Source organism: Dermochelys coriacea, chromosome 4 (assembly GCF_009764565.3).
Source record: "Dermochelys coriacea isolate rDerCor1 chromosome 4, rDerCor1.pri.v4, whole genome shotgun sequence".
NCBI classification, from domain to species: domain Eukaryota; kingdom Metazoa; phylum Chordata; order Testudines; family Dermochelyidae; genus Dermochelys; species Dermochelys coriacea.
In genome coordinates this window covers 131983736-132055824 of record NC_050071.1, presented here as the reverse complement: position 1 = coordinate 132055824, position 72089 = coordinate 131983736, and the positions used below count along the sequence as shown (strand labels likewise).

Genomic DNA, 72089 nt, shown 5'->3' with positions numbered 1-72089 from the left:
GGTGGTTGTATGGGTAGTTGTGTGTGTGTGGCGGGGGGTGTAAATATACTGGATAAAATTTTCAAAAATGCCTCCGTGACTTAAGACTCTAAGTCCCATTGAAAGCACTTAGACACTTTTGAACATTTAATCCCTTCACACAATGAAGTTCTGAATGCTTGAGCTGAGCCTGGCTAGAAAAATGCTTGATTTCAGCTTCACAAACAAATTGATGGTGGTTGAGCAGCATTGTATATCAACGATGAGGTAGAATGTAAAGAAATAAGAAGCGATGCAATGGATAAGACAGAGTCTGTCTGGGCAAAAATTACATTGGGGAAGATAACTAGTAAAGCCTCTCCTACGATAGTGCTTTGGGTGTGCTATAGACCTCCAGGATCTAATCTGGATATGGATAGAGCCCTTTTTAATGTTTTTAATAAAGTAAATACTAATGGAAACTGCGTGATCATGGGAGACTTTAACTTCCCAGATATAGACTGGAGGACCAGTGCTAGTAATAATAATAGGGCTCAGATTTTCCTAGATGCGATAGCTGATGGATTCCTTCATCAAGTAGTTGCTGAACCGACTAGAGGGGATGCCATTTTAGATTTAATTTTGGTGAGTAGCGAGGACCTCATAGAAGAAATGGTTGTAGGGGACAATCTTGGCTCAAGTGATCATGAGCTAATTCAGTTCAAACTAAATGGAAGGATTAACAAAAATAAATCTGCTACTAGAGTTTTTGATTTCAAAAGGGCTGACTTTCAAATATTAAGGAAATTAGTTAGGGAAGTGGATTGGACTGAAGAACTTATGGATCTAAAGATAGAGGAGGCCTGGGATTACTTTAAATCAAAGCTGCAGAAGCTATCGGAAGCCTGTATCCCAAGAAAGGGGAAAAAATTCATAGGAAGGAGTTGTAGACCAAGCTGGATGAGCAAGTATCTTAGAGAGGTGATTAAGAAGAAGCAGAAAGCATACAGGGAGTGGAAGATGGGAGAGATCAGCAAGGAAAGCTACCTAATTGAGGTCAGAACATGTAGGGATAAAGTGAGACAGGCTAAAAGTCGAGTAGAGTTGGACCTTGCAAAGGGAATTAAAACCAATAGTAAAAGGTTCTATAGCCATATAAATAAGAAGAAAACTTAGAAAGAAGAAGTGGGGCCGCTAAACACTGAGGATGGAGTGGAGGTTAAAGATAATCTAGGCACGGCCCAATATCTAAACAAATACTTTGCCTCAGTCTTTAATAAGGCTAAAGAGGATCTTGGGGATAATGGTAGCATGACAAATGGGAATGAGGATATGGAGGTAGATATTACCATATCTGAGGTAGAAGCGAAACTGAAACAGCTTAATGGGGCTAAATCAGGGGGCCCAGATAATCTTCATCCAAGAATATTAAAGGAATTGGCACCTGAAATTGCAAGCCCATTAGCAAGAATTTTTAATGAATCTGTAAACTCAGGAGTAGCACCGAATGATTGGAGAACTGCTAATATAGTTCCTATTTTTAAGAAAGGAAAAAAAAGTGATCCAGGTAACTACAGGCCAGTTAGTTTGACATCTGTAGTATGCAAGGTCCTGGAAAAAATTTTGAAGGAGAAATTAGTTAAGGACATTGAAGTCAATGGTAAATGGGACAAAATACAACATGGTTTTACAAAAGATAGATCGTGCCAAACCAACCTAATCTCCTTTTTTGAAAAAGTAACAGATTTTTTAGATAAAGGAAATGCAGTGGATCTAATTTACCTAGATTTCAGTAAGGCATTTGATACCATGCCACATGGGGAATTATTAGTTAAATTGGAGAAGATGGGGATCAATATGAACATCAAAAGGTGGATAAGGAATTGGTTAAAGGGGAGACTGCAACGGGTCCTACTGAAAGGCGAACTGTCAGGTTGGAGGGAGGTTACCAGTGGAGTTCCTCAGGGATCGGTTTTGGGACCAATCTTATTTAATCTTTTTATTACTGACCTTGGCACAAAAAGTGGGAGTGTGCTAATAAAGTTTGCAGATGATACAAAGCTGGGAGGTATTGCCAATTCAGAGAAGTATCGGGATATTATACAGGAGGATCTGGATGACCTTGTAAACTGGAGTAATAGTAATAGGATGAAATTTAATAGTGAGAAGTGTAAGGTTATGCATTTAAGGATTAATAACAAGAATTTTAGTTATAAGCTGGGAACGTATCAATTAGAAGTAACGGAAGAGGAGAAGGACCTTGGAGTATTGGTTGATCATAGGATGACTATGAGCTGCCAATGTGATATGGCTGTGAAAAAAGCTAATGCAGTTTTGGGATGCATCAGGAGAGGCATTTCCAGTAGGGATAAGGAGGTTTTAGTACCATTATACAAGGCACTGGTGAGACCTCACCTAGAATACTGTGTGCAGTTCTGGTCTCCCATGTTTAAAAAGGATGAATTCAAACTGGAGCAGGCACAGAGAAGGGCTACTAGGATGATCCGAGGAATGGAAAACTTGTCTTATGAAAGGAGACTTAAGGAGCTTGGCTTGTTTAGCCTAACTAAAAGAAGGTTGAGGGGAGATATGATTGCTCTTTATAAATATATCAGAGGGATAAATACAGGAGAGGGAGAGGAATTATTTAAGCTCAGCACCAATGTGGACACAAGAACAAATGGGTATAAACTGGCCACCAGGAAGTTTAGACTTGAAATTAGACGAAGGTTTCTAACCATCAGAGGAGTGAAGTTTTGGAATAGCCTTCCAAGGGAAGCAGTGGGGGCAAAAGATCTATCTGGTTTTAAGATTCTACTTGATAAGTTTATGGAGGAGATGGTATGATGGGATAATGGGATTTTGGTAAGTAATTGATCTTTAAATATTCAGGGTAAATTGGACTAATCCCCTGAGATGGGATATTAGATGGATGGGATCTGAGTTACTACAGAAAATTCTTTCCTGGATATCTGACTGGTGAATCTTGCCCATATGCTCAGGGTTTAGCTGATCACCATATTTGGGGTCGGGAAGGAATTTTCCTCCAAGGCAGATTGGAGAGGCCCTGGAGGTTTTTCGCCTTCCTCTGTAGCATGGGGCATGGGTGACTTGAGGGAGGCTTCTCTGCTCCTTGAAGTCTTTAAACCATGATTTAAGGACTTCAATAGCTCAGACATAGGTGAGGTTTTTTGTAGGAGTGGGTGGGTGAGATTCTGTGGCCTGTGCTGTGCAGGAGGTCGGACTAGATGATCATAATGGTCCCTTCTGACCTTAGTATCTATGAATCTATGAAATTAAAAAATTTGGAAGGCCACCAGTCCTTTACGAGTTCTGAGAAATGCACTTATAACCAGGTGGAATCCTTCATTATAGGAATGTTATTAATGTCACCCAAATTCTGCAGAAGTACCCAGGAGATACCATTCTTTTCAAATAAGCCTCACTGCAGAGTGTATTCCTAGGGGGAGTGTCCCAACAGAAGAAATACCATCCTACCATTAACAGAGAAGCGAAACAAACAAATAGAATTTTTAAAGGGCATGCTCCCCCGTACAGCTGAAATTCAGACAAAGAAACAACTTAACTCAAAAGATATTGAACTGTGTGAAAATAGCCAGAAAAAGTGGGTGAGGTAATATATTTTATTGGACCAACTTCTGTTGGTGAGAGAGACAAGCTTTTGAGTTTACACAGAGCTCTTCTTCAGGTCTGGCAAACGTACTCAGAGTGTCGCAGCTAAATACTATTCCATCTTAGTGTTGTAGCAACCAGGCAAGGTACTAACAAACTTCAACAGGACTTTATTTTTAAAGTGGAAACCTTTTTACCAAGCAGCTGCTGCACCCTTGGTAGCTCTCACTCCACCGCCTCAACTTCCCCCCCCCACACACACACACACTTCCTGTTTCCTGTCCTTTCAGACTCCCAAAAGCCAGTGCTCCCAGTTCTAATAATTACAAGCAGCATCTAAACCCCACATTCCCTCCTCTCTTAAGAAACTCTCCCAATTAAAATAAATATTGTTGTTCTAACCACAGGAATAAATATGAAACAAGACACTATACTGTTGGCAGAAATATTACACTGAAAACACTGTAGATACTACATAACATAGTCTCTAGTCCAGACAGGTGGTCGTCTGAGTCTGACAGGCTGTCTCTCAAGCCCCGGTTCCACTGCAATGTCTTGTTGTGTTGATACTATGGTGAAGTCATCCAATGCAGACTGGGTGTTGGCATAATCTCCTCTTGGTGCATAATCAGGTGCAAGATAAGAAGCATTCCATACCCGCCCATCAGAAAGTCAATAAGTGTAAGGTCCCTTCTTCTCTATGATTTTAAGAGGAGCTGTGAATTTATGGTTCCCTTTGTGTAAAATTCCAGGTTTTTGTATTCTAACAAAGGAACCACACTCAAACTTTGGTTCCTTAGCACTCCGACACTTGTCTGTGAAAGCCTTCTACTTTGCTTTGTTCTGTTCAACTGTTTTTCTCACATCATCCTCATCTGGGGCATCAGGTCATGCCTTTAACAATTCAGCAATGTTCAGTTTAGTATTCATCTGTCTCCCATGCAGTAACTCTGTGGGTGATCTTTGCGTTGTGGCATGTCGTGTAGCCCGGTATGCTTGCAAGAAATCAGTAGTGAAAGTTATCCACAATCGCCCTTCCAGTTTAGCCATTTGCAAACACGCTTTCAAATTTCTGTTAAACCATTCGATTTCCCCGTTGGCTTGAGGGTAATATAGAGATGACCTTCTGTGTAAAATGTTCCTCTCTGCTAGAAAAGTTTCAAACTCCAGGGAAGTAAAGTATCCAGGGAACCATTATCTGAAACCAGTTCTTTGGGGTTACCTTCCCTGCTAAAAACTGAAGAGAGGAACTTAAGTACTGTAGCAGAAGAGATTTGCAATGTAAACGCTACCTCAGGCCATTTACTGAAATAGTCTATTAAAGTGATGGCATAACAGCAGTCACTTGGAGCAGTATCAAAGGGTCCTACAATGTCAATCGCCACTTTTTCCCATGCAGATTCAGGAAGAGGAACAGGCTGTAATGGAGGGGTACATGTCACTGCTTTTTTATGATTATTAGGATTTATGATTTTTAGGATTTTATGAGTGCTTCAGTTTGAGAGTCCATCCCTGGCCACCAATACAGATCCCATAGCGTTGTTTGGTTCTGACAGTTCCTTGATGAGTATCGTGTGCCAGGTGTATGAGTTTTGACTGTAATTCTTCTGGCACAAGTAGCCGGTGTGTATCTCGTAGCACACAGCCATCAAGCAAAGAAAGTTCATCCCAAACTCTAAAATAAGGCAGCAAAACTGGGTCAAGTTACTGGTTTAGTGTTACTGGATCATCTCTTTGTCAGAAATTCCTGTAGTTTTTCTTGAATTGGACACACTGAACAAGCAGCTTGAAATTGTTCTTTTGTAACTGCAGTAAGAGTGCTTGTAATAAGCGCAACTAGTACATCCTCATCCTCCGGTGGAATATCTGGTGAAGGTGAAAGCAAAGGCAGGCGAGAAAGGCAATCAGCTACCACAATTTGGTTTCCAGGCTTATATTCCAGTTCATAATTGAAAGAGATCAGTCTTGCAGACCATCTAGCAATACAATATCCTACTCTTCCCAGTCCTTTCATGGTGAGCAACGTCATCAAAGGGCTGTGATCTGTGCGCAACTTGAATGTGCAGCCCCACAGGTAAGTTCTCCAGTTTTCAGAAGCCCAGACACAAGCAAGTGCTTCTTTTTCGACTGTTGAATATTTCCTCTCAACATTACTTAGTGTCCTTGAAGCAAATGCAACAGTCCTCTCTGTGTTTTCCTCATGCAGTTGTGTGGGGACAGCCCCAAGTCCATAATCAGAAGCATCAGTAGTTACAATTGTGGGCAATGCAGGACTGAATAGTGCAAGTACTGGACTATGTACAGTCAAGTCTTTCACCGTTTCAAAACTAGCTTGTACATCCATTGTTCACACTAAGGTTGAACTTCTCCATAGTAATTCTCGTAACAGTTCAATGACAGAAGCATAATTGGGAATGAATTTTGCATACCAGGAGGTAAGACCCAAGAAGGAACGTATGGTTTGCAAATCTGTTGGAGGAGGAGCATTTCAAATTGCCAGGATATGATGTGGATCAGGTTTTAGTCCAGCCTGTGAAATTGTATGCCCCAGAAAGGAGAGTTCAGTTTGTCTAAATTGGTATTTGGACCTATTGAGCTTGAGGCCTGCTTTGCTGACGCAGTTTAGTACAGACTGCAGGTTATTGTCATGCTCCTCAGAAGTATTTCCAAACACGATAATATCATCCAGATAGCACTGAATTCCATTTTGATTCTTCAGAATCAATGACACCATTTTTTGGAAGGCACTTGGGGCAGATGCAAGATGTTTAAAACGAAATAGTCCCTCATGTGTAATAAATGCTGTGAGGTCTCTGCTATCTTCATGCAACATAACCTGGTAGTATGCGCTCTGCAAATCAAGAGTAGAAAACAACTTTGCTCCACGGAGTTCTGCAAATACTTCTTCTATGTGAGGAAGAGGATGGCTGTCAATCACAATAGCTTTATTTGGCTCCCTTAAGTCCACACAAAGACGAATGCCTCCACCCTTCTTCTGCATCACTGCTTTGGTGAAACCCATTCTGAGGAGTCAATCTCTTCAATAATGTCCTTTTGAACACGTTTTCTAAGTTCCTCTGAAACAGCTTCCCTGACTGAAAATGGTAAGCGCCGTAACTTCTGTCGTACAGGCATCACATTATTCCACATTTTAACTTTATGCAGAAACCCATAAGCACAGCTGAGTTTCTCCTCAACCTGGTGTTGGGTCCCAGCTGAAACTGGTGTGTGTACCGCAAGAGTGCTTTGTTGAAGAAGATCAATTCATCCATTAACTACCCTGAGATTTAAAGCAGCCAATAAATTTCTGCCAAGGATAGGAGTGCCTTTGTGGACAATGTAGAACTCTGCAGTTACACAGCAATCACCAACAGTCACTAATTACTGGCAGGCAGCCATATACTGGAATATGGTTTTTCAAATAGCAGACCAAGTGGAGTTTGGGTTCAGTAAGAGGCACATCTTTAAAGTAATGCAAATAGATGGAATCAGATAGATACTGCTGAGCCAGTGTCCAATGTTAGCTGAATAGAGTGTGATTTGCCTGAGGGTATGGCGGAAACGTTTACAGTGCACTTTATCTGTTCTGGAATATATGCAGTAGTGATTTTGTCCACACTCAGCACAGTAACATCTGGTATTGTAATTGCATGCACTTGTTGATTGAACTGGCTGCTGCAACATAGTTTAGCAAAATGCCCAATCTTTTTGCAATGATTGCACTGAGCTACTTTTGCCGGACATCCTGTGTAGCTTGCAAGGTGTTGTGGGGATCCACAGCGAAAGCATGCTTTTACTGTATTTTGAATTTGCTGATTCAGTGGTTTTTCATTAGTTTTCCTCTTGTAATCGTTTGTCTGCAGCGATAGTGAACTTTTCTGCAAAGGAGTCACAGCCTGGACTGTGCCTCCTATATCCATGCTCATTATTTTGGCTTCAGCTGTAGCTGCCTCAATCTGCGTAATAATGGTTATTGCTTTTTCTAGTGTAAGTTGTGGTTCTAGAAGTAAACGTTCTCTTACACGAAGCATGGTTGTTTTGTCAATGAGCTGGTCTCTAATCATCTCATCTGCCATATTCCCAAAGTCACAAATTACAATCAGACTCCTCACGGAAGCAATATAGTCTCCCCTGTTTTCTGCTCAGGCTGCCAAAATCTGTAGCGATTAGCTACTACATTCACTTTTGGCACAAAGAAGTTCTTTAATGCAGTGAGTGCAGTCTCATATTTATCATCTGCAAGGGGAAAAGAGTTAAATATACGCTGCCCTTCTGCTCCAAGGTAGTGGATTAGCAGAGCAAGCTTTCTTACTTCAGAAATCTCTGTAGCAGTAACTGCAAGCAGATAAGTCTCAGACATATGGATCCAGGCAGTAAAAGCAATTGGAGGCTCACCTGGGCTTTGCAGAAAGGGTGCAGATGGGTTCAGAGGCAGAAGATCCATCCTCATCACCAAAATGTTGTAGCAACCAGGCAAGGTACTAACAAACTTCAACAGGACTTTATTTTTAAAGTGGAAACCTCTTTACCAAGCAGCTGCTGCACCCTCAGTAGCTCTCACTCTGCCTCCTCAACTTCCCCCCCCCCGCCTTCCTGTTTCCTGTCCTTTCAGACTCCCAACAGCCAGTGCTCCCAGTTCTAATAATTACAAGCAGAATCTAAACACCACACTTATATTTAACTGTGACACTCTCAATATGCTTCCCAGAGCAAAAGAAGAGCTCTGTGTAAGCTCCAAAGCTTGTCTCTTACCAACAGAAGTTGGTCCAGTAAAATATATTACCTCACCCACCTTGTCTCTCTACTATCCTGGGTCTGACACAGCTACAACAACACTGCATACAGCAATGAAAATAGCCATAAGATATAGGGCCAGGTCCTCAGCTGACACAATTTAGCATAGCTCTATGAAATCAATGGAACTACACTGATTTACAGCAACTGAGAATCTGGCATTTGGTATATTGGGAAGCAAGGCTGTTGATGTTACTCAATGCTTTTCCTACACGTTGGCTCAGATCTCCAAGTTGGTTCTGAAAGCATATTTAGTTCTGCAGCTAGTATTTTTGCCACAAATTTGAAAAGTAACTACTTCTAAGAAAACCAAACCAGTACAAGTAGGAAAGTACTAGCATAAAAAACAGCCTTAGACTAACTTTTTGTGATCACTGTAGGGGAACTCAAATGTTCTGTTAATAGCACAATATACTAAAAGGATTCGTTTGATAGAACTAGATCTCTCTAGCATTGCAACTGATTCAATAAAGAGTTCAGCAAAATGAGGTTGCAAGCCAAGGAAATTAATCTTTAAGAATCCTTAAATCCCCTGTATTGACTCTCCACGTACAGGCTGCAGAATTGCTAACTGTATAACATTCACTCATAGATTAAACAACGTCATTGAAAACAGGTCTTGTTAATGTTTAGAGTGCTGAAATATTTCATTCAATTTTTGTTTTCATCATAGCAAAAAACGGAGGAACTTTGTAATTGACCCTACATTTCTTGGGATAGCACATGTCAAGAAACCATGGGAAAGATTCCTTCTTCTTTTGTTTCCAGGTGGTTCAGGATTTCTCAAGGTGCAAAAGTAGTGTCACAGAAACCCAACTGTGACACTGGCAGACCAGGTACCAGCTCATGCTCAGATCCCCATGTCTCCACCGAACACTAACAAATACGCGGCTGGAACCAGTCTGGCTCAGCTGTGTGTTAGTATTGTTAAAATAGGTATTAGAATTATAATTTCTGCCTTAATTTCAGTCATAAACTCTGTATCCCACACTGTAAGGTAATGTTTGAGTATTTGCATTGCAAGCCTTTGTAACTGTGTAAAGCACCAGACAGGAGAGAGACATTAGTTAGAGTGAAATGCTAGTGTTCAACAGAAGGTGGTACGTCCTGCCCAAAAAGGAAGACCCATTGACACCAGACAGACTAGAGTGGAAGACTGAAATGGGACCAAGGACTTTGTTGTTTACTCTTCCCACCCATGAAGATGAGACTTGCAAGTGAAGACTTTGTTATTTACTAGAGTGAAACATTCACAAGCACAAAAGACATTGCTGTTTATGCTCTCCCCCACCACCACCATGAAGATGAGACTTGCACGTAAATTCCTCCCATCAGCTGAGTTTGCAACTCAAAGCAGAAGGTGGGAAGGGAATAAAAACTCTTTACAAGGAGGAACTGGATCTGAATGCTGCTTGGATTCTGGAGGGCAAGGATTACTGGACATAAGCAAAAGATCCCCAGTGCTTAGCCTGGGTTAGCCCTAAAGGACGGATAGCATTTGCTTATCATAAAAGGTTCTATTACTTTTGAAACTTAAGATAGGAACTTAATTGTGTGTATCTATGTTTACCTGCTTTAACCTTGTAAATAACTATCGTTTCCATTTCCTATATAATAAATCTTTAGATAGTTTATTATAGGATTGGCTACAAGCATTATCTTTGGTTTGAGATCTAAAGTGCAATTGAGCTGGGGTAAGTGATTAGTCTTTTAGAACTGAGACTAACCTGAATATTACTGTGATACTTGGTGTAAAGAACCATCATTCACAAATGCAGGCTTACCAGGTTGGTAAAACAGATTGGAATATCCAAGGGGATTGTCTGTGACTCCATGTTTAGGCTATTATAGTGCCTGAGGAGTTTACACTTGATAATTGGTTGATGAAATCTAAGTATAGAACTCACAGCCAATGTGAAAAGGAGTACTTGTGGCACGTTAGAGACTAACAAATTTATCTGAGCATAAGCTTTCGTGAGCTACAGCTCACTTCATCGGATGCATTTGGTGGAGTGACCTGTAGCTCACGAAAGCTTATGATCAAATGAATTTGTTAGTCTCTAAGGTGCCACAAGTACTCCTTTTCTTTTTGCAAATACAGACTAACACGGCTGCTACTCTGAAACAGCCAATGTGGGGTTTTTGCCCCGATTCCTAAGGCTGGTACTTATGCTCTTGACGCACTACAAGACAGGAGAATAATACCATTTTCATCCATCACTTCATGTTGCAGATTAGCGTGGAGGACTGTAAGACTCATTGCAGTATAGCTGGTTGAATTTTTTCACACTACGTTTCTTCCTCAAAAAAATGGCATGTTTTCAATAAGCAAAACATTTTATGAAAAAGTGTCCACATTATAGAAACTTTCCATTATTCTTTTTATCAAAATTTTCCAATTTCCATTCATATCAAAAATTTTAAGACAATATTTAACACAATTGTTTCAATACTTGTTAGTTACCAAAAATCCAGTTTTATTTTCAAAAATATTTAAATAATTTTTTTAAAAATTTCATGAAAAAGGAAGTATTGGATGAATTTATGAAAGTGAAGTATGTTTTGAACCCAGAAAATAGAAACAGCTTTGAATTTTTTTGTAAAAGCATTTCCTCATTTTGCTGCCAGCTCTGAGAAGGAGCTTTCTCAAACCCCCAGTAGAAGGGATAGAAATGGGAGTTGTACAAATAAAATTATTATGACTAATTTTACTGTTTTGTAAACATGTGAACAGAAGTTTGATGGTTACAGCTGAACTCCCCTGCCAACTCCCATGTAAAACAGTGAATTCATCTGGAGACATTTCATTATTAATAGTATAAATATTGAATGATACAAACCTAGCAAAGCCAAAATTTCAGAGCATCTCTTATGCTTTAATATTACAGCACATAAGCCATGTAGTGGCATGCACAGCAACACCCAGACACAGTGAGGTGAGCTTTAGCAGAATTTCCTTACTTTTGTGGGTTTGTCAGCCACTAAATGTGCTTGAGGTTTCTTGCTCTTGTTCTCAAAACTTCCTGTAATTCTTTTAATGCCTCTGGTATCTGGACAATGGAGAGTAAGCTTCACTTTCAGCATTATCCAGGTCCAGAAAAAATACCCATTGTAGAAAATTAAAAGGCTATTGTTACCTCATACCAAAGCTTGAGTAGGTAGATTCTCCTTGTGAATCATACAGCTGGTCAAATTTTTTATTCTTTTTTAAAATGAAAAATGGCAATAAATGTTTCATTTATTTAAAAATAAACCCTGAAAATCCAACATCTTTTGATACTGAAAACCCCAAGCTGGTTTTTCATTTACTGTTTTCTTTTCAGTAGCAAAACAGAAAAAGAAAAAAAAAAGAGAGAGAAAAGGGGCGGGAGGGAACCCTAATTGAAAAAACAAAAACATCTCAGTTTTTGGATTTTTACTTCAAGAACTTGGATATTTTTTTAATGAAAAAAATTGAGAAAATGGGAAATTTTTCACAAAACATTTTTTGACCCGTTTTATTGCGAGCACGAGGTTAAAAGAATGAACAGCCTATTCATACAAAGCCCAATCCAAAGCCTGCTGAAGTTGACAAGTTTCCCCCTGACTTCAATGGGCTTTGAACTGGGCCCATAGTGCTTAAGAAAAACAAGCTGTTACAGGGAAAAGATCTGTTACCAGTGCTTAATTTGTAATGAAAGAGATGCCGGGGCTCAAGCAATTTTTCTACTATCGTAACTGACATGGCAAGCCCAGAGGTGCCAGGGCTATGAACTGCCAAGCCTAGAGGTGCCGGAGCTCAGCCCTGACAAGCCCTGGCACAAATTAAACACTGTCTGTGACCAACAGCTTGGTAGGATTCTGTGGGATTTTCTGGAGGCATGGTTTGGTCCTTTATTGTCAGGTAAGCTCTGTGCAAGGCCTGGAGAGAGGCTTACAGTCTTTCCATCTGGACCCCTCCTTTGTTTTAACTCTTCTGCCAGTCATCTGGAAGTTGCTTCTGGGGACTCACCAAGGAAGGTACCACCAGATGATTAGTCATCCACCCCCTTCCGATTAAAACCTCTGACCAATTCTTTTCTCACAGGTATCAGAAGGTTTGTGGTGTGAAAGAGGGAGTGGGAAAGCCCAGCACTGGAGATGGAGCAGGGGCCAGAGTGCAAGAAGGAGATCTCTAGCTCCCTGATGCTATTTGATCAGAGTTTGATTCTGATCTCATTTATAGCTGTGGAATGCCACTGATGTCCGTGAGTTGCTACAGAATTACCTGGTACGGCAAGAGACCCTGCTGCCAATAGGTTGTAGTGTTAAGAGCTGGAGCACGTAAGTGTGGGGAGAGGGGGCTGATGGGTGAGACACTTTATATGCCAAAGAAAGTGCCATATATGCAAATCTATGTGGAAATAGCATTAGATTTCATGTTCCCATGCTGCAGAGACATCTACTGTCCAGGTCAATATCCGCAAACAAGATGGGTGAGATGTATCTGCTTCCCAATGCCAGGCGGGTTATACACAACTTAAACGTCTTAAAGGAGCGAACAAATAACTCAATTAACCATGTGTCCCTCATCATCCCCTCCCTGCTGCCTTGCTGATGAGAAGCAGCTCACACACAGGCTGTGGGCTCTGTCTCCCAGCCCGCCCCCATCACTCCCCCTGCTTCAGCAGACTCAGAAGCCCTCTTGTTCCAGGCTGAAACTCACAAGCTCTCAGGTGCCCTCAGGTCCGAGATGGAGTGGCCTTGGCTCTTTCTCTACCTCTCTCTACACATCACAGGTAACAGAGGAACACGGCGAGTCCTTTGTATGGTGTTAACTAGAGCTGAACCCAAAGTGCAGGAGACTGGGAGGATGCAAAGTGCTGTAGTAACATTGTAACCTCCTCCCCTCCATCGTGTTATATCACAGCTACGGAATGGGATGTTTATAATGTAGCTAAATTACAGTAGGTTATAGATTTAATATATTTTATGTTACATATGTATATATAATATTACATATCTACTGTATAATATTCTAGACATCATTTGGGATTATTTTATTTCAGAGCTATTAGGATTGCTATATTATAGGATATTATCGGTTTAGAATATAATATATTCAAGAATCATCCGCTTAAATTCTGTAGTCAGTTAAATCAGCATATAGCTTCAGGGCGTTGAGATAATGTGGTCATGGAAGGCTATATAAGTACAGGCTATATAAGATTAGATTTACACCAGTGTAACTGTTGGATTTTCCCCCTAGCATCACATAAACTATTGATATACGATGTCATGTTTTATCATAGATATAGTATAGGATGTGTTGATTAAATATTCGCTATATTATAGTCATAGGCTATTACAGCTACAGGATAGCATACATTTTATCAGCATTTAGATCCTAGAGTGTTGGGACCTATAGAAATGCCAATGATATATATGTAGGAGGATGGTATATTATATATACGATATATAAAGTACCTTTTTATTATAGTATTATTTATAGGTACTTTGTGTACTGCATAAAATGCTTTATTGTTGATTTATTATAAGGATACAGATGTTGAGTACACCATAAACTTGCAGATTATGTCACCCGTTTTTTTCAGATCAGGCACCACAAACCATTTTATTTATTCTTTCCAGGAACAGAGACAGGGCAAAAATTCTCCCCTGACTTTATTCTACAGCCTCTGCAATCCCATTGATTACAGTGAGGTCGCAATGGATGTAAATCAGGACAGAATGTAGGGAGTCAATGAACGGAATATTTAATACATTATGAGATGACAGAAACAAGTTACGAATGGAATCTGGTCACATGCGCATCTTGAGAAATTCCAAACAATCGGTGTGCACGTTAGAAACTGCTAAATACTTCTAATGTGGGGGAGGAAAATGGACTGCTTTTTATTATGGACTTTGACTGCAAATGAATATTTATGAAGAGAAGTGCTCCATTATCATCTACTCCAGAGGGGATTTTCAAATGCACTCAGCATTGTTCTAACTCCGCTCTCATTCAAGTCAATGTGAGTTTTACCATTGACTTCAATGGGAGCAGAGATAGGTTAATGCTAAGCAGTTTTGAAAAATCCCATCTTCAATATGAAATGGGCCTTTTCTTTTTATGAATGTTGGGGTGACCACGTAACTCAGAAGGACGGAACAACCAGGAGTAGAGAAGTCTATAAGTATCTATATGGTGAAAAAATATTTAATAATGGGCTCTTCAATCTAGCAGAGAAAGGTATAATATGATCCAAGGGCTGAAAGTTGAAGCTAGACAAATTCAGACTGGAAATAAGGTGTAGATTTTTAATAGGGTAATTAACCACTGGAACAATGTACCAAGGGCTGTGGTGGATTCTCCAACACTGAAATTTATGAAATTGAGATTGGAAGTTTTTCTAAAAGCTCTGCTCTAGGAGTTATTTTGGGGAAGCTCCATGGGTTGTGTTAAACAGGAGGTCAGACTAGATCAGAGGTTCTCAAACTTCTTTGTACTATGTCCCCCTTCTGAGAACAAAAATTACTACATGACCACAGGAGAGGGGACCAAATCTTAAGACCCGCTGCCATTGGGGGGGGGGGGGTAAAGCCAAAGCCTGAGCCACACCGTGCAGGGCAGGGAAGCCAAAACCCCAGGGGTTCAGCCCCAGGCAGGGGGCCTGTAACCTGACCCCTGCCACCCGGGGTGGAAGCCCTAAGGCTTTGGCTTTGGCTCTGGGCAGTGGGGCTCGGGCTTTGGCTTCAGCCCTGGGCCCCAGCAAGTCTAATGCCAGCCCTGGCACCCCCATTAAAGTAGGGTCACAACCCACTTTGGGGTCCCGATCCACAGTTTGAGAACTGCCAGACTAGATGATCACAATGATCCTTTATGGCCTTGGAATCTATGAATGAGATGGTTACCCAGCAAGCAGTCTGTGGGACAGATCCTGAAAACCTTTATGCAAGTAGTCCCATAGACTTTGCGGCACAAGGAAGTGTCTGCCAGAATAAGGGTTTGCAAGGTTGGGCTTCACTACATGAAAATATAATAGACTGTTCACCATCATGTTCCATTTACAGCACAGCTTCCCTTCCCTTTAGTTTTATTTCATCAATGTCAGAGATTTTTGAGAGAGAGAGAGAACGGGAACCATACTACAAAGTCACAGACCACATCTTTATTATAGGCTAAATCCTGCTTGCCTTGCTCAGTGTATTGACATCAATGGGACTATTAACACGAGGAAGGCAAGAAAGATTTCCTATGCTAGTAAATATTGCCCTTACTCAGCAAGCCTTTCTCAGGTGAAATGTCCAGTGACCCAATGGAAATTTTTGCTTGAATAAGAACAACTAGCTTTGGCTTTTTGTTTGTCATAAGGATAGTTTTAGTGCTCCTCCCAGATGCATTCATAGATCAAGCAAGGATATCGCTAAGCCAGTGCTGGCTTAAGAGACCCAGATGAGAGAAAATCGAAAATTAAAATGTAACTACCAGCAGTCTTTACTGAAGTCAAATTCCTCAGTACAGTGCATCAAATACAGAGCTGGTTTAATGTCAATGGACTTGCAGCCACTTATGCCAGTTTTAAAACTGGCTGGCTCCCAATATTTGTAAACCATTAGGAAGGTCAAAAGCCCTGTATCAAAGTCAAGATACAGATCTTGCAAGCTGACCCAAACAGGCAGCCCACTTCATCCGCATGGAGCCCCACGTTAATGAGGTCCCACTTGGAGACCCACTGAGATCCGTCAGGTGCCATTTAGGTGCACGTGTGTGGATTAGTGTGCGGGATAGGGGCCTAAGTATTATTATTACCCAAAGTGACTATAAATAAGCCCAGGATTTTAAAGGAACATGAGCACTTTAAAGTAAAGTGAGTCGAAAGAATAGTAAATATGGCAGGCGACCAGCTTGGCTTAATGGTGAAATCCTAGAGGATCTTAAACATAAAAAAGAAGCTTACAAGAAGTGGAAGGTTGGACATATGACCAGGGAAGAGTATAAAAATATTGCTCGGGCATGTAGGAAAGATATCAGGAGGGCCAAATCGCACCTGGAGCTGCAGCTAGCAAGAGATGTCAAGAGTAACAAGAAGGGTTTCTTCAGGTATGTTGGCAACAAGAAGAAAGCCAAGGAAAGTGTGGGCCCCTTACTGAATGAGGGAGGCAAGCTAGTGACAGAGGATGTGGAAAAAGCTAATGTACTCAATGCTTTTTTTGCCTCTGTTTTCACTAACAAGGTCAGCTCCCAGACTGCTGTGCTGGGCAACACAAAATGGGGAAGAGATGGCCAGCCCTCTGTAGAGATAGAGGTGGTTAGGGACTATTTAGAAAAGCTGGACGTGCACAAGTCCATGGGGCCGGACGAATTGCATCCGAGAGTGCTGAAGGAATTGGCGGCTGTGATTGCAGAGCCCTTGGCCATTATCTTTGAAAACTCGTGGCGAACGGGGGAAGTCCCGGATGACTGGAAAAAGGCTAATGTAGTGCCCATCTTTAAAAAAGGGAAGAAGGAGGATCCTGGGAACTACAGGCCGGTCAGCCTCACCTCAGTCCCTGGAAAAATCATGGAGCAGGTCCTCAAAGAATCAATCCTGAAGCACTTAGAGGAGAGGAAAGTGATCAGGAACAGTCAGCATGGATTCACCAAGGGAAGGTCATGCCTGACTAATCTAATCGCCTTTTATGATGAGATTACTGGTTCTGTGGATGAAGGGAAAGCAGTGGATGTATTATTTCTTGACTTTAGCAAAGCTTTTGACACGGTCTCCCACAGCATTCTTGTCAGCAAGTTAAGGAAGTATGGGCTGGATGAATGCACTATAAGGTGGGTAGAAAGCTGGCTAGATTGTCGGGCTCAACGGGTAGTGATCAATGGCTCCATGTCTAGTTGGCAGCCGGTGTCAAGTGGAGTGCCCCAGGGGTCGGTCCTGGGGCCCGTTTTGTTCAATATCTTCATAAATGATCTGGAGGATGGTGTGGATTGCACTCTCAGCAAATTTGCGGATGATACTAAACTGGGAGGAGTGGTAGATACGCTGGAGGGGAGGGATAGGATACAGAAGGACCTAGACAAATTGGAGGATTGGGCCAAAAGAAATCTAATGAGGTTCAATAAGGATAAATGCAGGGTCCTGCACTTAGGATGGAAGAATCCAATGCACCGCTACAGACTAGGGACCGAATGGCTCGGCAGCAGTTCTGCGGAAAAGGACCTAGGGGTGACAGTGGACGAGAAGCTGGATATGAGTCAGCAGTGTGCCCTTGTTGCCAAGAAGGCCAATGGCATTTTGGGTTGTATAAGTAGGGGCATAGCGAGCAGATCGAGGGACGTGATCGTTCCCCTCTATTCGACACTGGTGAGGCCTCATCTGGAGTACTGTGTCCAGTTTTGGGCCCCACACTACAGGAAGGATGTGGATAAATTGGAAAGAGTACAACGAAGGGCAACAAAAATGATTAGGGGTCTAGAGCACATGACTTATGAGGAGAGGCTGAGGGAGCTGGGATTGTTTAGTCTGCAGAAGAGAAGAATGAGGGGGGATTTGATAGCTGCTTTCAACTACCTGAAAGGGGGTTTCAAAGAGGATGGCTCTAGACTGTTCTCAATGGTAGCAGATGACAGAACGAGGAGTAATGGTCTCAAGTTGCAATGGGGGAGGTTTAGATTGGATATTAGGAAAAACTTTTTCACTAAGAGGGTGGTGAAACACTGGAATGCGTTACCTAGGGAGGTGGTAGAATCTCCTTCCTTAGAGGTTTTTAAGGTCAGGCTTGACAAAGCCCTGGCTGGGATGATTTAACTGGGACTTGGTCCTGCTTTGAGCAGGGGGTTGGACTAGATGACCTTCTGGGGTCCCTTCCAACCCTGATATTCTATGATTCTATGATTCTATGATTCTAAAGGGGCAAGAAATATGAGACAAGACTACAAAGGGCAGGCCCTTAAAACATGCACAGGAAATAAGTGGCTCTTGGTTGTTTTTACTCTGTTGCATCATCTCCAGAGATTGTTGTTTTGTTTGCTGAAAACCTGAGACCCCTCTATTATTCTCGCCTAAGCCTGTACACACACACACATCAGCACACCAAGGCAGAAAATTGTAAGGGAGGTAATATTTTCCAAAGGCTGAGTTCAGTATTGCCAGCCCTAAGCACTCAAAAACCATGAGTCAAGCCCTGCAAATCGCAAAGTAGATATAAAGCTCACTAATGAGATAGTGAACATGGCTTCCTTTTTATTTTCCTGCTTGTTTTTGAGTCTGTGGAGTGACATTTTCCAGCTTTCCTCAGCGATCATGAAGGCTAAAAACATTACTTTTGTAATGAAAGCTGAGAGTCTAACATAATCTCCTGGCTCCAGGCACTGGGACTTTAAGAAAAACACTAAATATCGTGAGACTCACAATAAAATCATGAGAGTTGGCAATGGTATGTTAATATTATTATTCAGTATCCTATCCCACTGTTGCTCATGTTTCCAGCTATGAAGATTCACGACATGGAATCATTTGTTTGTCTCAAAAATAAATTCTAAGAACAATAAGTAAAAAGACCAGAGTAGGATACTTTTACACAGGGAGAGTAGCACCTTTCTTCACAAATATTCCTATTGAAGTCACTGGGCAAGTCTGCAAACCAATAATCCCACTTAGTAGCACCTTACTCCTCTAACAGTTCCACTGAGCTCAGTGGGAGTCATTGAGCCGTAATGTACAATTGCATGTACATAAGAGTATTACTGAATCTGTCTCTAAGAGATGATTCACAGAGTACGATCCTACTCAATGTGAGTGAGGAGATCAACATCTGGCCCTTGTTATTCTCTCTTTTATTTTAATTCTGTGACTATCCAAGCTCCAGGTACTTGCAAAACTCTGAATCCACACAATCTATCGAATGCAAGAGGTGAGAGAATAAGCAAAATAGCTGCCCCTCTCGACCACCAAGTCTCTGGTTATATTCATCCATGATTAAATAACAGAAGCAGTCTGGAGAAATCATCAACTGGTATAAATTGGCAGAGCTCCACTCATGTCAATAGAGCTATTCTGTTTTGACACCAGCTGAGGATCTGGCCCATGGTAGGATTGTCAGTATGAATAAATGTATATTAATACATAAAAACCCACAGGGATTTGGCTCCTCTGGGGAGCCAAGTGCCTTCAGCTCCCATTGACTTCAGTATATTATCTATTTTTATGTGTGTTGTTTGCTGCATTTATCACTTGAGTAAGCTGTAATTCTTCTTTTGACATGTTTTGATACCTTATCTGGAGTTATCTTCAGCCTCTTTGCTGCCTTTCCAGGCAGAGAAAATCCAGTGAACAAACTAGAAAAGAACTGTCAAAAGAAATTGAAACATGCCCAAAGAATGGCAAAACACCAAAGACAAAGAAAGGCAAAAAAAAAAATACTTTCCCTTTCTAAGATGTGGAAGCCCCATTGGCTGGGATTTTTAAAAGTGGACCGGACAACATACTAGAAATAGAGCTAGCTAGCTATGATCTTTTATAGATACCCATAGAGCCAGGTAGAGAGCACCAGCCACTGTAGTATCTAGGCACTGGTTACAAAATGTTGGGATGGCAAGAAGATTAATAAGGAACAATCCACCACTCGCATGAAATAGGAGCTAGATTTCCTAATAGGTCTGTTATAGCCCTAATTTGTGTGACCCCCATAATTCCATGAACAGAGAAACTACGAAGCTCATGAAGAAATCCTTTAATTATGTATAGGAAAAAATTTTTGACCACAAACATGTTATTTACTTCCTCGTAGGTTGCCAGAAAACCCCAGCTTTATTTCAGACTCCATCACATATTGTAGCTCTGAACAACAGTACAGTGGAAATGGTCTGTGCAATGAAAAATGAACAGCTTTCCCATTTAGGGATCTATTGGTACCGATGGAGCAAGGAGAGCCAAGAATTCCAGTATATACTATTTTCAAATGTTTTGCACAAACACACTCTCGGTGACGACATTGACAAAGATAAGTTTAATGTGAATAAAGGAAGCTTTCGGCAGTCATACACTCTGAAGATCAGCAAGCTTCAGCCTTTGGACACTGGTACATATTACTGCGCTGTCTCCCAATACTCAGAGCTGCTCTTTGGCAATGGAACGGAGCTTAGCGTGGGTAAGTGCTGTTTCAGACTGGCACATCCACTCCAAAATCTCACAAGGCTTGGCCGAGATGCTGTTACAATAGAAAGGTTAGAATAATAAAAATAACCCAGATAGAAAAGGTTTCAGAGTAACAGTCGTGTTAGTCTGTATTCGCAAAAAGAAAAGGAGTACTTGTGGCACCTTAGAGACTAACAAATTTTCTGAGGCTGTGGATGGCACTGTGTTCTGCATGGCTGAGGTTATGGGGTAAGCGATGCTGCTTTTCCACAATTTCAGCTCGTGCACGTCGGCGGAAGTAGTCTCTAAGGTGCCACAAGTACTCCTTTTCTTTTTGCAGATAGAAAAGGTAACTGGGCACAAATCGGTGCCTAAATCCTGCTCGCCTTTCTCATTGTTTTCATTGAGACTATCCACATGAGCAAGGCATGAAAGGTCTGGACCCTGGATTGTGCTTGAAGAGATCTTAGAGACTATATTAGCCAGAAAATCTGGCAGGAAAAGGTATAGCAATAACCGCTGGCTTGAATACAAAGCTAGACAAATTCAGGCTGGAAGTTAAGGCACGAAATTTAAAAAGGGAGGGAAATTAATCACTGGAACAATTTACCCAGGGTTGTGGTGGATTCTCCATCACTGGCAATTGTTAAATCAACACTGGATGTTTTTTCTAAAAGATCTGCTTGAGTTCACACAGGAATTATTTCAGGGAGGTTCCATGGCCTGTGTTACGTAGGAGGTCAGACTAGATAATCACAGGTCCCTTCTGGCCTTAGAATCTATGACTCTGTGAAATGTAGGGCAATTGCTTCCAGTGTTATAAGGCTGCTAATAAGTTGTAATTTTTCACCACTGTCTGTTTCTCAGTCCTGATCACAGCATGAGCACTGCTGTGCTCTGATAATTGTTGTGTAAAGGAGCCTTTCAAAGGAATGCTACTCGAACCTGGAAGATTCACGTTTATTATCCTTCTCTAATTCCAGTGCTGTTTTTGCTCTTAATTTGGATTATTTCTCCACTTGAGTTCACAGCTCATTCTCCAGCACTGATTCTGTTTCTTACCTGGCATTTACCGATATCCTAACACCCCCATTAAATCATGGGGGGCTGATCATCTAGCTCAGAGGGTTGGTGACGGGATACTGAGGCTTTCATATCCAGTTCTCCCCTGGCAAGTCCTGACAGGCTGACAGCTCTCACCATCCAGGGACTGTTTAGGACCCTATGTGAAATGGGTCTCAATCCAGTTCCTACTCCATCACAACTGGCACACCCTTGCAATGTGGTTGGCAATCTCAGCAGGGACAGCAGCTCAGGACTGCTGGGGCCATGGAGACTGAACTACATTCTGATTCCTAGAGCTGGTCCTGCTAGGTCAGAGCTGAGGCACATTGGTGTACTTGTGTGGGGAAGCTGGCACTGCTGATTCCTGCAATCTGATCCAGCAGCACCCTGGTGCTGGGCTGATGAAATCTGTGGCACTCCTTAGAAGCACAGGGTCCACCCACATGGCTCCAACTACTGGTTTGACAATGTTGCCTGTGCCTGTTCTGGGCGTAAACAGAGAATTTCAGCCCCAGGGCTGTCAGACCAAAACCTTTTGTGAGCTCTAAATTGAAATCAGTGGGACTTTATGTGGGCTTAAGGATCTGAGCTATAGGATGCTATTGTAGGGCCTTAGAGAACCTCTTTGAAATTCTCAGGCATTCAGCAATAGTGTCCAATCCACAGCTTCTCCACTATGTAGCAAAGGGTAGAAAAAGCACTGCACTTTGATCACAGTACATGATCATGTGCTTAAAATCCTTCCTCATGGCTTCACTTTGGAGCTAGGTACATCCTAAGGTGATAAAAACCTTCAATCTAAAGTGTATATTTAACAGGGATATAATTATGGTCATTGGCTTTAAAATGTTCCCAGTCTTCCATCGTGAAGAATCCCCAGTCCTTTGCTCGTTGCAAATAAATACGCCGGCATTTACTTCCATTGTGTTGGCTAAGTGTGTCCCTTTTCTATCCTTGCTTACTTGAAAGAAAAGCTCTTTGAAGACAAAGGAAAATTATCTGAACAGCTATACGAAAACAGTGGTTTCAAAAACATGCTGCTGTCATCCAGTCAGAATGAAAACATTGAGATTTAAAGCTGACCCCAATATATTGAGTTAAAGAAACAGGGGTTCCCCTCTCATATGTAAGCAAAATCACGGTTCACTGGGAGTTTTTTTCTTTTTTCCTTTGGCATCCATGACAAAATACTCTGATTTCATTTTTTTTAATGTCTATTGTTAAGTAATTAAACAAAAATAGGAAAGAAGTTATACAGGTAAATCCCAATGATCCAGATGTCTCCTGGGACATCTGACACTTTTGGCGTGTCCATGTCATTACAATAAATTGTGGTTTCTATACGAATTTCAGTTCCCGAGGGAAAGAAATGAATTTTGGATAGCCCAGACTTTTGGTTAACTGGTGTTTGAATGATCTGATTTTATTTGTAATTGTATAATAGAGGGCGGTTTTGTTTGGCTGATTGGTTGTTTTTTGTCATTAGAGGTTTTTCTGGCCTGACTTCTTAGAGAGATAAATATGTTAAATTATAACTCATAAAGTCAATAATAAGCCACAGGCCTTATTTAATCACTGTTATAGTCAGCAAAATACTACTCCAAGCAAAGCTTTCTATATGATGGCCAGGGACCAGAGGCAGAGATGTTTTGATATCCCCTTGGGATGTTGCTGTTGCTATTGGTTTGATGTGATATGCACGCGGATCCTACCATGATGGATATCAGGCCAAAACCTTATGATAGACATGTGGAAAATATTCAGTCTATATTAGACTGAAGACAATGTGAGCTGAAGGTAAATTAGAGAATTTTGCAGAATCAAGCCCCAATATAGGGTTTTGTGCAGAAATTTCTTTCTGGTAGCCCCTCCCCCCCACTTTCTCAACTATCATGAAAAATAATAATCTGTGATACTGTAAAATACAAGATATGGTTTGGAAATTTAGCAGAAAATGTGTTAACCCAATCTTAGGGACAGATCCTCTAAACACTTAGCCCACATCTTGTAATATGTCCAGTGGTAAGTACTATTCCTGGTAGGAAGTGTTACAGCTCAGGAGATAGCTACCAGTATGCTTTTTCCACCAGTATAGCATGATATCACTGCCCTTGTTCATTCAATATACTGTAATACTGGGCATTTCTTTAAATGCTATTGGCTAGATCAGGGGTCTCAACTCAAATGATCACGAGTGCCCCATGAGGATTAGTACATTGGCCCGAGGGCCACACCACTCACCACCCCCACACTGCCCCGGCCCTGCCCCCACTCCACCCCTTCCGCGACGCCCCTTCCCTGCCCCGCCTCTTACCACCCTTTCCCTGCCCCCATTCCAACCCCTTCCCTGAAAGCCGGGAAGCTCCCATTGACCGGGAATGGGGAACTGCAGCCAATGGGAGCTTCGGGGGAGGTACCTGGAGGAGTGGCCAGGGCAACACACAGACCCCTGTGCCCCCCCTCCTCCTCCAGGTCCTGGCCTCTTCCCGGAGCGGTGCAGGGGCAGGGCAGGCAGGCAGGGAGCCTGCCCTGCCCCCGGGGCACGCCGGCCCGAGCCACTCTAGGTAAATGCTGGAGGGACTGCAGGGAGCTGGCAGGCCACAGAAAATAACCCTGCAGGCCGCGTGTTTGAGACCCCTGGGCTAGATCTTGCTTTCTTTACTAACACTTGAGTAGTACCTTACTCATTGAAATCTGGGGTCCTGTATAATTATAAATTCACCTACCAGATATGGGATAATTGCTTGTATTTGGGCAGAATTTGAGGTTACTGAAATTCTTCGAAAACTTAATGACTAGTAATTATGGTGTTTAGAAAAATAACTGGCATGAAAGGACCCAATTCTGCACCCACACAGCAAAACTCCCATGAACTGAATGGGAACAGGATCGGGCCCCTTCACACTAGTTATTTTCCTAAATATTTAGAGGCTGTTTAAAAAAAAACAAACCCACACACATACATTCTCAGGCCAGGATCTTCAAAAGCAACTACTGATTTAGGGTGCCCTATATCAAGACTCACCCCATCTTATCCCCACCCTACCTATCATCTCTCATTCAGTATTGAAAAGTCGACTCCTGTCGCTGATCAGCCCACATTGCCCAACCTCTATCATCCACTTGTTAAATTTTCAAACAAATACTTTCACGTTTTCACCAGTGTTTCCTGGCAGGCTTGGAATTTGCTCCCTGTAAACATCCACAAAACCACCTCATTAGCCTCCTTCAAAACCCTCCTTAAAACTCTCTTTTGTCATGAGGCCTCCAAGAAACTTGACAAAGGTTAGGCTGCTGGGGTTCTGTGACCAGAGCCTGCCGAACAGTATTGTCTCTGCTGCCTTGTACACCTCAGTCAACCTGTCTGTATCCATGTGACGATGCTTGTTTTGGACTTACATTTTAAGCTCTGTGGGTCCAGGAGCCGTCTTTTGTTCTGTGTTTGTATAGCCCCAGCACAACATGATCCTGGTCCATGACTGGGGCTCCAAGGTACAATGCTAATAATTATCCATGAGACACATTAAAGGGCCTTGCTGTTCAGAGCGTAAATTCTTAGTATTATTTTGAAAATCAGGATCCTTTAAGATGTCTCAATCTGGACACCCAAAATCAGAGGTCACTTTTGAAAATCTTGGCCTAAATGTCAAAACTCCTTGTCCCATATTATGACCTAACCACTTGCCAAGCATCAACCTTTTCTATACAAAGTTATTTAAAGATACAAGAGTGCAACACTTCCATTCATTTGGGATTTACAACAATTCTGTTCATTGTGGGGGGGGGGAGGGAAAGGGTTCCTTTTAGCCCTAAAGATTGTCAAAGATTTTTCCTCATTACTCTTAACGTGTCGTTTAAATGTCTTCCGTGCTATGTCACATTAATCCTATTTTCATCATTTCAGTCAACTCTTTGCCTTCCACTGAAAAACCTACAGAGAAAACACTGCCCCCAAAGAAACCTTTGAGGTGCAAAACCTCCAGCATAACTCCTGCTAAAATGAAAGGTAGGGCACTGCCTTTTGCTGGGCATCTTTGCAATGTAGCGTGGGCCAAATTGATCCTGAGTGCAATTCGGTTTAACCAATGGAGTCATACTGGGAATGAGCTGCTTCAATATATTCCATTTTCTTAGCTGCCCCGATGTAACTCTGGGTGAGGCCACTGAAGTGGAGGGCACTCTCTGGGCCCTGGCACAGAGTCATGAAACACTTCTCTGAAAAAAATGTAGGTACATAAAAACACAGGGATCTGGTCTCTCCCCTTGATACAGGCACATGACTCCCACTGATGCTAGTAGCAGTTATGTTCATGTCTGTATCTGACAGAGCTTCAGTACCTGGCACTGCCCCGGCCCTAGGGACCTGCTTCAAAGGGGATCCTCCACCCCAGAGGGGATTCTAAGCAAAAGAGAATGCAGCTCAGGGGCTATCCCTACCCTGGCCTGTCCACTTCTACACACAGCCCACCCAGTCCCTGCCCAACCCACCACCCCCAGATCCATGAGAAGTGGAGGGGGCCCCATGGAGGTGGGGGGGGTAGGACAGGACTGTATCCCTGAGGAAGCTGAGCCGCCTTCTGAGTGAAAGAGGACAGATCTATGTGTGGATCTGGAGACACAATGCCCCCTCCTATGCCCCAGGAGTGTTTCTTTCAAAGGTATTGTGTGTAACTGGCACAGTCGGCCAGCTGCTGTTGTTTACTATAATACTAATTGTATGTTTCTTTTGGTTTCTAGGTTCTTCCTGCAGCGGCTTCATCTGGGCCCCATTAGTGACATGTGCTGTTATTTTACTGTTGTCTCTGGTTGTTGCCATCCGTCGCTTTCAGCGTAAGTGCTGGGCACAGCAAATGGGTCGCGCTGCTACCGGAGCTTTTCACTCCTCTGAGGGGGGTTTCTCCATGTGTGGAATTCACCTTTCCCACTCAGAAGGAGGCACTCTCTCCTGCCCCAGCACCCTGCAGAGAGCCTCTGGTGGGTCCAAAGATCCATTTGGGAAGGAAGCAGAGGATGGGGGAGACAGGTCTCGCAGGAAACCCGTCATCCATCCCAAATCCCACAGGGTTAAAAATGCATGCAGCCTGGGGCGGTGTGCACACAAATCCAGTGTGAATATGTTACAGGTCCCCTCTCTCCGCTGATCCACGGACGATATGCATCTGTTGCAACCCCCAGCTACAGAGCTTCAACTGCTCATGTTTTTAGCTCTTGCGGTCCCCAGTTCAATCCCAGGTGCATCAGCCAAGATGGCGGCCCTCACACATTTCTGCTCCTCATCCCAGCATAGAGGAGCATCCGCACTCTTCAGACAGGGCCTCAAGGAGCAGCTGCAGGCTGGGAAACCCTGGCAGGACAGCTCCAGTGGGGGAAAGGGGAGGGGGGTCTTGAGGAGGCAGAGATGTCTGGGAGTGGGAGCAGGGAATATCAGGAGTTCAGGAGAGAGCTTTGTGGGGTGGAAGTGCTAGAAGCCAAGGAACTGTTCTCCTGAGCTACTGCCTGTCTCCTTTCAGGGCTGCGTAGGAGACTGCGGCTTCGCTTCAACAAACAGTAAGTGCTCTTGGTTGTGTTCTGCTGCAAAAAATGTAGCTGTGCTTTTCTCATGCGTGAGCTAGTGCTAACAAAAATGAATGTGGGGGAACAATCCCACGAGGTGCTGAGCACCTCCTGTATGCCGCTGCGTGTCTTCAAGTGCCCTCAGCTCCTGATAAAGTAAGTGAGAATTGAGGACTCTCAGCACCTCACAGGAAGCACTCAGCACCACACAGAATCGAGTGTGTCTGTGCAACTCCTTCGACTCTGATAATGAAGGCATCCCATAGGAAAGGGAAGCAGTCTGTCTGTTTTCACCTCCTGCAGCTTGGGGTAGTTTTCACCCCATTATTGCTAGGCCCAGAAAAGGTGTTTTCTCCCCAAGTGTTGGCTGTTTCAGGTGCCGAAAGCTTAAACATGGGCCTGTTATCACACAAGATGGGCTGAAAGCAAACTCTCAGGCCAGAACTCCCTTACCCACACCCTCTCCACAGCTTCGGACAGAATATTACAGCTAGATCCTCAAATACTCCCATGTTCAGAGGGGCTCAGCTCTGAATCAGAACTTTCAACTCAGGCCCATCTGCAGATAGCACTAAATGATCCATAGAGACATAGGACATGTCACATGGCAACAGACCAGTTCCCAAATTGTGCCACTGGCAAACAAGATCCAGCCTGTACAAACTTCCTTGGATTCTCTCTATGCCTTGGCCACATTTTAAATCCTCCCCGAGCAGCTGGATATTCTGAGAGCTGCTTTGGATGTGGTTTCTTCATCTGTATGTGACAGGAAGTGAGGAGTGGCATGCGGGCAAAACCCAGCATGGTTTATCCACCCAAAAATCATGTTAATCTACAGCTGGTCCTCTTTTCAACTAGCAAGGGATTACTGACTGTGAAGGAGGCATGTCTGGCAGCCACTGAATGAAAGTCAAAAAGGAAGAGCTGGGCTGCGTGTCCAAAGATGCCTCCTGCCTGGGAGATCAGTTAAGCTGAGGAATGGTCTCAGAAGGGAGGGGGAAAGGAAGCCCCAGAAATCTGGCCATTTAATGCTACCCTTGATAGGCCTGGAATAACAGAGAGTGGCGGGGGAGGGAGAGGGGGGCGGGGGGCTAGAATGATGAACTACAGTGACAGTCTTTCCATGACAGCAGAGCTATGTGAAGATGTTCTCATGGGCTCTTGGTGAACCTTGACAGACCTTGTTCACAAAGCAGAAAAAAATCCATGAACTTCCTCCTGAAAGTAGGACTCTCACTCCAGCTCCTAGAGCCACATCTAGCCCCATTGAGCTCCAGAGACCTGTGCACCTTCTCTGCTCTGCCCTGCCCTGCTAGCCTGTCCCTTTGTCTGCTTTGCTCAAATGGCCCCCTGCCCCAGTCATCAGGATTGCATTCCAGGTGGCTGCCTCCCTTCTTCCAATTCTTCCTGCCCCCCAGTCCATAGGAGTCTGCTGGGTGGACAGGGTACGCATGCCATTCCAGTAGGGCAGCGACAGAAGAAACACCATCTCCCACTCCTATGACTGCTAGACTTAGCTCAGGAGCTGGTAGTGCCCCAGAACGTGCTCCCCAGACCTTGCTTCTTGGGAGAGTGTCCCCCATACACACACACACTCCCTCTGTTATTGGTTGGGGAGGGCTGAGTGCATTCTGCTCCATGCCCACGCTGCCACTTATGGATTGGGATGCTTGTCCATCTCTTGTTGATGTGGATCAGCGCATACCATTGTTAACTGTTGTTCTGGGTCACAGATTACTTGCTAACTTAGCACCATGATGTCTGATTTTTCATTCTTCTCAGTTTCCCCTTTGCCAGGCTGTTTTTTGTTCATTATTACTAGGACTCTAGTAATGCATAGTCTGAAGAGGGCAGTATTTTCTATTTTGTTCCTGGACTTTGGCCCAGACCCTCAAAGTATTTAGGCATGTAAATCCCACTAGAACCAATGAGAGTCAGGCACCCAAATACCTGGAGGATCTGGACCTTTGCGCTTTGCAACATGTACTCTTTGCCAAGAGGACTAACATCTTTGTATCTCCCAATACTTTAGGGTTCTTAAGTAAGATGAATGCCTGGAGGATTCTTCTGTGTTGCACATCAGATGGCTACTGTAAACGCCACACGAAATCAACACCTGGAACACATGAACCAGGAGGAATGTTATGGAAAACAATCTGAGACTTGAAATGCAGAGTAGATATTTGTTCTCTGAGATTTACCAGTCATGTACCACAGCTGTGTTAGTATTCTCTCACTTACTACAGCTTAAAGAAAAGGAGGACTTGTGGCATCTTAGAGACTAACAAATTTATTTGAGCATAAGCTTTCATGAGCTACAGCTCACTTCATCGGATGCATTCAGCTGTAGCTCACAAAAGCTTATGCTCAAATAAATTTGTTATTCTCTAAGGTGCCACAAGTCCTCCTTTTCTTTTTGCGAATACAGACTAACACGGCTGCTACTCTGAAACCTGTTACTACAGCTTACAAATTGTAGGGTCAGGTCCTGCAAAGTGCCAACTCCCTCCTGCTGCATGCCTTCAATTCCTTCTAAAGTCATCAGGCTTTGAGGCTGCTCAGCACCTTACAGGAATAACCGCTGGTTTGCTGTATGTATTGTCATGTCAATATTGTGTAAATAGTATTTTTGTACAATGTATTAAAAAATTCTTCTGAAGAGCTTCATGGCACTCTATACTTTCAATTCCAACTAATAAAATAACTTCTGAGCGAATTTCAGATTCTTTTTTTTCTCTTAAAGCCAATTGATTAGAATTTTATTGAATGTACAGGTCACTTTCAGAACAGCCTTTTGACAGGATCGGTGATTCACTTATCGAGGAGGTTGAGTGGCTCTCAATATATTTATAGAGCTCGGCAAAATTTTATGGATGAATAGTTTTATTCACTGAAAAATGCAGCTTCAGGTCAACCAAAACTATTCAGGAATGTGGATCAAATTTGGCAAACAGTTTCAAGAGGGAAAAAAATGTTTTCTAAAGTCCAAAGGTTTCATTTTGATATTTTCAGAATGAAATGTTTTGAGTTTCTGTTTGGAACGATTTCATTTAGAACGTTAGATAGATTTATTTGAAAAAGAAAAAAACAATAGGGTTTAAAAAAAACCTGAAAAATGAAACAAAATGAAAAAAAATTGCAGGTCAAACAAAAAGTTCAACCCAAAATGAAATGTAATTTTTTTCAAGGTTTTCATTTCAGCTGCCGAACTTAAAAAAAAGAAATTATTTGCTGAGTTCTATGTACTTCATGACCAAGAGTGTTGTTATAAAAAGTCTTTACCAATCTAGGACTAGAACCATCTTTCACCTGATGTTGCTCAGAGAATAAATTGTTATTGGTATTACTGTAGCACCAAGTGCCCCAAGCTGAGATTGGGAGTCCCATGCTATTTGACACTATAAAAATATAGCAAGAGCTTGTCTAAACACAGTTTTCTACCGTTTTAATTAGATAAGGTCCAAATTGGTCTAATTAAAGTGGTCCAACTCCTTAGTGTGGACGCAATGATACTGGCATGAAGGTGCTTATACCGGTACAGAGTACTCCTGTAAATGCAGGGTATTGTATTCTCTCTGTCACAAATCACATCCCTAAATGAAAAATTTAAAGTGGAATAAAAACAGTGTAGACCAGGCTTAAGACAGAATCCCTGCCCTAAAGAGCTTACAGTCTAATAGACAAGACAGACACAGAGGGCAGGTCACACTGCAGGTTAATAGCAGAGCCCAAAATACAACCCATGTTTCCTGCCTGCTGGTTTAGCACCCCCTGTTTACTAAGCTACACTGCCTCCCTCCAGAAATGGTCTCTAGTTTCACATGTGCCCGTGGATTCTACTCTCCAAATCTCTTAGCAATACTCTTTTGGCCTATTAGAACTTGGTGGTTCTCTCCTCCACACACCCCATCATCACCAACCGCCTCCTCAATGAAGTAAGCACAATAACTTCCATACTTATTTCTTACACATATTGGGTGAGTTGTTTTTTTCAGGAAGTAATCCCCAGAGCTGTGCCTAGGGTAATTCTTCTCCAATGCAGGCAGTAGCCACCAATGTTTTAACTTGCATTTAGTCAAACAGAAAGGGAGCCAGTAAACCTCATTTCCACATTGTGGGTGGAAAGGAAAGACTCATACTTGTATTGGTGGGTAGGGAAAAACCTACGTAAGATACTTCACTTTCTTCTGAGTGTATTGGATAAACCTAGCCATCATCTCACTAGCTCAGGGATTCCCATAGTGCTGATCACCATAGTATGTGAGCACCAGTTCTGTGTTAAATAAATGCCAATTTGCCAAAGAGCATATTTATTGAAGCTGAATATTTCATCACACTATCGCTAAAAGCCCAATAAATGTTTGACATAATTAACTGGCATTGTATTTATTCTTCTTTTTAAAGCACCACAATACATTACATTACACCAAGGCTTAAAAGAAAAGTCCCTGGGACTTTACAATCTAAGGGACTGATCCTGAGAACCACTGATTGCCACCTTTCCTGCTTCCTACCATGAGTTAGCCCATTGCAAATGCATGCACTAGTAAGCCCTGCATTCACGCTGTTTTGGGATCAGGCCCTAATACTTTGCAATACTTTTTTATTGACTCAGAAGAGTTGCAGCTAGTTGCAGTTGTTATCAAAGATATTGAAATAGAAGCCACTGCTGAGGGATTGCAGACTCAAAGCTCTGCAATAGGTATCTTTTAGCATGGTGACTAGCTTTATTTAAATACATTAGTATTTAGTTAACATAAACAGGTGGAGATTTTCTAAAGAGCCCAGTGATTTTGGGTGCCCAACCTGAGACACCTTAAAGGGCCCTGATTATTTGAAAGCGCAGAGAATCCACCCTCTGCAAATTAGGCTCTTTTAAGGCATTGCAAGTCAGACATCTAAAAAATTCCTAGTCACTTTGAAAAGCTTGGCCTAAATCTTTATTGACACACTCCATCAGAAGCACAGCAGGATGGCAGAGAAACTCTCTGAGGCACTGGTCTCGCTAACCTACACTGCTAAAGGGTCTGTTAACGGATGGGTCTGTCCCTGGGAAGCGCTGAAGTTGAAGGAAGGTAACGTAATGCAGGTGGTGCACAGTACATCACAGGCCCTCAAGACCTGAGGCTGAGCTGGAGGGCGGTTCATAGGCAAACTGCAGAGCAGTCCCACTGCATTGTTACCTCAGGGTTTGAGAAAAGACTGGCTTCTACAAGCCAGCTCCTAGGCCATGTCTACACAAAGACAACTGCAGAGGAGCAGCTATACCGGTGCTGCTGTGCCACTGCAGCATGTCTGTGGAAGACGCTCTGTGACAACGGACGAGAGCTCGCCCGCCGACATAGAGCTGTGCACACAAACGCTTATGTCAGTGTAACGTTTGTCGCTCAGGGGGGTGGTTTATTCACCCCCCTGAGCAACATAAGTTATGCCAACATAGGCTGCAGTACAGACATAGCCTTAGTCAAACTAGAACCTCCTGGTGGTGTTTAAAATCCTACACAGTTGTTGAGTTTTCTCCAAGAAGACTCAATAACTACTCAGATGAATCACCACTAACCAGGCAGGGTATTTTCCCATCATTGCTACCTGGGCTGCCTGCATTCCTCAAGCACAGCTGGTAGTTTCAGGGTGAGGTCAGCAGCACCGGTTCAGTGGCTTCTTATTAATGCCATAAGCAAGCAGATGCTGCACATAGTGCAGCAGCTCCTGGATCACAGTCAGGTGCATGTAGACCTCTTGTCAGGACTGCTTTTTTTTTTTAACATAAACATTAGGCTAAATCCTGATGGTGCTGAGCACCTGTAGTTCCCATTGACTCGGATGCACGTTGTGACTGAGCACTTCCCAGGATCTGGCCATTTTTGCTGAACGCCAGCTTGACTTGTAGTGGCATCTACAAAATGCCTTGAAAAGTATTGTTTTCAGATACCAGTCAGAAATCAAAACACTTGGAGCCTGATCCTGCCAGGAGCTGGGCATCGCCTGGAGATTTTCTGCAGCTCACAGGACTGAGCCCTTGAATAATAAAACAAAAAGAGGAACAGCATCCATCAGTGGCATGGGAAATCAATGGGAGTTTTGCCATTGATTTCAAAGGCAGCAGACCTGCCCCGCTCCTTTTTTAAGGGAGTAGATACAAAACTTTTTATGTGAGCAGAGATTGTAGGTTCCCAGATCTGATCTGGCACCATTTAGAACAGGCCCAATTCAGTCTAGTTTCTCCTCTCCGCAACACTTCTCCTCACAAAGTGTTATCTAAAGAAGAAATCGCAGAATCAATCTCCCTTATGCAGGAGTCTCACTATTTGTCTTCCATTTGAAGCACTCCATCTTCTTGCAGCCTTTATGGTGAGAAATTGGAAGCCACAGGAGGTGATGGAGTACAGACATGATAGGCTCCATCTGTGATTTCACACACTCCCCCTTTACCTGGCCCTTGTAATTGTTTTAACAATAACATCCAGTAGAATGTCACTGTCACATTTCATGCCACTGCACGCGTCCTAATCCCCAGGTGAACCCTTTATACCTCCCAGCCATGCTTCAACAGCAGATGGTGATGTGAAGTTTCATACTACTAAGCTTTCATTATATTTATGTTACCATATGTTCAGCTAGGGCATTATGAAGAGTTATTATACTAAACTATCATTGGGTTTGAGCCAAGCCACATTGAAGCCAATGGGAGCCAGCGGATTTTAGATCAGGCCCTGAATGAACAAAGCATTTTCTGATACATTGTCTTTCCTTTTGTATTGCACATGTACACTTTAACAGTAGTTTGCAACATTAAGTCATTCGCAGTTGGTCTCCCCATTAACAGTGTGAATTAATGAGTTTCTAACAATTAAGCTCTCTCTCTCCCGCTCTCTCAACATTTGCTGCATAGGAATGCACACACACAAAAACCCACCTAACTAAAGTGCGGGGCACAAGAAGATGCTATTACACACAGCATGCAGTTCTGACAACCGTCACTTGAAACCCAAAGAAATTGCAAAAAATATTTTGAGGAACAAAGTTCTCTGACACAGCGCAACAAAGAGCTGGGCCCTTGAACACCAGATGCTCCCCACATTAAAGACCAATTATTGCTTCATTCAAAATATTCTCTTCCATTTCATCTCGATAGAGAAATTTACATCTAACTATTCACAGTTGCCGCTCCATAGACCAAATGGAGTGGCTCATGGGACCTTAAAATATAGGGCTCAAACCTGCCTTCAAATACATGGCCCAAGTCCTTATTTAAGCAAAACTCTCATTCGTTTCAATTGGAATTTTGCCTAAGGACTTCAGGGTCAGGTCCATACACTCTGTATTTGCCATCCAAAGCACCACGCAATAACCGACTGAACTAGCTATGTTCTCCAGCCAAGAAAGTTACATAACTGATCCATTTGTTTTCTCCAAGTGGGCTTACAGTGTACGAAGAGCCGTTCTCCTTTTCTTCAGTAACACTGGGTTTTGTTGATACCGTTGTACCAAGTGTCTCCTGGGTTTAGAATTCACTTGACTTTCTCAAATCCTCCATTTTGCTCTGCTGCGATCACAAAGGAACCACAAGCTAACCACAGACATCTACCACGCGTGCCTGGGGGTTTTGTGACAGTTAATGGCTGCATCGGTGCAACAGGTGAGTCGTTTATACAGACAGGGACCAAATCTAAACAATAACAAATACAATTTTTTTTCAGCTACAGTACAGCAATACTTACCTTTGAAGGACTTGCACCGGGAAGGGCTTCTCGGGGTAAGCTGGTAACCAGTTATGCCTTGCCAGCTATTACCTACAATATCAGTGTGTGCTGCACACCTGTCTTTATACTTTAATGTGGTCAACACTATGTAGGACACACCATGCAGCAGCTGCTGCTACATCTGAATCTGCCACTTTTTGCTTTCTTAGAAACTGTCTCTTCTATTATGTTGGTTCAGTGCAAGGGAGCTGTCTCCAAAATGTGTTTAAAGGCAGCTGATGAAAGGATTTTGGTTTGCTAAGCTCTATAAGAAAACAATAATAATCATGTCACTTTATCTACTGCCCAGCCCTGCCCCTGTGATTGCCCAGCCAGAGCCATTTTATTTCTGAAGTTACATTAGCAAAACTACATTAAAATAACATTATTGAGGTTTCAAAGTCAAGCTCTAAAAGTTAGGAAATGCCTGAATTTAGATCGGCTGCACAACTATAATTATCTCTCCTTGGACATGTGCATGATGATACAGACATTAATTCCATGATCACAATGGTTTTTCATAAGACCCCTGCCACATTCAGTGAATGGTTCATTTTTTATTATTTCTTTTTCTCTCCTCATTCAGTATGAGGTCCAGGGCTAATTGACTGCATACCATCCGAAGGCTGCTCTGAATGCAAAATTATTAATTTGCTCCAAGGCATTTTGCTGGTGCTCTTGTCGTAGTACCTTAGTGCTTCACAAAGACTGTGAATTTTTCTGCACCACACCCCTGTGAGCAGAGATAGTGTTATTAGTTCCATTTTACAGAGGGGAAACTGGACAGGGAGTGAGTAAGCTTAAAGTTGTCAAAGCCTCCACTAATTTTGGGTGCTCAATTTGAGATGACCTGAGACCTGATTTTCCAGAGTATGTAGCAATTTAATAGTACAATACATGTTCAAAGCACAGCTCCAGTTGACTTCACTTGCAGACTCGAGCACTCAGTGCGTCTGCAGAATCAGATCTCCAGTGTCTCAAAGCAGGAAGCCAGAAGAACACACAATTAGTTGCCAGCTGTGAACATTTTGTTTTAAGTGACTTGCCCAGCATCACATGGGCACTCTATGGCAGAGGCAGGGATAGAATCCAGTTCTCCAGGGCAACATTCACCTTCCTTAATTATGAGACTATCCTTTTACCTCCTGCAGTGTCTTGCCTTATTCACTTCACACCTTCCACCTTCTGCAATACTCACAAATGAGGGAGGGGTCCTACAGACAACAGCCGCCTTCACTACATAACTCTGATTCATCCCCAGGTGAGGTCCATCCTGTGCACTGAATGAACCAGAGGTACTGTGGAAAAGCTAGTATGTGATCATAGAATCATAGAAGATTAGGGTTGGAAGAGACCTCAGGAGGTCATCTCGTCCAATCCCCTGCTCAAAGTAGGACCAACACCAACTAAATCATCCCAGCCACGGTTTTGATCATATACTTAAAGTCTAAAAGTATGCGACTATAAACATAAATACACAAGGGGGCTGAATTAAGGTTGCAAAGCAACTCTACATCTGGTTTTTCTTAACTTTTGAGTATTTGACTCAGCAACTTGAATACATTTATTTAACATAATTTTTGGTATGTAAAATCCTTGGTTTTATTTTCAAAGGAAACAAGATCTATGATCTGTAACTATCAGTCTCCCCATCATCAAGAGGGTTTGATCTATGGACCTTCTGCATTTCCATTCAGACTTCTAGCACTAGAGCTACAAGACTAATTAAACAAAACAAGATGCACACTATTAACATCCTTTCATGCCTGATGGAATTAGCCCAACTGCTATAGACATTTTCAGTTTCTTTTCTTGTAATCAGTTCTCCAAAGCAGCAGCCACAATAACAACTGCATGCTGCCTCAAAGGTCAAAGATGCTCTTTTCCCAGCATGAAATGGAAAATGGGTGTCTGATCACAACGTCAAACGGAAAAAATGCCTCATATAACTATGGCCTGAGATCTGTCAACGTTCAAGGAAATGGAAACCAATAACAGCCAAGAAAATGAACTATGTTGAAAATTGGTGTTCTTTAGGTCTTGGGGACTGTTGCTGAGTAACACAAGACATTCCAGAATGTCATCCTCTCCCTCTGAGTAATAAACCAGGTTCAGAAAGCCAAAGACTTGTACATAACAGTAGTTTCTCTGCTCCTATTTTGGAGGATGGAAACCAGTTATTAAGAGAAGAAAAACCACAAGATTTATAAAACTATCAGTAGGGTCATGGGACTTTCTTGGTGGATTTCATACAACACAGGTCATCAGTCCTGGATAATACAGCTTTTGCAAAGAGACAGGTTTCAGAGTAACAGCCGTGTTAGTCTTTTCGCAAAAAGAAAAGGAGTACTTGTGGCACCTTGGAGACTAACAAATGTATTTGAGCATAAGCTTTCGTGAGCAACAGCTCACTTCATCGGATGCATTCGGTGGAAAATACAGTGGGGAGATTACACACACAGAGAACATGAAACAATGGGTTTTATCATACACACTGTAAGGAGAGTGATCACTTAAAATGAGCCATCACCAGCAGGACGGAGGGGGAAGGAGGAAAACCTTTCATGGTGACAAGCAAGGTGGGTCATTTCCAGGAGTTCACAAGAATGTCTGAGGAACAGTGGGGGGAGGTGGGAGGGGGAGAAATAACACAGAGAAATAGTTTTACTTTGTATAATGACTCATCCACTCCCAGTCTATATTCAAGCCTAAGTTAATTGTATCCAGTTTGCAAATTAATTCCAATTCAGCAGTCTCTCGCTGGAGTCTGTTTCTGAAGTTTTTTTGTTGAAGGATAGCCTCCCTCAGGTCTGTAATCGAGTGACCAGAGAGATTGAAGTGTTCTCCAACTGGTTTTTGAATGTTATAATTCTTGATATCTGATTTGTGTCCATTTATTCTTTTACGTAGAGACTGTCCAGTTTGACCAATGTACATGGCAGAGGGGCATTGCTGGCACATGATGGCATATATCACATTGGTCGATGCGCAGGTGAATGAGCCTCTGATAGTGTGGCTGATGTGATTAGGCCCTATGATGGTGTCCCCTGAATAGATATGTGGACAGAGTTGGCAACGGGCTTTGTTGCAAGGATAGGTTCCTGGGTAGTGGTTCTGTTGTGTGTTGTGTGGTTGCTGGTGAGTATTTGCTTCAGGTTAGGGGGCTGTCTGTAAGCAAGGACTGGCCTGTCTCCCAAGATCTGTGAGAGTGATGGGTTGTCCTTCAGGAGAGGTTGTAGATCCTTGATGATGCATTGGAGAGGTTTTAGTTGGGGGCTGAAGGTGACGGCTAGTGGCGTTCTGTTATTTTCTTTGTTGGGCCTGTCCTGTAGTAGGTGACTTCTGGATTACTCTTTTGGCTCTGTCAATCTGTTTCTTCACTTCAGCAGGTGGGTATTGTAGTTGTAAGAATGCATGATAGAGATCTTGTAGGTGTTTGTCTCTGTCTGAGGGGTTGGAGCAAATGTGGTTGTATCATAGAGCTTGGCTGTAGACAATGGATCGTGTGGTGTGATCAGGATGAAAGCTAGAGGCATGTAGGTAGGAATAGCGGTCAGTAAGTTTCCGATATAGGGTGGTGTTTATGTGACCATCGCTTATTAGCACCGTAGTGTCCAGGAAGTGGATCTCTTGTGTGGACTGGTCCAGGCTGAGGTTGATGGTGGGATGGAAATTGTTGAAATCCTGGTGGAATTCCTGAAGGGCTTCTTTTCCATGGGTCCAGACGATGAAGATGTCATCAATGTAGCGCAAGTAGAGTAGGGGCATTAGGGGACGAGAGCTGAGGAAGCGTTGTTCTAAGATGTCCTATATCGGAAACTTACTGACCGCTATTCCTACCTACATGCCTCTAGCTTTCATCGAGATCAAACCAAACGATCCATTGTCTACAGCCTGGATCCAGCCTTGCAAACTGGATACAATTAACTTAGGCTTGAATAGAGACTGGGAGTGGATGAGTCATTATACAAAGTAAAACTATTTCCCCATGTTATTTCTCCCCCCCCCACCTCACCCCCCACTGTTCCTCAGATGTTCTTGTTAACTGCTGGAAATGGCCCACCTTGCTTGTCACCATGAAAGGTTTTCCTCCGCCCCCCCACCCGCTGGTGATGGCTCATCTTAAGTGATCACTCTCCTTACAGTTTCAGAGTAGCAGCCCTGTTAGTCTGTATTCGCAAAAAGAAAAGGAGTACTTGTGGCACCTTAGAGACTAACAAATTTATTAGAGCATAAGCTTTCGTGAGCTGCAGCTCACTTCATCGGATGGAGAGTGATCACTTAAGATAAGCCATCACCAGCGGCAGGGGGGGAAAGGAGGAAAACCTTTCATGGTGACAAGCAAGGTAGGCTAATTCCAGCAGTTAACAAGAATATCTGAGGAACAGTGGGGGGTGGGGTGGGGGGGAGAAATAACAAGGGGAAATAGTTTTACTTTGTGTAATGACTCATCCATTCCCAGTCTCTATTCAAGCCTAAGTTAATTGTATCCAGTTTGCAAATTAATTCCAATTCAGCAGTCTCTCGTTGGAGTCTGTTTTTGAAGCTTTTTTGTTGAAGTATAGCCACTCTTAGGTCTGTAATCGAGTGACCAGAGAGATTGAAGTGTTCTCCAACTGGTTTTTGAATGTTATAGTTCTTGACGTCTGATTTGTGTCCATTCATTCTTTTACGTAGAGACTGTCCAGTTTGGCCAATGTACATGGCAGAGGAGCATTGCTGGAACATGATGGCATATATCACATTGGTAGATGCGCAGGTGAACGAGCCTCTGATAGTGTGGCTGATGTGATTAGGCCCTATGATGGTATCCCCTGAATAGATATGTGGACAGAGTTGGCAATGGGCTTTGTTGCAAGGATAGGTTCCTGGGTTAGTGGTTCTGTTGGGTGGTGTGTGGTTGCTGGTGAGTATTTGCTTCAAATTGGGGGGCTGTCTGTAAGCAAGGACTGGCCTGTCTCCCAAGATCTGTGAGAGTGATGGGTCGTCCTTCAGGATAGGTTGTAGATCCTTGATGATGCGTTGGAGAGGTTTTAGTTGGGGGCTGAAGGTGATGGCTAGTGGCGTTCTGTTATTTTCTTTGTTGGGCCTGTCCTGTAGTAGGTGACTTCTGGGTACTCTAAATACTCACCAGCAACCACACACCACCCAACAGAACCACTAACCCAGGAACCTATCCTTGCAACAAAGCCCGTTGCCAACTCTGTCCACATATCTATTCAGGGGATACCATCATAGGGCCTAATCACATCAGCCACACTATCAGAGGCTCGTTCACCTGCGCATCTACCAATGTGATATATGCCATCATGTGCCAGCAATGCCCCTCTGCCATGTTCATTGGCCAAACTGGACAGTCTCTACGTAAAAGAATGAATGGACACAAATCAGACGTCAAGAATTATAACATTCAAAAACCAGTTGGAGAACACTTCAATCTCTCTGGTCACTCGATCACAGACCTAAGAGTGGCTATACTTCAACAAAAAAGCTTCAAAAACAGACTCCAACGAGAGACTGCTGAATTGGAATTAATTTGCAAACTGGATACAATTAACTTAGGCTTGAATAGAGACTGGGAATGGATGAGTCATTACACAAAGTAAAACTATTTCCCCATGGTATTTCTCCCTCCCACCCCACCCCCCACTGTTCCTCTGATATTCTTGTTAACTGCTGGAATTAGCCTACCTGCTTGTCACCATGAAAGGTTTTCCTCCTTCCCCCCCCTGCTGTTGGTGATGGCTTATCTTAAGTGATCACTCTCCTTACAGTAAGAAAAGGAGTACTTGTGGCACCTTAGAGACTAACAAATTTATTAGAGCATAAGCTTTCGTGAGCTACAGCTCACTTCATCGGATGCATCGGATGAAGTGAGCTGTAGCTCACGAAAGCTTATGCTCTAATAAATTTGTTAGTCTCTAAGGTGCCACAAGTACTCCTTTTCTTTTTGAGAATACAGACTAACACGGCTGCTACTCTGAAACCTCTCCTTACAGTGTGTATGATAAACCCATTGTTTCATGTTCTGTGTGTGTGTATATAAATCTCTCCTCTGTTTTTTCCACCAAATGCATCCGATGAAGTGAGCTGTAGCTCACGAAAGCTTATGCTCAAATAAATTTGTTAGTCTCTAAGGTGCCACAAGTACTCCTTTTCTTTTTGCGAATACAGACTAACACGGCTGCTACTCTGAAATCTCCTTACAGTGTGTATGATAAACCCATTGTTTCATGTTCTCTGTGTGTGTATATAAATCTCCCCTCTGTTTTTTCCACCAAATGCATCCGATGAAGTGAGCTGTAGCTCACGAAAGCTTATGTTCTAATAAATTTGTTAGTCTCTAAGGTGCCACAAGTACTCCTTTTCTCCTTACAGTGTGTATGATAAAACCCATTGTTTCATGTTCTCTGTGTGTGTATATAAATCTCCCCACTGTATTTTCCACTGAATGCATCCGATGAAGTGAGCTGTAGCTCACGAAAGCTTATGCTCAAATAAATGTGTTAGTCTCTAAGGTGCCACAAGTACTCCTTTTCCTTTTGCAAAGAGCTTGCCAGCATACGATCATATTGCTGGATGTACAGATGAAACCAACACCAATAACATCTTGGGTCAACTCAGCAAGATTGCCGTTGTTCATCCGCACTGCCTTTGAGGACATGCAATACCGAGAGAAGCTGACCAGACTAATTTCCTTTGTGTTTTTTCAGTATGTTTTCTCGTGACTATTAAACCATGGCAGTGTTTCCTTTTAGAACACTAACTAGTATTGGAAATTTAGGATGCCTTGCATGGACATCTATCCAAATGGAGGAGTCAAAAATCAGAACAAATACAGCAGATTCTGCACCAGTATAATCATTTGAGCTACTCTGGATACACACCAGTATAATTGTAATCAGAATCTGGCCCAATGCACTTTGCTTTCCAAAGCTGGTGGCAATATTACATCATTTTTAGTTGATAAGTGTGGGCATAACCTGAGCTTTCACCCAGGTGGCTTCTCTCGTTGAGATGATCCACTGAGCTTGGGCAGCAGGGCAATCGCTGAGCACACTCTAGACCTGAATCTTAGCAGTCGCTGAAATGGATTACCCAAGTCTGCCTGAGAGCATGTTGATCCCTTAGTCCTGTGCATGTTCTTGGTTCACTGCTCTGGGTGTCTGCATGGCACTGATCAGCAAGGATGGAGCTTTGAGTGAGGTCTGAGACCCCAGTAAGGAGAATACGGCTTGGGATGGTGCTGAGGACACTCTCTGTGGATGGGTGTGACTGAGCTGATAACTGTGCTGGCTGGATTTCTCTCCCTCAGGCTGCTGCAGGTCCCAGTGCCTGAGGAGCAAAATGAGTGAGGATCCGCAGCAGCAACCCCCTAACCCCGGGAGCCAGGGTAGAGCTGGAGTATGTGATCTCAGACCACAGACTGTCCAACAGCTGTGTGTCCTGGATGCACCAGCATAGGGACTCTGCCCCCCCAGTTCATCTTGTTCATTTCCTCCCTGTCCTGGACAGCAGCAATGGGGAATGGAAAATCATCCGCACACTTTGAGGTGAGGAAAGAATCCAGCAACTACAGACTGACCGTGACGTCCCTCCAGGAGCAGGACCAGGGCAAGTATTACTGCATCGTCAACTGCAACCGGATGCTGCACTTCAGCTCCAGCCTCCCACTCCACCTGCCAGGTCAGCACCAAGCTCACCCCATCTCAGCCCCCTCTGCCTGGGCTGGAGCCCCAACATCCCATGCCAACTCAGCACCATGTCCATCACCCTGCAGACCCAGTCCCCAATGCCTGCGTGCCCAAGAAGAGGGGTGTGCAGATGGATGGAAAGGGTCCTTGTCTCTCACTGGCTTTCTTCCCCTGAATGACTCAGCCAGGCCAACTCCTGGCACCTGCCTCACCCTCCATCTCAGAATCCCCGCCAATTCCAGTCACTGTCTGTTTTGCCAGGTGCTTGGCGTCCCTGCAGAGTGAGTGAGAGAGGTTCTCAGGTTCTTGGTGCTCCTTTTTAAATTTTCCCCTTCAAAGACTGAAGAGGTGAGTGATGCCTGGTCACTTTCCTCTCCTCCCTCCACATTCTCAGTAGGAGTTCAGGGACTTTGCTGCTCTTTGGATCCTTGCAGGGGTCCCAGCTGGGAGAAGCCATGGAGAAGTGAGGGGGGAGAGCTGTCCATGTGGGATCTCTGTATCTCATCCCTATTTTATGGATTTGGGGCTAACAACACTTCCCCAGGGCTGAGGATAAATTTACTAATGTTTGTTAGGCTCAGGTACTATGGTGATGAGCAACATAGAAAATTTCATTATCCCTTATTCTGTCCAGAGTTTGATGGCATGCAGTAAATAAGGCCTGGGGCCACACACTGAATGAGGAGGTTAAAAAGAAATATTGGACAGTTCCTCGTTCCCTGAACATTGTCCATCCCTTGCACTGAATGAGGTGGTGGTCCCGTGGAAAAAATAATAAATGATCATGTAAATGAAGACCATTGTAACATGCACACACAAGGGGGCCAGATAAAGATTCCACAGTCAACCATATCTGTTAGATGTAAATTAAACTTGTTGACATTTTTTGCATTAAACACTTTTTTGTCAAAAAAGCAGATGTTTAAAACAATATGTTTCACGGAAAACTGTTGCCATTATCTACATTTTCCATTTTATGCAAAAAAATTCATTTGATTTTTAGACCAAATTTTTCATTGAAATCATTATCAACTTTTTTTGTTTACTGACAACATGGTTTTCAACAAGACAATACAGTGTTTGGTAAATGAAATATTTTGCAGGCAAAGGATTCATACATGATTCAGTTGATAAAGAGCTAAAGGATAGGAATATAATTAATGCTGGTCACCTGGTTTTATTGAAAATGGGTCTTGTCAGATAAACCCAATTTCATTCTTTGATGAGAATACAAGTTTGGTTGATAAAGGTAACTCCACGGCTGTAATATACTTAGACTTTTGTAAGGCACTTAGTACCTCTCGACATTCTGATTAAAATGTTAGCACTATACAATATTAAATGAACACGCTAAATAAGAACTGACTAAATGACAAATCTCAAAAAGTAGTCATCAGTGGGGAACCATCACTGAAGCAGGCCTTTCACTAGGGATTGATCCTAGACCCAACACTATTCAACATTTCCATAAATGACATTAAAGTAAATATAAAATCACTGCTGATAAAATGTGCAGATAACACAAAGATTAGTGAAGTGGTAAATAATAATGAAGACAGGGCAACCATACAGAGGTGATCTGGATCACTTGGTAAACTGGGCACATTCAAACAAAATGCAATTTAATATATCTAGGAAGAAGAAATGCCAGGGGACCGTATCCTGGAAAGGATTCAGAGGCCAAAGTGGACATGCAACTCAACATGAGCTCCCAGTACGATGCTGTAGCGAACAGGATCACTGTGAGCACAGAAAGAAGTCGTTTCCTTACACTGCTGAATAAATATAACATTATACAAAATAAGTGTTTGATCCTGAAAATATTACTCACATAAGTAATTGTTCTTCTCACTGACTTCATTGGAACTGCTCATGTGAGTGAGGACTATTTGCATGCATAAGATTTGCTGCAAAATCTGGTCCCAAAACAAAAGTAACTGGCTGATCCAAACCTAAACCAAGTCAGAACTCAAGTCAAAGACTATGAGTGTCTGAGCTAAAACCAGCAGGATGCTGTTGCAGTTTCTTATTTCCTGAACAATGAATCTCTGTAATATCTTTAACTGATTTTTTTTCTTTTTAATTTAGGAATCCAGGAGAAGATTCAAATCTAAGAAGCTGAGAATTTCATTTTTCAACCAACTTGTTGAACAGTAAATCATATTGCATACCATAAAAGTACTTTAATTAATGCATAGGCAATAGCAACACTAAACCTGTAGTAGATATATAATACAGCTAAATATGTAATAGATAGTTTTACTAATGTGCATTAAAACTGATGTCTTCATTACATGTATTTTTTTTTAAACCCAAATTTGGGGAGGCGTTATTTGTAGGGAAAGAGAAACCATGGAAGAACGTGAGAACACACACACACACACACACACACACACATCTAGATTCAAAAACAGCTGAATGGATTTAATTCAAACTTTCCCATAATTCATTTTTGGGCTCAGACCAAAAACTGGGAAGTTCCCAGCCAGAAAGAATATTTCTGAGAAAATTCTAAGCATTTGAAAAGCGAGTGAAAGTACCTTTTTATATATTTTTTGCAAGGTTAGGGGCCGAGGCCTGTAAAGCCTTACTCACATGACTACTCCCGTTGACTTCAATGAGAAAACTGATACCAATAATTAGTGCCAGGCTCAGACCCTGGACAAAACAGCTGGAGCAGTGAAAAGCTGCTCTAAAAGCTCTAGATCTGGCCAGAGGATAATTTCCCTTGCGCAGGAAGCGAGGAGCTCTTTGTAGGCCCCAGCATAGGGGGCATGATGGGGTAGGGCTGGGAGCAGAGGAAGTGATATTTCCAAGGTTATGAAAGCAGTGAGTACCCTCCACTCTCACTGAGGCCAGAGGCCCCTTTATCTTTGTTAGCAATAAGGATAGTGTTAGAGTCAGACGGCACATCCAACTAGCTGAGTACCCGACATGTGTGTGCAAACAGGTACTTCAATGTCTACATGGCCCAAGCTGCCCCCAGGGAGACTAAGCTTTGTAAAATCAGGTCTGCAAACAAACAGATCAGGCAAGTGTTATTACAAAGAGCAAGCCGGCAGGTGTTTGTTCTGTTTTAAATGGGTGATCTTAATGCTCTTATCCGGGTAACAAACATAAACGAAGAGCTCCCCTTCGTGTCATTCTCTTTATGTCATGGGGTTCATTCACTGTTAGGCAACTCCTCCTCCTGGCTGCTCTAGGGATTAGCTCCATTCAGGTCTGAAGCCCCCTTCTGTGGTTTCTCACCCTATGGTCTCGCATTGTCTCTGGAGTCAGGTTACTCCCGCTTCATCATTCAGGCAACTCCCTCCTTGTGATTCAGCCCTCTGGCTAGGTCACTACCTAGCCCGCCCCGGCTGGGGTACCAAAGTCCCACTGGACAATCTGTCTCAGGCAGGTTTCAGAGTAGCAGCCGTGTTAGTCTGTATTCGCAAAAAGAAAAGGAGGACTTGTGGCATCGGTATGATGTCCATCTGTTTGCATTTTTCTTTTTGTCTCAGGCAGACTCCCATTCCACTGCCCAGTCTGTGCCACTTCCCCAGTGACTGGAAAGGGAACCCGGGCCCACCCACTACTCTGAGTTCCAGCCCAGGGACCCTACAACCAGCCACCAAAGTCTGCACTGTCCGAAACCTTGCTGCTGTTTCCCTAGGCTACTTCCCACTTTGGCTCCATCTTCTCCACTCTCCTCTGGGTACACCCTTCCTTCAAGGCTAGACTACCAGGGTTCTGTTCTCCCCCTGGTTTCCACCTGTCCCCCACTCAGCCCAGTGAGTGACTGCAGACCTTCACATACTGCCATCTCCTGCACATCACTTCCTGGTTATCTGTCAGCCCAGCCTGCACCTGCCCAGCTGGGCGTCATCGTCAGTTGGAGCTTACCAGGCCTGACTCTGCTCCAGGGGCAGCCTGGCATGGGGTTCGTTACCTGGCCGTTTTGACTTCCTTAGGCCTTGTGTGAGGTAAACCCCCCCATCACACTTTGACTAAACACAGGGTTTGTACCAGTTGATTTCTTAAAGAAGTGACCAGAGATGACACGGGAAGACATAAAGTATTTCAGAAAATAAGAATAAAAACACAAAAGGCACCTGCAGAGCTCTGTGTGCTGACAGGCAGGGCGTGCAGCATTCAGAAAGAACCATTTAAAGGGTACGCTGCTCCTAGGCCATATCTTCTGAGGACTTTGTACAGCAACGAGCACAATGGGCCCCCAGTTTTGACTGCAGCCTTTGCGCACGACTGTAACATAATAATATCTATTCTCAAGTATTTGCACTGAGAGAGAGAAAGCATCTGTAATCAAACACCTACTAGGGCAGATCTCTGAACTACTATCTGCACTACTTCTGGCCCGAGAAAAGAATATTGAGCCTTTATTTCACTAGTAAATGTTCAGAGCACTTTGCAAATGTCAATGACTCCTCAGAGCACCCTGGGTGAGGGGTAAATCAATATCATTAGCGCCATTTTATAGATGGGGAAAATAATGCAGAGTTTAAAAAATGTGTCCAAGGCCACAGGGAACATTTGTCAACACATGGTTTCGGACGCAGATGCTCCCAGCACTCTTGCTGTTAAGAAGTTCCATATGTTCGTGGCATACAGATCTGTATTCATCTAAGCTCGATCCTGTAAATATGTACTACAATGGATAGTGCTTGCTACCATGGTTCCTCTGACTTTAGCTCCTGAAAGGAGCTGAGCATCCTCAGTTCCCATTGACTTTGATGCCAGTAATATGGCCTGTAGTTAGAGTTTACAGGATTGGGCCCTATTACTATTATTCCATTCCCTAACCACGATAAAGGGGCTTGATCCTGCAAGGTGCTGAGTGCCCCTGGTTTCAATGAGAGTTGAGGGTGCTCATCGCCTTCCAGGAGGTGGTCAGCACAGGATCACGCCCTTTGTACCAAACAGTGCATTGTCATTGTGCCAAATCTTGACAGGGGCTGAGCACTGGCAGGTTTCATTGGGCCAAGTCTAGAGTTCCTGTCTTAAGCCAAGGAAATTTACCTCTGTGTTGACTGAAGAAAAGCTGAGTTGGTACCTCAGGATTTGACTTCTTGACCTTTGTGAGAGTTTCAGGTGCTCAGCACCTCTGTTGGCCCAATATGTGAAGTCATGATTCTCCTCATCTCTCACTGACTTCCACAGGAGCTAAGTGCACTCAACAGTTCCCTTCAGGATCAGGCCATACTACAGGTATATTACTTCTGAAAAGTTGCTACACTTGTCAATCAATCCCATAAAAACACGTCCTCCCTCATTCCTCTGGGTGGGGAAAGTCCTTAGGGTAGGGATATTAAATGATATTTCATTGAAGTCTTCATTGAGCAACTGCCTTGATGTCAGAAGATTACTGGTTGGTTTTAAAATGAAGTCGATTTGTTAAATGAAAAGGGCAAACACCGGCAGGGACATTTGATATTTTCCTTTTAGGGAACACTATAGTTCTTACTGCTTCATCCTTTAGTTTATTCAGGTTCTTATGCTGTGCCCATCACCATGGTATCCGAATATTGAAGCAACCATTTGACTTGGCACGGCCTCACATTTAGAGCTTTCAATCACTGGAACATCGACTAGTCCAGAATACAGTTATTTAAGGGCTGAATTACCATGCATTTACTTCTCTGCCATCTTCCAAACTGATGCCGATCTAGTGTAGTAACAAGGAGCACTATGTTAACAAACTTGCCCGAATAATATAATGTTGTTTTGTTGTGATTTTTAGAAAAAGGGTTTTCATCTCCGTTCGGTACAATGGCCGTAGTGCTGGCTGAGCTGGACAACAAAACTCCAGAACCCTACATCTAGTCTGGAGACACGCTTGTATGTATTTTAATAGCAATTACCAATGTTTGAGTGCTGATAACACGCATAACCATTACTTTTTATCAATGCAGCACATTTTCTTTGACTATTGCAAACATCTGGACTTTGGCAGCAAGTTTCACCTTCTTTCTCATAGATTTTTCCTGGGAAACACACAAATAAGGAAACCACCCACACAGGACGTTTGATGAAACTAGCCTTGTGCCCAGATATTTTCCGTTTCTTTTCTCAGACCCAGCTCAAAGTAGCAACCTCAAGAACCATCACACTGAAAGTCCAAGGTGTCATGTTTCCAGTACGAACAGTAAAAGGGTATTTTGCTCACATAGTCTAACGGAACAACACCTGTCACAGGACTCTGCTAGGAGTACTATGCACATAGTAAATATCAAAATAAGATTGATGGCTAAGAGTGACGACATCACTAGACCTCATGCCATGCTGCACATGACATTGCATGGGATGTGATGTTGCATCCTAAACTATTTGCCTTCTTCAGCATGACATACCCCCTTTCACTAGCTGATCGTTAATAGCAAGATTCCCCTTATCTAGCGAGGGAAGCTAATGGGTTTGGGTGTATAGCCCAGGACTCTTAAACCAACAACTAATAAGTAGCCACACCCTTAGAAGTGATACAGAAACACGGCTAAAAGTATGAAAAAAGATCAAATAGAAGATTGAGAGAGCAGTGTTTAAAAAATGTGCAGAGAGAATTGTTGAGGAAAAATGGATATTCATAAATCTATATATGAACTAAAATACCCCATTGCATTTTCCCATGTGAATACCTGGAGAGAAAAGACGCAGGTATTTATAGTGATATGGCATAATAATCTGAGTTATATATTTGTTATGAGTTGTATATTTTTATTAAACATTTTTGTTAGAAAACTATTAGACTTTTAATTTAAAAACAAACTGAATTGCTGATAGCACATGTAATTTCCTTAAAAGGTATTAAAAGAGAGGAAAAAGAAAAGGAGTACTTGTGGCACCTTAGAGACTAACAAATTTATTTGTGCATAAGCGTTCGTGAATGCATCCAATGAAGTGAGCTGTAGCTCATGAAAGCTTATGCTCAAATAAATTTGTTAGTCTCTAAGGTGCCACAGGTACTCCTTTTCTTTTTGCGAATACAGACTAACATGGCTGCTACTCTGAAAAGAGAGGGAGTAAGTGTAAAAGGCAAGGAAATACAGCAGAGCAGAGACATTATAAGTTATATTTGCAGCTGGTATTTATATTGTTTTTGTAAAGTGCTTAAAAATATCAGTTCATCCCATTTGGCCCATATTCCCCCCCAAATAGCTCAACTGTTAATCTTATACAGGCAGTAAATCGCTCCATTTTTCTTAATTCTTTTATTCATATTCATTATTCAATCCCATTTCCATGGATGGGTTTTTTATTTTTGCAACCAAAGAGACAAGATGCAAACTGGGTTCAGTCACAAACATTCCAAACTGGCATCTCTCCTTATTTACCATCAACACAGCAAGATGTGTGCCTAGCACCGTGGCCGCAGGTACTGTGGGATGTGGCCCCTCAAATAACTCTTACATGTATTTTCTAACGTCCTCACAGAAGCCTGGTTTTAAAGCCACGCAGAAAATATGTGCAAGCTCATAAACGTATGCCTTTTTTGTATATTTGTAAAAGTGAATGGGAAAAGCACTTGTAATGTTCCTAGAACTTACATTATTAAAACTGATAGACATGCAAGCAGGACAAAAATTGAGAAAAAAAATCTATCTATTCTCAAGGTAGATGGAATTGGGTAAAATGTCCACGTTTTCACATAGTACAGTCTAACTTACTTATAAACCCATGAACACACACAAAGAGGCAAACACTCTGACATATATTCAAGTTTATTTTAAAATTCTTTCAGCAGCAAAGCATATAACACAAACAACCCCGCAACACCTCATCCGTAGCACACACCCATCAGAACCAATTTATAGATGCTATTTTATAGATAAACTACTTTAAGCCTACTTACAAACTTACTTGTATATTTATAGCTGTGTCACCCACAGCCACATACATTGAAAAATTAGAAAAAAATCATCTTGGTTGTGCTGCCTAACAAATTAACAATAGAACTGCAAGCAGCAGATGTTAAGCCATCCCAAACTCCTAAGAAAAGTTCCTTGAGGAAAAAGTTGGTTTCTGTCTGACCTTCAGGGCAGCAATGTTGGTTCACAAGGCTCCAGCACTCTTCATAACACAGGAACCTAGTTTGTATAAAGCATAAAGGAAAGGTGCTAATTACACTCTGCAGCCAGACCTGCAAGGACTCGCTACTCCATCATGAAAAAAGAAAAGGAGTACTTGTGGCACCTTAGAGACTAACAAATTTATTAGAGCATAAGCTTTCGTGAGCTACAGCTCACTTCAAGCTTATGCTCTAATAAATTTGTTAGTCTCTAAGGTGCCACAAGTACGCCTTTTCTTTTTGGGAATACAGACTAACACGGCTGCTACTCTGAAACCTGTGATTACTCCATCATGGTCACCTTCCTTCTTCCCCTCTCTGACAGGCTTAATGCTTCGCAGTAATGGGGAACAGTGCAGGGCAGTCTCTGTGCAAAAGTTAACGTGTATACAGATTTTACGTAACATACAGGCTTTACCAATTTTAGCTCCCCTCCAACACAGTAATATTTCAGTATTTTAGAAAAATATATGCACACAGAGGATACATCTGAATGCCAAGTACAATCAGTACAGATACACATAAATAGAAACAACATACACATGTAGTGGAACACTTTCAGACACCCATGGCACTGCCTATACCCAGGGATTTATAACAATTTCAGAGAAAATCAGACTCTCTCACATACAAAGGCTATATAGATTATCCTGTATGAATCCAGTACCTGCATAGCTAAACCCCAAAGTACACAAACACAGTCATCCTTTTTTAGCAATATATTATAGAAAACACACAGCCTAGCTTAAAAGAAATGTGTGTTAGAAATATACAAAACAATATTTGTATTATCTGCTAAGTTGCTATCAAAGCTACAAATTATCTAACCTTTGAGTAAAGTTAACTAATACATCAGTTGTTCTCTCTTGGTCAGACTATTCTATGTAAAGGAGTTGAGCACATTTTTGATTTTCTTGCCACAGATTATGCCCTTTTGGTAAATTAAACCTGTAACTCTTTCAGAATTTAAGGTACACAGGAGTATAGGCAGGTACTCTATTTTACTGTGCTTTTAAATAATGGAATGTCAATGTATGAAAATGGTCACCTTTTTATTTAATAAATAAAATGTAAACTGCCTTGAAACATTAGGCAAAGCTACAGCTGTGCTTTACAGTAATCAAAACCAAGTTGTTTTCCTTAAGGTTCACCATATCTTAAGTGCTTTAGCGGTAAACATTTAGCAAAATACAGATCTATATACATATCTATATCATGCAACCCACACTCAGACACACACAAAGAAAATACAGTGGCTGATGGTTAACCTAAAAAGAAGACCTGCAAATACCAGATTGTAAAATGCTCCCAAGCTGTCACTTCAGAAAGAGCTGGTTATCCATCTCTCAATGTTGTCACACGACCTGAGAGTAAAAACTGCCTCTAGTCTTTGTGATACTTTTTGCCTACTGACAATGAGTCAGAGAGACAGTTTTGGACCCCAAGCTGTCAGCAAGGTACACAGGTTTTGCAGAGCAACCTTCCTTCCCTCCCCTGCTTCTCTTTACACAAACTCTGACAGGATTAACGCTTCACAAATCAAAGGGGAAACAAGAGGGCAGGCTTACTGTCAAAGTTATTGCATATACAGTGTTGTGTATTGAGGCCTGTGGGAACTGGAAGCTACCACGGCTTGCAGGTGTTGGGGCTCTGTATCAACGTGTGGGAGTCCATCTGGAAAGAGCCAGCTAAAAGCAAGGTGGGGTGAGTTGTGCCTCACTGCCTTAGGGAGCAGTCTGCTTTTCCTCTCTCTGTTTTGGGGCTCTTGTGTGTTACTGTTCAGAATTGTAAGAAATGAAGTTGTGTTACACTGCAGCCTTCCAGCAAGAGTACTTGATGTTTCTATCTAACTTCTTGGTGTGTATGCCATGAATGTAATATATAGATTATAGGTAAAATACTGATTTTACCAGACAAAGACTTTAGCCATTTTGCAACCTCCAACAAAATAAAGTTTCAGTATATAGAAAACAACACGCACAGGGTACATATGGACACCCAAACATTAACAAGGGCTCCCCAAACCTATAGTAGCAGGATCCTTCAAGCTGGACCAAATTAGAGTAGCAGGCCCTAACCGATGGGGTGGTCTTCTCTTAGCATAAGCAGGTGATGAAAATGTTCCCTGGGGAGACTGAGCCCTCCCCACACTCACCCTGCAGCAGCAGCTCCTGTCTCACGGGGCTGGGCCTGACTCCCCACTCTAGCCCGTTGGTTCTCACTGCTGGCAGATTGGGAGGAGCCCACCACAGATGCACAGGTCCATGCATAGGTGACACCCCCCACCCTCTTCCTGGCCCTGGATCTCCCCCCTCCACCTGGGACTCCTGCCCCCCCAACCCTTCAAGATCACCCTTCTCTCCCCAGGGCTCTGCTTCCCCCCCAATCCCCTCAACATCTCCTCCCCTCCCCTCAATCTCTTCAAGATCCTTCCCCCCAGGACTCCTCCCTTTCCCAGTCCTCTCTGGATCTCCCCCTTCCCCTAGGACCCTCATCCAGTCCCAGAGATCCTCCCCTGGTAGCACCACTCAGGAGCTAGCACCTCCCTGTATGGGCTGAAGAATCTAATTCTATCTACAGGGAATCCAGTGCGCAGGCAGAGCCTTCCCCCAGTGACACCCTGACCCCATTCCAGCTCCAGCGCCACCAAACATGGGGCTCTGCTTGCCGACTTGGCCATGCGCACAGTGTGGTGGGGGGCTCCCAAAATAAATTGGGGTGGTCTGTGCACACTCTCGCCCGAGCCACCCACCGTCCATGTCTCTTAGTGAAACCTCCAGTAAATGAATCACTCATGTCTCCTTTAAAAAACACCTGCCATAAACCAATAGTGTCCAGCACACTTCACATGGTCCCAGATGAGGAACTGTCCATATATCTACAAGAGCCAACCTTACAGACACACACACAGATGGACAGACCCTGTACTTTTGTTTTGCTCAAATGTCCCTCCACCCAAACCCCATCAGGTCTATCATGGAACATAAATACAAAACTAGCTGTGCAAATGTCTTGTCGGAAAGAATCCTACTCCTTAAACATGCTAACTCCACGGGTGCCCACATCAGGCAAGAAGGGGAAAAAAACAAGCAATGGCCTGAGAGCCAACAAACTAGGAGGTGCAATGTACATAGCATGCAAATCCTGTGCAGACAAATGGAAAATTATTATTATTATAAATGGAGAATTATTAGACCTCGCTTTACTTGACAATTAGTTGTATCTAATGAACAATTAAAGACCTGAACACAAAAAGGAAAACATCTTGGTTTGGTATGGTATTGCCACCCTTACTTCTGTGCTGCTGATGGCAGGGTGCTGCCTTTGGAGCTGGGCGTCCGACCAACAGCCACCACTCTCCAGCCACCCCACTCTGAAGTCAGCGCAGATGTAAGGGTGGCAATTCTGCAACCCCCCTAAAATAACCTTGTGACCCCCCTGCAACTCCCTTTTGGGTCAGGCCCCCCAATTTAAGAAACACTGGTCTCCCCCATGAAATCTGTATAGTATAGGGTAAAAGCACAAAAAAGACCAGATTTGACGGTTTTTCATGGCCATGAATTTGGTAGGGTCCTAAATTATGGTGTATTGGTAGCATAACCAGATTTCAGTCACATTACACAGTTCAGTTTAACAGGAGCTTTAAATCTTTCTTTTATAAAGATCTTAATGAAACAGCAAGAACCAAACCATAGTATATAAACTGAGCCCAGTGTGAATTTCTCAGGGTGATTACTGAAAAATGAATTGACAAAGAGAAAATAAGAGTTCAGAAAATCAGCCCTTTTGGTAATTTCTCACTGGATTGTCTCACGTTCCTTTGTACCACTTTTGCAAGAAATCTACAACACTCTGGGATCAGTCCTTTGGCCAAACTATTGCTGTTCATACACTGATTGCTAAGATATTAGTGATACATCAGGAATGTTTGTCGATATAGCATTTCCTACTATTTTAGCCATAAAAGAAAACATGTGCACCAAGGTAAACCCACCAAATAATCAGCTGTGGCACAACCGCCATCACCCACTTCTGGGACAGGGAAATAATTCATCAAATACCTGTTCCTAAGGGAAAGTTCCCTCCACTGGGAAAAAGGAGACCTTAACAGTGACCTCAGAAGAGATAAGGCAGAATAATTTCCCAGAGATATGGAATGTGTGACAGTAAGCTGTGCTGATCTGTTGATATAATTGATATAAAAGCATACGAGCTCACTGTTAACGTCTGCATTAGAGTGCAACTTCTAAGCAGCTTCCTATCCAAATACACTTCACCCAGTAATACTGACCCTGAACTGCGATGGCCTCCAGCCAAGAAAGTTACATAACTGATACATTTTTTTCAAGTGGAGTTACAGTATACGAAGAACTGTTCTTCTTTCCTTCAATAACACTGGGTTTTGTTGATACCGTTGTGCCGAGTATCTCCTGGGTTTAGAATTCACTTGACTTTCTCAAACACTCCATTTTGCTCTGCTGCAATCATAAAGGAACCACAATCTAACCACAGACAACTACCACACGTGCCTGGGGCTTTTGTGACAGTTAATGGCTGCATCGGTGCAACAGATGAGACTATTATACAGGCAATGACCAAAACTAAACAATAATGAATTAAAAAAAGAAATTTCAGCTGCATTACAGAAGTTCTTAGCTTTGAAGGACTTGCACCAGAAAGGGCTTCTGGGGGTTACTTATAACGTGACCAGTTATGCCTTGCCAGCTATTACCTACGATATCAGTGTGCATTGCACACCTGACTGCCTGCTTTAATGTGGTCAGCACTATGTAGGACACACCACACAGCAGCTGCTGCTACATCTGAATTTGCCACTTCTTGTGTTCTTAGAAACTGACTCTTCTGTTATATTGGTTTGGTGCAAGCAAGCTGTCTCCAAATTGTGTTTAAAGGCAGCTGATGAAAGGATTTTGGTTTGCTAAGCTCTGTAGAAAAACAACAATAATCATGTCACTTTATCCACTGCATGTCCCTGCCCCTGTGACTGCCCAGCCAGAGCCATTTTATTTTAGTAAGAGATAAAATAAATGAATTTTTCATCACAGATTGTCATTCACCCCAGTGAGTGAAAATATTCCATACAGCCCACACCATTGTACTCAGCTATTCAAATTCCACTGTACAGTAACTGTGTTTGTCAAAGAAAATATCCCTGTTAGCGCTAAGTGTTATCGTTAGTCTGGCAAGTACCGCAACAATTTAAGAATAACAAAAGGGAAGGATTATTAGGTTATTTTATATTAGTAGCAGCACCATAGCACCTAGGAGTCCTAAGCATAGCCCAGGCCCCCAAAGTGCTAGACGCTGTACAAACACAAAACAGTCCCTACCCCAAGGCACTTACAATCTGTGCATAAAACAAGAGACAACAGATAGAGGAGACAACACTGGTCAGCATGACAGGCAGTGATCTCAGCACACCAGCTGCCGAACTGTATTCCCTGAACTACAAAGGATGGGAACATTGTTCATGGCAAACAGGAGCAAAGGAATTGTTCTCAGCACGCCGGCGTCCACCGCACAATAGCTACCACTGCCACAACAATAGCTATCGTCACAGCCGAACAAGTTTTTGCAGAAATGCTTCAACATTTTCAATGAACATTTCTCTTCCCGATTTTGAATTTTTGAAGAACGTTGGCCACATCGTACGCCGGTCAGGACATGGCGAAACTTATCTGCAGGGGGAAAAATCTAAACTGTGAGAAGCATTCAGAGCCAGCTCTGATAATAACTAATAATTGGGACCAGATTTTCCCCCACCCTTACACTGTTGCATAGCTTGGACAGTGAATAAGGAGCCTTTCTTTTCTCATATGACTGCGCCGAATCACAGCCCCAGCAGACCAGGGACTGCTATTGAGATGCTCCCACCGGAAAGGGAGAAGGAACTAGGGGAGGCTGCTTGGCAAGTGAAGCCCTGGGCTTATCCCGGGAGTAAATTATAAATCAGCAGGAGTAAGAGTGACAGAATCTAGCGCGAGCTAATCAATCTCCTACCCTGTGCATTAGGTAAGTAAATATCAGTATCCCCATTGCACAAACGGATTCCGAGAGGTGAAGTGCCTTCCCCAAGGCCACAACAGAAGTTAGCACCAGAGCCAGAATTAGAACAGAGAAGTTCCTGGTTCCCAAGCTTGTGCAATAGACAGGCATTTCCACACACATTGGTGGGATGAGCACAGAAGCCAAGGACTGCGTGGGACACGGACACTGCACTCCCCTGTTATCGTACGGCTCATGCATCCAGGTCTGAGTCAGTCGTGGATTAGCCACTCGGCCAACAGGGCCCATGCCCAGGGGCCCCAGGCAACTGTGGGGCCCTGGAAAAAATCTGCCGCTGGGCAGCAGAAGCCCAGAGCCCCCAGCAGGGGGAGCCCCTGTGGCCCAATCCCACTCCCCAGCAGTAGCCGTGGGGCAGTGGGGGAAGCCCCTGCACCCCGTGACCCCATTCCCGGCAGAAGTCACGGAACAGTGGGGAAAGCCCCCAGCACCTCGACCCTGTCAGAAGCACCGGGAGGGGGGGGGGGAGAAGCCCTAGTGACCCGACCCTCATCCCCTACAGAAGTACAAGGGGTGGGAGGGGAAGCCCCAGCACCCAGACCCCTGCTGCATCCCCAGGACTAAAGGAGCTCTGACTACCTGCCATGGCCTCAGGGCTGGGGGAGTTCTCACTCCCTGCTGTGGTCCCAGGGCAGGGGCTGTGGTCCCGGGGTAGGGGGACAGAGTTTCTCTGGTCTGGGGCACTAGTGGGGTTGGGGGAGAAAGCAAACAGATTGCGGGGCTGCAGTGTGGGAGCGGAATGGGGGAGACCCTGTGGAGAACAGGGGTGGGCCCCAGTAAAGGGGCAGAAAGGGGTGGGACTGTGGGTGGGGCCATAGGTAAAAGCGGCAGGGAGTTGGCCCAGGGCCCCAGGAAACCTTAATCTGCCTCTGATCAGAGTTGTACACTGGCAGGGCTATCGGGAGGTGCAGGGGGGGGGAAGCTTGTACTGCCAGTTCCCATGCTGGATCCTTTCTGTAAATAGGCAAGACTTCAGACTCCCTGGCTCTCTGTATAGCCGCTTGCCCAGGCACTAAAAATTCATACCTTTTATTAAAAGTCAGACTAGAATGTCCGAGGCACGGCCTAGCACATGCTGACCACTCGCCCAATGGATGGACTAGCTTTCCCCAGCCACTCTTCTTTCCTAAGAACTAAATTCTGTGAGCCTCCTGGATTCTACAGAAAAATGCAAACCAGAAGTGCTATAGGTCTGCTCCACTACAAGGAATCAAGTAGAACCCGAAGGCTACCCCTCTGGGTGTGATCCCCAGCAAAGGAGCCATAGGACATACAAAACTAAATCAGTTTAATGTTTAAAGACAAGAGGTTTGGAGGAAGGAATCAAGCTGGATAAAATATGTCACCAACCACCAGCCAAGTAGGCTGGTGCTGATGATGTGCTGTGTCCTGTAGGAGTCTTGAGTCTTATCATGGCTCTTTGGGCCAGTAAGGACTGGCAGCTCTGCATTCAGCTCACTCTGCTCTGAGGAAGGAGAGCTAACAGAACAGCATCGCTTCCAGTTAGGGAAGGGGCAGCACTCATAGACTTTGAGGGGAGTCTTGCCCAATTTCCTTCCTTCTGCTGAAAGGATGGTGGCTGTGACATAGGACCTTAAGGGTATGTCTACACTGCACTCTAAGCCCAGGCTCTGACTGAGGTTTGAGCCCAAGCCCAAATCAGTTGGACTCAGGTCAGCAAGCAGGGGCCCCATCCCAGGACTCTCTTTTCATTTCATTGAAATGAAACAAAACCCTAATTTTTTTCAGCATTTCAATTTGCCAAAAACTTTGAAAATTTGTTTTTGGTCCAACCCAATGTGAATCTTTTTGAACATTTCAAAGTTGCCAGCAAACTGAGCAATCCATTGTTCACCTAGCTCCAGCCTATACCACCAGATGGGCCAGGTCCTGAAGCCGCTTCCAACAGCCAATCTTGAAAAACATTCAGGTTACACATACAGACAGTCCAGAGAATCCAAACACCCTTGTGCTTTGCTGAGAGTTCAAAATCCAGACCCAAACCTAGACCCAAATTTTGCATCTCAATTATATCTTGAGTAACATGGACCCACCAACTGGTGCCAGCCTGGTGGGTCCATTTTGTAATGGTTATTGCTGCTCATTCCTGAATCTAGCAGGTTCCAGAATGAACTTCAACAACTATTGTTAAAATGCCATGTCCCACAAGACAGCACAGTGCAGCACAATCACATTGCTAAATGGTTTTCAAAACCCTCCCTTTACCCTGTTTTTGCCCTATCAGAAACTGGCTAGAATGTTGTTGGGGACTCAGCATAGTCCCTGCTTTTGGCCAACACCTTCACTGGTGTTAGATGCTGGAAGGGAACTAGAAAGGTTGGGGTTATAGCCTGCAAAAAATGCTGGACAGCGAATGTAAAACATGCTCCAGCCACAATGAAGCCCTGGCACACTCCCTTGGCACTCCCAAAGTTGACCTGTTACCCCAGAACTTAACCAAATTCCAGTCAGCCATTTTGTGTGTCCAGCTACAGCTAGCCGAAAGCCAAATACCACAGAGCTGGAAATAATCATTAGGACTTTGAAAGTCAAGGCCAAACAGCTGCATGATTGAAGTTTTGCTAATCAGAATGGGAGGATGGAACAGAGTGAATGTACCATGAGAACGGAAGGAATGTTTGGACCACCAGATGGGTTTATGTGCCCCGATGTATAAGTTTTATTGTTGTTATGACTAGAAAGACTAGAAATGCTTTGATGATAAGATATCACGAGCAATTTGTTGATACTAGAAGAATTGGTGACCCACTAGGGGTTACTACGGTGACTCACTAGGTGTCACTATGAGTTATGTGCTTCGTTTAAGTTAGCTATAAAGATAAAGCAAAAGAATACATTTTGGAGCTGTCAGCAGGAGCTTTTCTTTGGGCAAGGAGCTGACACCTAATCTCACCTTGAAGCCCAGCTGGTGATCACTCAAAACCATCTCAGACTTTGGGTAACTATAATGTTTGGGGTGCTCTGACCCTATTGCTACAGCATATGTGTGTGGCTTGAGACCTAATAAAAGAATAGTTTTAGGTACAGGCACTCTGGTTTGTATTAATCATTTATCAGATGGAGGAGCTGGATCATCACTGATTTATTCCTGACACCACCTGGAGAAAAACAGTTGTTACTGCTGCTTAGAGTTCTGAAAACCGCAGGTAACAGCCCAAGGCAGACTCTCTAAGTTTTCATATAATACAGCTGCATCTTCCACTGGCAGGTTTTCAGGGCAGGAAAGAGTAGATAGTGTCCACTTCTCAATCAGGTACTTCATGATCCTTACCTGCTGCTGCCAACTGGCTTTGATAATTCACTTTCATATGTCAACATCACTTACCCTGTTTTAGAGACCACCAGACTCAGTGTTTTGGCATCCTCTGTGTATCAGAAGCGATCTGGAGGATTCCATTGCGGGAGACCATAAAAGTAGTTGCAATGTCAGTGGACTTCATTGTCTGACTGGAGCTGGCTTTTGTGACAATAATATAAGAAGTAACAAAATGGGTCAGACTCATGGCTGATGTAATGCTATCGACTGTAATGGAGTAAGCAAAACCAGGAATTACTTTGGCCCTGAATCTCCCACCATAAGAAACAAATCAAAATTGCAAGAGATTCCTTGCTAAAATAGAACATTTCCTCACCCAGTTCCAAAAGTATCCTGGGGGGCTGGAAATTCTATATTCCACCAGCAATAACAGGAGAGAGAAAGAAACTGAGGAAAATCCAGTGAAATAGAGAGAGAAGTTGCAAAGCTATTGAGAACATTTATCCTTCATCAGATAAAGCATTTCTTAAATATCTGACCAGTACCTCTTGTCTGGCCTGTGATCAGGAGAAAATAGTTTTGTGCCTTCAAAAATAATTTCCCTGGACGCTGATCCGTCTTCTCCCCGCATTTTGTTTTCTGATTCCGTGACCAACAATTCAGGTTTGAAAATCGCATACCATCCAAGTGATGCTAAGCAGGTACTGCATACAGAACATGTAAAGACCCAGGAAGTGGTTTCTTTCTCTAAGCAACAGAAACCACATTAAAAAATTAGGAACATTTCCTTTCTCTGTCATTTTTTGTTCAGCTTTTGTGGTTCGGAGGATGGAGAATCAGATGGTGGAGTAACCTGGCAAGATTTCAAGATTAATTCTGTGAAAGGGAAATTTCTTTGTGTCCAATGAAAAACCAGAGTTTCATTGCAGTGCATTATAGCGAGATGTAATCTGAACATGTAAACTCAAAAATAAATAGTCTTTCAGAATATTCTCACTTACTATAGAGAATGGAAGTGGAGTTTTTCAATGAACTGTTTGTTCAAGATTATCATTGTAATAAAAATCTTATGTATCATCTTTTAAGCTGGGTGATCTCAAAGAAATTCTGAATGCCTGAGGGTCTGCATGTATTTATATATATTAGACAATGTTAGTAAGAATCTTTTAAAATATAAAGCACTGTACAAGTACTATGTGTGATGATATTGATGACTATGATGCTCATAGTTATTATAGGTGGAGGGATATCAAAAACAGTAGTAATCAAACTTTTCTCTAAAACATTGCCATGGGGGGCACACAGAATATATGATGGGGTGGTATAAAGGGTTTATTGTGTGTGTGTGAGAGAGAGAGAGAGAGAGAGAGAGAGAGAGAGAGAGAGAGGAAATGGAGGGGGGGAGAAGTATGCAGGTCATCACAAACTAATATTAATACATTTCATCTTAATACCATGTATTTTCGGGGGACAATATTTTAAAAATATCTCAGAGAGTTTTCAGTGTTCAATTTGTACTAGTCCCCAATTCCCACCACCTGCCCTGATATCATGAGTTCAACGGTACAGGTCTCAGAGAAAGAAAAAATTAACTAAAATATTTTATAAACCTCTAAAACTTATGTATAATAATTTTTCCATGCATAATATTCTTGTTATTGTAAGGTTTGGTAACCTTTGGACACCCCAGATTTAGAAGTACCTGCTGGGTATCCCATTGGAAAACTAGGAATCTCTCCTTTTCAATGATATTAACCTCACGTTTTTAGCCGAGCAGCATTGTACAACTTGTCACTAGTAGTGATCATTCTGGGCCTTGGGCCAATGTAATTTCAGGGGAGATATTCCACATTTGAGGCAAAGAAGGAAATGTTTCACTGTCTGGTTGGGGGTTTGCCTGATTTTTTCTTGTTTTTGAATAGCAGCTTTCTGTGTGCGCATCTTCACTGGAGATTTAACTCAGGTTCAACTATACGTTTTTCTCCTTAACACACTCTGTGTCCATACCTCAGCATGCCTCAGCCATGTCGTAGTTGTGCATACAGTGATGCAGCTTTCTGAATGAGCTTATCCTGCATGTTGCTAACTGCAGTGAAAACACATGACCATAGCCAAATCACAACAATAGATAGAGGTTGGTCCACCAATCCCTTCCCACAAGCATCCTGGTTATGCCTCCCTGTGTGCTATCTTGCCATTTACATGTGCTCTGATCTCTGACCAGACATGGCCCACTTTTATATGCCTCCGCTCAGCATCCTCAGTCCCATACTGCTTGTATGTATACTGCTTGTAGTTTCTCTAATTTTGGTCATCTCCAGTCTTCAATACAGCAGCAAGAAGAATATCTGGGAAGAAGCCCCAGACCTCATGGAGACCTGAGGACAGGAGAGACCATGCCCTCAGAACTCACCATCCAAGGATACCAAGAGATGCTGCAGTTTGGCATGATCCAGTCCCTGCATTTCTCCCTGATTCTCAGTGTCACCTGACTGGTTCTCCACAACCCCCACATTGTCTGGCAAGAACAAAAAAATCGGTTTCCCGCTGAATTCTGCCAGCAGAGCTACCTGCAGCGACCAGCACCAGGTCTTCAGACCCGGCAGATCCTTCCAGTATAAGGCAACACCAACCTTAAAGGTATCCTGATGTAAGCAGAGTCAGGATGAGCTCCACACTGACATCTGGTGGTGAGTTGTGGCAAGTTGTGGAAAAGAACTTCAGGGGCTGATCTCATTTGCATAGGCACACCCACCCCGCCTTGTATGAGCCCATAGCTACCCAAATGGTCCCTTTGGCTGCTGTGGGATCCCCAGTTTCTCTGTTATTGGGGCAGGAAGAATAAATTGTTATGATCCTGATTATGTGAATCAAGGACAGTGAAACTGTACTTGGCCTTTTGTTATGATGGAGGGACTCGCCATCAACTAAGGGTATGTCTACACTACAAAATTAGGTCGAATTTATAGAAGTCGGTTTTGTAGAAAGCATTTTTATACAGTCGATTGTGTGTGTCCCCACACAAATGCTCTAAGTGCATGTAGTCGGCGGAGTGTGTCCACAGTACCGAGGCAACCGTCGACTTCCGGAGCGTTGCACTGTGGGTAGCTATCCCACAGTTCCCGCAGTCTCCACCACCCATTTGAATTCTGGGTAGAAATCCCAGTGCCTGATGGGGCTAAAACATTGTCACAGGTGGTTCTGGATACATATCGTCAGGCCCCCCTTCCCTCCCTCCTTCCGTGAAAGCAAGGGCAGACAATCGTTTTGCACCTTTTTTCTTGAGTTACCTGTGCAGATGGAGCCCGCTCAGCTAACCGTCACCGTATATCTCCTGGGTGCTGGCAGACGCGGTACTGCATTGCTACACAGCAGCAGCTTATTGCCTTTTGGCAACAGATGACTGGTAGCCATCATCAACATAGTCCTGGGTGCTCTTTTAACTAATCTCGATGAGGTCGGGGCGCCTGGGAAAACATGGGAGTGACTCAGCCAGGTCATTTCCCTTTTAAGTTTCGTCTCATAGCGATTCAGTCCTACCGGCAGTGCACTGTCTTTTAATCAGCAGCCAGCGGAAGATGATGGCCAGCAGTCATGCTGCACCGTCTTCTGCCGAGCACCCAGGAGATGACAATGGCTAGCAATCATACTGCACAGTCTGCTGCCAGCAAGATGTATAAAGATAGATGAAGTGGATCAAGACAAGAAATAGACCAGATTTGTTTTGTTTTCGTTTTCTCCTCCCTCCCTCCATGAAATCAACGGCCTGCTAAACTCAGTTTTGAGTTCTATCCTTGAGGTTTTGAGTTCTATCCTTGAGGGGGCCATTCTATTTCTCGCAAAGCCGCCCCCTTTGTTGATTTTAATTCTCTGTAAGCCAATCCTGTAAGCCATGTCGTCAGTCGCCCCTCCCTCCATCAGGGCAACAGCAGACAATCATTCTGCGCCTTTTTTCTGTGCAGACGCCACAGCAAGCATGGAGCCCGCTCAGATCACTTTGGCAATTAGGAGCACATTAAACACCACACCCATAATCCAGCAGTATATGCAGCACCAGAACCTGGCAAAGCGAAAACGGGCGAGTAGGTGATGTCAGCGCGGTGATGAGGACATGGACACAGACTTGTCTCAAAGCATGGGCCGTGGCAATGTGGGCATCATGGTGCTAATGGGGCAGGTTCATGCGGTGGAACGCCAATTCTGGGCTCGGGAAACAAGTACAGACTGGTGGGACCACATAGTGTTGCAGGTCTGGGATGATTCCCAGTGGCTGCGAAACTTTCGCATGCGTAAGGGCACTTTCATGGAACTTTGTGATGTGCTTTCCCCTGCCCTGAGGCACAAGAATACCAAGATGAGAGCAGCTCTCACAGTTGAGAAGTAAGTGGCAATAGCCCTTTGGAAGCTTGCAATGACAGACAGCTACCGGTCAGTTGGGAATCAATTTGGAGTGGGCAAATCTACTGTGGGAGCTGCTGTGATGGAAGTAGCCAACACAATCAAAGATCTGCTGATATCAACGGTAGAGACCATGGGAAATGTGCAGGTCATAGTGGATGACTTTGCTGCAATGGGATTCCCTAACTGTGGTGGGGCCATAGACGGAATCCATATCCCTATCTTGGCACCGGAGCACCAAGCCAGCGAGTACATAAACCGCAAGGGGTACTTTTCAATAGTGCTGCAAGCACTGGTGGATCACAAGGGACGTTTCACCAACATCAATGTGGGATGGCCGGGAAAGGTACATGACGCTCGCATCTTCAGGAACTCTGGTCTGTTTCAAAAGCTGCAGGAAGGGACTTTCTTCCCAGACCAAAAAATAACCATTGGGGATGTTGAAATGCCTATAGTTATCCTTGGGGACCCAGCCTACCCCCTTAATGCCATGACTCATGAAGCCATACACAGGCAGCTTGGACAGTAGTCGGGAGCTGTTCAACTACAGGCTGAGCAAATGCAGAATGGTGGTAGAATGTGCATTTGGACGTTTAAAAGCACGCTGGCGCAGTTTACTTACTCAGTTAGACCTCAGCAAAACCAATATTCCCACTGTTATTACTGCTTGCTGTGCACTCCACAATATGTGTGAGAGTAAGAGAGAGAAGTTTATGGTGGGATGGGAGATTGAGGCAAATCGTCTGGCTGCTGGTTATGCACAGCCAGACACCAGGGAAGTTAGAAAAGCACAGGCAGGCACGGTGCGCATCAGAGAAGCTTTGAAAACCAGTTACATGACTGGCCAGGCTGCGGTGTGAAAGTTCTGTTTGTTTCCCCTTGGTTCACTCTACTTCCCTGTAAGCTAACCACCCTCCCCTCCTCGCTTCGATCACCGCTTGCAGAGGCAATAGAGTCATTGTTGCTTCACATGCATGCATTCTTTATTAATTCATCACACAAATAAGAGGATAACTACCAAGGTAGCTCAGAAGGGGTGGTGAAGGAGAGAAGCCCTAGGACGGGTGGTGGAGGAGGGAAGCACAAGGCCACACAGCACTTTAAAAGTTTAAAACTTTAAAACTTATTGCATGCCAGCCTTCTGATGCTTGGGGAATCCTCTGGGGTGGAGTGGCTGGGTGGCTGGAGGCCCCCCCACCGCGTTCTTGGGCATCTGGGTGAGGAGGCTATGGAACTTGGGGAGGAGGGCGGTTGGGTACACAGGGGCTGTAGCAGCGGTCTGTGCTCCTGTTGCCTTTCCTGCAGCTCAACCATACGCTGGAGCATATGAGTTTGATCCTCCAGCAGCCTCAGCATTGAATCTTGCCTCCTCTCATCACACTGCCATCACCTTTCAGCTTCAGCTGTCTCTTCAGCCTGCCACTTACTCTCTTCAGCCCACCACCTCCCCAGTCATTTTGGTGCTTTCCTGCACTCTGACATTGTCTGCCTCCACGCATTCGTCTGTGCTCTGTCAGTGTGGGAGGACAGCGTGAGCTCAGAGAATATTTCATCGTGAGTGAGGTGATTTTTTTTGCCTTCTAATCTTCGCTAGCCTCTGGGAAGGAAAAGATCCTGTGATCCTTGAAACACATGCAGCTGGTGGAGAAAAAAAAGGGATAGTGGTATTTAAAAGGACACATTTTATAGAACAATGGGTACACTCTTTCAGGGTAAACCTTGCTGTTAACATTACATACATAGCAGCTTTCATTCCAAGGTCGCATTTTGCCTCCCCCCAGCGCGTGGCTAGCCTCTCCACCCTTAAGAAAAGCACCCTATTTCAACCAGGTGACCATGAATGATATCACTCTCCTGAGGATAACATAGAGATAGAAAGAACGGATGTTGTTTGAACGCCAACAAACATACACTGCAATGCTTTGTTCTACAATGATTCCCGAGCACGTGCCACTGGCCTGCAGTGGTAAAGTGTCCTACCATAGTGGATGGAATAAGGCTGCCCTCCCCAGAAACCTTTTGCAAAGGCTTTGGGAGTACATCCAGGAGAGCCGCGAATGCCAGGGAATATTAATCATTAAACACGCTTGTTTTTAAACCATGTATAATATTTTAAAAGGTACACTCACCAGAGGTCCCTTCTCCACCTGCCGGGTCTGGGAGGCAGCCTTGGGTGGGTTCGGGGGGTACTGGCTCCAGGTCCAGGATGAGAAATAGTTCCTGGCTGTCGGGAAAACCGGTTTCTCCACTTGCTTGCTGTGAGCTATCTACAACCTCATCATTATCATCTTCCTCGTCCCCAAAACCTGCTTCCATGTTGCCTCCGTCTCCATTGAAGGAGTCAAACAACACGGCTGGGGTAGTGGTGGCTGAATCCCCTAAAATGGCATGCAGCTCATCATAGAAGCGGCATATTTTGGGCTCTGACCCGGAATGGCTGTTGGCTTCTCTGGTTTTCTGGTAGGCTTGCCTCAGCTCCTTAAGTTTCACGTGCACTGCTTCGGGTCCCTGTTATGGCCTCTGTCCTTCATGCCCTGGGAGATTTTCACAAATGTTTTGGCATTTCGAAAACTGGAACGTAGTTCTGATAGCATGGATTCCTTTCCCGATACAGTGATCAGATCCCGTACCTCCCGTTCGGTCCATGCTGGAGCTCTTTTGCGATTCTGGGACTCCATCATGGTCACCTCTGCTGATGAGCTCTGCATGGTCACCTGCAGCTTGCCATGCTGGCCAAACAGGAAATTGAAATTCAAAAGTTTGCGGGCCTTTTCCTGTCTACCTGGTCAGTGCATCTGAGTTGAGAGTGCTGTCCAGAGCAGTCACAATGGAGCACTCTGGGATAGCTCCCAGAGGCCAATACTGTCTAATTGTGTCCACAGTACCCCAAATTCGACCCGGCAAAGCCAATTTCAGCGCTAATCCCCTTGTGGGGGTGGAGTAAGGAAATCGATTTTAAGAGCCCTTTAAGTCGAAAAAAAGAGCTTTGTCGTGTGGACGGGTGCAGGGTTAAATTGATTTAACACTGCTAAATTTGACCTCAACTCCTGGTGTAGACCAAGGCTAAGTAGCACTCACTAGACAAGGGACATGGGTTCCAAAACTCAGCGAATGGAGAGAAAACTCTTTGTGGGCACAGAATGCTGGCTAGAAAGGTAGTTTTTGAACAACAACAACAACAACAAGCAAAAGAAAAGTCTCCTGATGATTTATTCCTACTGTGTTCAGGCAAACAGGACTTTATGTGCATCCTCTATAAATATACAAGATTGCATAAAATACCTAGCTCTGTCATCAATTTCTCCTTCTAGTGGAAACAACCCTCGAGGTTCCAAACTTTGACTAGTCATTCAGGTCAAAAGGGGAAACAATAGATGTGTGTTTGTGGGTGTAGAGATTACTAGACTTAGGTCTTTATTCAGCTGAGGTTTTCTTACCTTTAAGGATTGAGATTCCACTACCTAGGTAACCCATTCCATTGCTTCACCACACTCCTAGTGAAATAGTTTTTCCTAATATCCAACCTAGACCTCCCCCACTGCAATTTGAGACCCTTGCTCCTTGTTCTGTCATTTGCCATCACTGAGAACAGCCTAGCTTCATCCTCTTTGAAACCCCTTCAGATAGTTGAAGGCTGCTATCAAATCCCCCCTCACTCTTCTCTTCTGCAGACTTAATAAGCCCAGTTCCCTCAGCCTCTCCTCATAAGTCATGTGCCCCAGCCCCCTAATCATTTTTGTTGCCCTCCACTGGATTCTCTCCAATTTTTCCACATCCTTTCTGTAGTGGGAGCCCAAGACTGGATGCAATTCTTCAGATGTGGCCTCACCAGTGCCGAATAGAGGGGAATAACCACTTCTCTCCATCTGCTGGAAATGCTCCTACTAATGCAGACCAATATGGTGTTAGCCTTCTTGGCAACAAGGGCACATGGTTGACTCATATCCAGCTTCTCATCCTCTGTAATCCCAAGGTCCTTTTCTGCAGAACTGCTGCTTAGCCAGTCAGTCCCCAGCCTGTAACAGTGCCTGGGATTCCTCCATCCTAAGTGTAGGACTTTGCACTTGTCCTTGTTGAACCTCATCCGATTTCTTTCGGCCCAATCCTCCAATTTGTCTAAGTCACTCTGGACCCTATCCCTACCCTTCAGTGTATCTACCTCTCCCCCCAGCTTAGTGTCGTCTGCAAACTTGCTGGGGGTGCAGCCCATCCCATCATCCAGATCATTAATGAAGATGTTGAACAAAAACAGCCCCAGAAGAATATTATTATTATTGAGATAATTCTACACGTTTTCTTCAAGAGAATGTGAAAAGAGGATGGAATAGGACAATTCCAAAAGTCAGTCTGAAGTCACTGGAATAATAATAATAATAATAATAATAACAATAATACTGGAAAAGAGATAGGTCTAGCGATACAGAGCAGCACATGGTATAAGTACTGGAAACACATCAGCAATTTTTAGTTCACGTTCCTGAATGCACTTTTTTATCTTTCATACCAGTTCCCCTAGAAATAATGAACCTGTCTAAATTCAAAGCAGCCTCCCAAATCCTCATTCACAATAATTGAAGGTCATATCAACCCCACTCCCCCCAATGGAAAAATAAACACACCAAATCCACAAAGGAATCCAGAAACTCCATAGGGTCACCCTTCCAGAGTTTCCTTCTAAAGCTCTTTGAGGTAAAAGTTATGGGGTCCATCAAGGGAATGTGGGACTCCAATCCTGTAGAGACTGAAGAACTCAGCTCCTAAACTTTGTGAGGATAATGTGCACTGTTTCTTTAAATCTGTCACAGTGAGCCAGGCCTAAGGGGGCTGGGGAGGTTCTGTGTGAAAGCTCTACAGGGCGCTAGAGAGTAGATTGACAGATAATGCTGTTTCCCTTCTTCTAATAAAGGTCCTTGTTCAGTGTGAGAAGAAAGTCACTCTTCAAGTGATTCTTTACCGAGTCCAAAGTCACCAACGTCCCTTAGAGGACTGAAAGTCTGAAAAGCCTCTAACTTCACTTTGCCTCAACTCACACTCTGCTGGCAGTCCCTTGCTTCAGTATTAAAAACCACCACTACCAAAAAGATGGGCTTAGTTAGCAAATCACACCCAGCCTGCTGATTTTCAGCTCTGCAATATTGATAATTAAGGGTGAAATTCACCTCTGGCAGAGAGCCAGCAGGAGGGCCTGTGCACAGGGTGTGATTTCACCTTTACTGTATACCTTTTCTCCTCACTGAAATTAACCAGCTGGGCTAGCTAGATGCATTAGGGACAAATGAGCTGTGATCTAGTGATCAGGTGACAGGACTAAGCAGTGGGTGGGAGAGAGGGAGTGTTGTGGTTAGTAACCCGAGTCATAAGATTACAGAAATCTATAGAGTACTTTACTGGACACGTGAAGTTACAATGGAAGGAGACTCCCTGGGGGTCTCCATCTCACCGAATCACTTTCAGTGCTTCCCAGGAGACAGAATAATTTCTTCTGATCTATTTTAAAGATCAACAGAAGGACAATAAGCCCTGGACCTTAACCATATGTCATTCCAAAGAAAACTTACTTTATCGAGGTGATCGAAGCAAGGGAGCAGTGTCCAGTTCCCAACCTGTTCTGACAATGACTCACTGTGTGACCTTGGACAAATCACTTAGCACAAACGTTTCAAACTTGGCTGCCTAGAGCTAGGCATCTAAATAAAAGTGACCTACTTTTCAGAGCTGCTGTGTAAAATGAAGACAAAGGAAGCTGCAGGTGCCTAACATTAGACACCCAAGTTTTAAAGTTTTAGCTGAAGGGCTATGTTCAGAAAGGAAACTTGGGCACGCTAACTCCTAGGAGTCCTGCCACCCAGTGGAATCTGCAGCTCCATGCATTGGATATGGCGAGTTAGGCACCTAAGAAAGGGAGTCACAGTAGCCAGCATGCTGATCAGGGAGCCACCTATGCTAGCCAGCAGTGAAATGCAGAGGAAAGGAATAAGGCATGGGACCCAGATCCACGAAAGGATTCACGGGGCCTGACTCCCATTGTTCTGGTCCATAGGCACATTCTGGCATGGGGATCTCTCAGTGTCTCCCGTTGAAGCTGTTCCACTTTGTACTTAATAATTAAATATGCATTGGGCCAGAGAGAAACAATGGAAGTCTGAGTCTATAGCCTGCTGATGCAGCCACTCGCCTGGGATGTGGGACACCCAAAGTAAATCCCTGCTCCAAATCAGGCAGAGGAGGGATTTAAATCTGGGTCTGTCCCATAGGGGAGTGCCATAATCACTGGCCTATTGGGTATGGTGGGACACACACAAATTCCTGGCTGCCTTTATGCCTTTGGGCCCTATGGGCAAGACAGGGCATAAGATGATCATTTAGAGGGGTCAGGAAGGAATTCTTACTCATGTTCAACATTATACAGTTGACTAGACAGAAGAGAGGGAATCTCCTTCTTCAAAATCCTTAGGTTGGGGCACTGTCAGTGGCAGGATGCTACCAGACGAGATGAACCAAACAGTCTGATTTAGTCTGGTAATACTGACCATCAAAACTATAGCTACTACAGGATAACACCCAAGATAGTTTGCAGTGTATCTGAGATGCCAATAGTGGAGGGGCAGAGTGAGGGCAGCTGGCTTCAGCAGTGTTACTGAGCATGCTCAGTCCATGTGAGAATGCTCAGTACAAGCCAAGCAGCAAATTGTGGGGGGGGACATGACCCCGCACATGCTCCGCCAGCACATCACCTCTGTAGTATACATAGCTTGACAACGTGATGCCTTGTGTTTTCTGCATACTGACCCCACAAGCTGATGGTCATTAGAGGATGAGGAGGCTATGTGCCACGGATAAGGCCCCAGCTGCCTACCACGCCATACTGTGCAAAGTCTACAGCATGTGCTTTGCACTGCAGGGTGTAATACAACCTACTCCCATTGGAAGGCAGTTGTTCATCCATCTAGCCAGGTGCTAATATGGCTCCCATGGCCGTAATACCTGAGTGCCATTGCAGGGAATATGATACTTGACGTTTCCAGAGACAGATGAAACAACACAATCATTTTCTGAGCGATTTCACTGCTCTGGCCTCCCCAGGAATCTCTGCAGAAAATTAGCTTCAGGCAGCTAGCTCAGGGGAGTGAGGTCAGGACTCAGCAGGATTAATTGAGATTAGCTCCCTTTCAGCAGAGTCTGTGGTTCTGGATATGGGATTTTCTTACAAACGAAATGTTATTTTTTAAGATAACATTGCAGCACAGAATGTCAATAAAACAATAATTTTGCTAAAAAAAAGGCTAAGACACAAATCTTGCAAAGCTTAACGCAATTCTAACCTGAGGCCGCACTGATCTCTCTGTCTCTCTCTCTCTCTGTTTCTTCATCTGTAAAATGGAGATAATACTGTGAAGCTTAATTTACCCATATTCCTAAAGCCCCATGAGACTACAAGAACTGGAGAGAGCCTGTTATATGCGTATGCAGACAATACATACCTGCCAACATCTGCAGGCAAAAACACCCAGCTGATTTCAATTTGCATCAATCTATATAAATTTGCATAAATTGACCAGCCCTCATCTAAACCGGGAATTTGCACATGTTACAGCTGTCGGTGTAGTTGTATCAGTGTGACCCTTAGTGCAGCCAGACAAAGGTTGAGCTAAAGAGCCAGGCTTCACAAACAGACAGAGAGAGGACATGTAATGCACACTCACCAGTGGGCTATACCAGCATTTTACAAAAGGCACTGAC

General features: G+C 43.6%; 1 protein-coding gene and 2 long non-coding RNA genes across 3 annotated transcripts; 2 read left to right on the top strand and 1 right to left on the bottom strand.

The window, feature by feature from the left end:
* Positions 1–12993: 12993 nt before the first annotated feature.
* Positions 12994–29262, top strand: CD8B (CD8b molecule). The gene is made up of 6 exons (XM_038400134.2): positions 12994–13142; positions 20128–20487; positions 25444–25545; positions 26277–26369; positions 27050–27086; positions 29125–29262. The coding sequence occupies exons 1-6, from the start codon at positions 13097–13099 to the stop codon at positions 29135–29137; spliced, it is 651 nt and encodes a 216-aa protein (XP_038256062.1). The 5' UTR covers positions 12994–13096; the 3' UTR covers positions 29138–29262.
* Positions 29263–43528: 14266 nt separating this feature from the next.
* LOC122459735 lies at positions 43529–49007 on the top strand. Its single transcript, XR_006280612.1, has 2 exons — positions 43529–45928; positions 46036–49007. It is a non-coding gene; the product is annotated as an uncharacterized LOC122459735 (long non-coding RNA).
* A 711-nt stretch (positions 49008–49718) lies between these two features.
* Positions 49719–52733, bottom strand: LOC119854240. Its single transcript, XR_005292386.2, has 2 exons — positions 51882–52733; positions 49719–50609 (listed from the first exon to the last, which is right to left on the bottom strand). It is a non-coding gene; the product is annotated as an uncharacterized LOC119854240 (long non-coding RNA).
* Positions 52734–72089: the final 19356 nt, after the last annotated feature.

Excerpts from the sequence above, each read along its gene's own strand:
- CD8B (XM_038400134.2), top strand. The coding sequence starts at position 13,097 with ATGGAGTGGCCTTGGCTCTTTCTCTACCTCTCTCTACACATCACAG. Across the intron at positions 20,488-25,443 it reads TGGAACGGAGCTTAGCGTGG|TCAACTCTTTGCCTTCCACT; the intron begins GTAAGTGCTGTT and ends TCATCATTTCAG. Across the intron at positions 26,370-27,049 it reads TGCCATCCGTCGCTTTCAGC|GGCTGCGTAGGAGACTGCGG; the intron begins GTAAGTGCTGGG and ends GTCTCCTTTCAG.